This window comes from Lissotriton helveticus, chromosome 10 (genome assembly GCF_964261635.1).
Source record: "Lissotriton helveticus chromosome 10, aLisHel1.1, whole genome shotgun sequence".
Taxonomy (NCBI): Eukaryota; Metazoa; Chordata; class Amphibia; order Caudata; family Salamandridae; genus Lissotriton; species Lissotriton helveticus.
The window spans coordinates 686625183-686697271 of NC_136071.1; positions in this window are offsets into that span (position 1 = coordinate 686625183).

The following is a 72089-nucleotide window of genomic DNA, read 5'->3' on the forward strand; positions in this document are numbered from 1 at the left end:
TACTCGGCCTGGAAAAGCACCATCAATAAGCAAGTCAAACTTATTTCACAGTCTATGGATCTGCAGGCTCTAAAGGCACCAACCATTCTGCTCCCTTTGAACTCGTCGTATCTTCTTGGGCGCCCACAAGCATACTGCCAGGAAAACTTAGGCAAAGTGGCTAGGGAGAACATAATGTTTATGCGACTTCTAGGCCTGCGCTCGACGGCCTTTAATAAATGGGCCCCAACAAGCGAGGGGGGAGCATGTAGGCTGTGTAAATACCACTCCGAATCATGGTTGCATCTCCTGTGCTGCTGCCCGGCTCTAGCAGCCCCCAGGAGGTCCCTTTTGAAACCCTTGTTCCTAAAATGGGGCGCCAGGTCGTGCTGGGAGGCCTCTGCCTTGTGCTTTACATCTACTGACATTCAAGCACTTGCTAGGTTTGGAAAATTTGTGAGACTTTTGGACAAGCTTTTATTACCCCCCTTGGTTGCCTTGCTTCCTCCCCATCCCCCTCAAAGACTCATTACAGACTTTTTTCGTCCCTTGGCCCAGTACCCTCTGTATTAACTATTTTATCCACCAAGTATAGCAAAACGTTCACATAGGAAACCATAATACTGCTTCTTAATAAGCATATTGGCCACTCAGCCTTGTAAATTGCTTTTTAGCCTTGTTCTTATCTGATAAATGTGCTAAAAACTAAATTTTATATTCATGCGAAAGTAGACTTTGTACAGCAATAGTTTTAAGTAACTGTGCTAAACTAATAAAAAACTTGAAACTTGAAACTTGACAGCTCGTCATACTGCGTAGATGCAGTTGACACATGCACAGTACAGTTTCCCCCGTTAGCAGCCATTTTAGAATTTCATTCGAGTTACTTATTAGTAATACACATAGGCAAGCTTCTCTTTCTTGTATGTTCAAGCTTCTCTTTCTTGTATGTTCAATGGTGTGTGTATTAATTTACACAATACCTGGTTAATACAATATTAGAAGTTAGATGAGAGGATTGTCTCCGAGCAAGTCTCTTTTCTACGAGTCCTTGCTCCATCAATCCCCTCTCTGATGGCATTTTTGAGCCATCACAAAATCACCCGTCCCAACCAGATGCCAACGTTAACATATCTCATTTTCTTTCTTTTTCGTTTTTGTGCTCATCTTTGTTCTTCAAATCTTTCATTGTATCATATAATTTTCCCTTCATTTCCTCTAACTGTATCTCTTCATACTTTCTTTTTGTTCCTTTTTCATTTATTTCATATCTTCTTCTCAATGTATTTGTGCAACACTTACACTATGTTACTATTGTTAAGACTTTTACAGGTATACCAACTAATGGAAGAACTACTTGGCCTAAGAAACTTTCCCCAAAATTAGAAAACCAAGTCCCCATTGAAGAAATACTTTTTGTTAGTCTTTCCCATACATTATCAACCTCCAGTGGTTTCAATTTTTCATGAAGTTTTGTAATGTTTCTAATATACTCTAATTTCCTTACTGTTATCTGGTATGTAAGTGCAACAATGTTCCACTTTCAACATTTTACAGACTCCATCTTCCTTTGCCAATAATATATCAAGCGCAAGTCGATTTTGCAGAAACCATAGACCTAATTGCAACCATTTCTGTATTAATCATCTAGAAACCTCCAGCACTATCAGTCGAAAGACGATCAACTACTGTTGACAACTGACAGATTCTATTATGTGAATTTAGAACGACTACCACTGAAGGTATCAATGCACTAAATATGTCACCTATTATTTCTGAAAAACTAGCTCTTTTTCTTCATGTTAGTTCATTGGTGTTTTCATTGCTTCCAGTGATTCTTTTTACGTGATACATTTTTAGAAGTACTATTCCGAAGTAGCAACTCCCATACCACCGTGGAGGCAGCTTTTAGTAAGCTTCATTCCCACACACATAGTAAACTCCAGGAAATGCTGGATCAGTTCCCCCTTTTAATCCCATACCTCCCAAAATTAGGATGTTATGTTCAGATTCACTGGAACCAATTAATACGTGTTATAGTCTGTCTTTAATCTATGGAGGCAGGTTTTCCCTGTCTTTATAAAGTCTAGGGACATCGCTGCAAGAGCTTTGCCAGCTGTATAAGTTCCCGCTTTCTCAACCCAGGGTGGTATATGGGTTTTCTGTTCAAGAGCTTTTCTTTGGAAATCCTGTCTCTCTTCAACTAAATTCAAAAACACTTTCTCTTCTTCACGTAATGAGCATGTAAGGTTATTCTTGTGTGCTTTCACTATATATAATGACTTCATTGTTAAGACAAATTCACCCATAAACTGGATTCATATTCTTTCATATAGGAATTTCTGTAAACACGACATCTAGATTTGAATATTAATATTGAAGTTTTCCTGTTCTATAAAATAAGCTTGACAATATGCTACATGAAATACCATATGTTAAAGGCAAATGATGATATGTGACTCCTTCTGCTACTGAAGCTGGTAATTTCATACAAACTAACAATCACTAATTTCCAGTGTATCTACATACTGAAACAATAATTTTGAAATTACATTCAAAGACGTGTCATTATCTGTTACTGTGTGATGTAGTTCTCTCTCACCTGTTGCTTCTAATTCTACCCTTATCTCCTCTCATATTGGCTGTCTTTTCATTAGTGTCTGTGTCTTTTTTTTGTCTGTTATTATAAGATAAGGTACTGCTATTGTTAGAAATAGCCATACTATGATCACTAATGAAATACTACATATGCAAAACCTACAGCATTTCTTTATACAGTTTTTGTTTTGCTCTTTCAGCAACCCTGTCTGCAGGCATCTTGATTTAAGAAGATTTTTCTTTTCTTTTGTTATGAATCAGAATCTTTAGTACTTCAAGGAGGCCTCACTTCCCCTTCATCGATCTGTTCTGCAATTATTTCATCATCTGTATCTTCGTTTAAATCAAGATTTTCAAAATCTTCTAATATTATATAGGTCCATTCAGGTGCCTTGAATTTTTTGTTCAAGACTGTCAATCTTGGACTTCTCCGAATGTTTTTAGCAACTGACTGTTCCGACTGAGATTGACTAGTAACTTCATTTACTTGTTCTGGGATTTCATTTAGCTTTCTCAACCGATATTTTAACCTTTTGACCCCTCCTGTGTCAGGATCGGTCCTAGCCGCGCCTGCCTTACGAATACTGAACTACAACTCCCATGGTGCTTGAGGGGAGGAAGTACTTCAGGCGAGGTAGCGCTCAGACGTATGCACGTGATTCTAATTGTTGTTTCCTGTTCGGCTCTTGAGCGAAGATTGCTGCCTCCACCGAGTGAAGTCCTTTCTGTGCCCGTTGTGCGTTGTCTTCTGGGGCTGATTTCCGAGGCATCAGGAACGGTGCAGAAACGTAGCGGCAAGATACCTGAAGCGAAGCGCGGTGGTGTGAAGTACCAAGTGCTGCCGTATTCATACCGTTACCCCGGGTTGTTTTGCCAGAGAAGCGGAGCGTGGTGGTGTGAAATACCACGCGCTGCCGTATTCCCACAGTACCGTATTCTGTTCCCTCACTTTATCGTCAGAGAAGCGGAGCGTGGTGGTAGGTTACTACACGATGCCGTGTTCTCTCTTGTCTTTGGATTTATAAGGAGATCACTGCCAATTCTCTATTGCCATTGACGCGGAGCGCAGTGGTGATGCAACCACGCGTTACCGTGTTATCTTCATTATTTGCATAAAGACTACTACACAGAAGCGGAGCCTGGTGGTGAGGGTAACCACACGCTACCGCGTTTATTCTTGATTTCTTTGAACTCAGTTAATGTGGAGGACAGTGGTTCACTTGCCACCCCTTATCATAGCCGTGACTTGCTCATGTCCAAAAAATTGTAGTATTGTTCTATTACTTTCTATCCTCTGGGAAGGAGGGGACTCGAACTTTCCAAACTTCCAACTTTCAAGTAATTAGGGAGGCTTCCCTCATTGGAGGTTGATGAATGAATACTTTTCTTGAAGGCATCTGCTTTATTTATGGTATGAGAGTATGTGTTGAACAAACAGGAATGGGGCGGTGTTCACGGTGTGTGTGGTTATAAGTATTCATGAGAATTTCCTATACTTACAGATTTGGCACTGGATGAGAATGGTCTTGGAGATGCTACTACCTCGAGAGTGCAATCTGTTCTCCGACAGGTATTGAGGAGTTTATTGAGACCACATGAGTGTAGTCTTATATACACATGCTTTTTTTATATCATTGTTTTTATTTCATTTCAGGTTCTTTTCCCTGCTGTCCCCTTCCCTTTCCTTTCCCTCGCTTGATGGTTCGAACACCCTGTGTTTCCACTTCAGGGTTTTGGGGACATCAGGAGGTGGACCCCATTTAGCGACAACAAGATTCTGCGGAGCATACCTGACATCCTGGCCAATTATCACCTTTTCTGACCTTTTTAATTTGCACTGCACTTTCACCTTCTTTGTCTTTTATTTTCGTTATGTTGTGGCACAATCTGATTTTCCCTTTTCTCAGTATCATTCACTATCTATCCTGGTTCAGGCCTTGTTATTAGGGCTTCTTCTACCTGAAAATGTTCTTCTTCCTCTAAATGTTCCTGTTTGGGTAGCTTTTCAGGCTGTACTTGTTCTTCTTCTCCTAACTGGTCCTGTTCAGGTCTTATGGCAATTGGTTCTTCTGCCGCCTGAATGTGTTCTTCTTCACCTGTCTGTCCCTGCTCAGGGTTTTCGGTTGCTTGGTTTACCTGAGTATGTTCTTCTGTCCGTTTGGTCCTGCTCAGGGTCTCCAGTAGCCTTGCTCTCTTTTTCTCGAGCGTGTTCTTCTACACCTATCTGATCGTCACTAGTTTCTTGTCTTTCTACTTCTTGTTTTAATGATCACCTCATGAATATCAACCACTGGTATCCAGTCCTCCTGACTTGTGCTCGGATGTTCTTGGTCAGTCCCTTCAGAATCTATTCCTCTAGATTCTTTGACTGTACAACCTTCAGCAGCCTCAACTGTTTTAGTCAGTTGTGGTCTGGAACCTTTTTCATGTGGCTTGCATGGATCCAATTGGGCAAACCTGCACACTTCACTGCTGTAGTAGTGACCAGTATGACTTGCAGTGGATCATCCCACCTGGGTGCTAGGCACATTTCTGGTGTGCTTCTTCACTACCACCCAGTCTCCAGGATTCAAATCATGCGCCTGATCTGGCTGCCTGGCAACTGCGTCTTCTCCAACCTGCTGAGAGACAGAACGCACTAGGTCAGCCAATCCTTTGGAATAATCCAATACCAGATCATCAGATATATTCAGTAATTTATGTCCTGGTATAAATGCTTGTCTCATTGTCCTTCCCATGACAATTTCATGGGGACTCAATCCTGTGTTTCTGTCAGGAATACTTCTGAGTCCCATCAAGACAAAAAGCAATGCATTTGGGCAATTCATGGAGGTGGAGGCACACGCCAATCTTGACTTGATTGTGCCATTCAACTGTTCTACCACCACCCCAAAAGCCTCAGGGCGGTATGCACAGTGCAGTTTTTGTACAATTTTAAATGCTTCAATGATTTCATTATTAAAATGAAGTCCTCTATCTGATTCCAAAGTTACTGGAAAACAAAAACGCGGAATTAACTCCCTCAACAACAACTTGGCAACTGTTATGTGTCATTTCTCCTAGCGGGGTATGCCTCCACCCATCATTAAAACAAACACACTATGACAAGGACGTACTTCATTCTCCGGCATGGTGGTAACTCTATGAAATCGAGCTGTAGTCTGAAGAATGGTCCTTCTGCCTTTCCAATCTTGCCCCAAATGACCACTTCCTTCCAGCCCAGGTTTATTTTTTGACATATTAAACATCTCTGGCAAAGACTTTCTGCGACTACCCTAAACCTTGGGTTTTACCAATTTTGTCTAAAGGGTCTGATCATAGCGTCCCTGCCTACATGAGTGTCTCCATGATACATTCTTGCAAATTATGAAAGCAAGCAATCTGGCATGACTGGTCTTCCATCAGGATACACCCACATGTCGTCTTCTGCCCTTCTTCCACAACCTGATTTTATGCATTTTTTCTTTTCACTTCCTTCTACCTCAAGTTGCAATTGTCTCACCTCATCCCATGTTTCGAAAGCTGAGAATAGCATAAGTTGGCAGCTGATTCCACATGTTTCCATTTTCTTATTCAATGACATTTTATTTCTAGCACATTATTGAGCCACCTGGTCAGCGTATCGATTACCAGCCACCACATAGTCATTTCCTGACTGGTGAGCTGTACACTTGACCACTGCTATTTCTTTTGGCAATTGGATTGCTTCCAACAGGTCTTTCACTAATTTCCCATTTTGAATAGGGGACCCTGAAGAAGTCAGAAATCCCCTCTGCATCCAAAGCTGGCCAAAATCATGAACAACCCCGTAAATATATTGACTAGAAGTAAATATGGTTACTTTCCAATTTTTTCCAATTTTGCATGCTTTTGTTAAAGCTATCAATTCGGCTATTCGTGCCGACTTTACTTCCTGTAAACAGGATGCTTCAGTGATCCCAGATATTTTGCAAACAGCATAAGCTGCACTTAGCCCTCCACTCCACTTTCAAGTGTTAAGCAAGAACCATCAACAAATAGTTCATGGTCTGGCTCTTTTAAAGGCTCTTCCTTTATGTTGGGCGGGGCTTAGTACATATTTCAGTTAAGTCTAAACAAACATGTTCAGCTTCATCTTTCACTTCCTCACAACATGAATCTGGCAATAAAGTAGCTGGGTTCACCATGGTGCACCTGATCACTGTCACATTTTCTGCTCCCAAAATTATTCTTTCATACTTAGTCATCCGACTAGGAGTAAGATGCTGTGTCCGAGTTCTTGTTAATAGAATCTCGACTGAGTGTGGAACATAAACTTTCACTGGATGTCCCATCATATTTTATTCACTCTGTTCTAGGCAGCAGCAACTGCTTTTAAGAAGCCAGGTAGAGGGAGGAGCTACGCTTCTGTGGGAAGTGGCAGCGTAGGCCAGTAGCTCCGAGCAACCCGTTCCTCGCTCCATCGATCCTGTTCATATCATGATGCGCTGACGACGGCTCCCTTTGGCGAAGGGGTAGCGGCGCGAGCTGGAGAACTTCCGTGCCCGGAGGACGCTGTGGGCCGGAGTCGCTGGCTCGAGAAGTTGGGGGCCCTCGCCTGCTGGTGAGACGGGAGCTCCTGTAACTGGGCGGCCGGCTCGGAGCTCAACAACAGCGGGTGCGTAGACCGGAAGTTGCCAGCCGCATCCCGCAACGGACTGGGTGACCCCGAGTGCCGCTGCACCGGGTGAACGATCTTGCCCCACCACCAGCCGGTGGTGTGTGTACAGAAGACCCGGTGGTCCCCCTCTTTCATTAACATCGCTGACGTCTGGGCCAGTGCAGGAAACCCACGAAGGTGCGGCCGTCGAGACACAGGCATCGGAGCCCTTGGAGTCGGGGCTCGCTTGACGCCCGCATTGCTCTGTTGTAAGGCGAAAGGGGCTGCGGGGAGCGGCCGTCGAGCGCCTGACCTGCTGAGGGGGGCACTGCTGACAGATGTCTTTGGCTCTTGGCGGCTGTGGTCTGTCCCTGCTTGCTCGAAGTTTACGGCCCCAAATTGGCACCTATTCCTCCCGTGTGACCTGACTAGGGGAGGCATCTTCCCCCCCTCCCCTGTGTTGGTTGGAACGCCCTTTGAGTGAGCGATATATTGCTCCTACCTGAGCTCGGAGTGCAACCCACGGACATTCATCGGGCTTGAGGGCTCCACATTTGAGATTCTGCCTTTTTCAGCACCGGGGGTCAGTTAATGGACCATCAGCTGGGAGGTGTTTGCTGGGGTGCCATTTCTACACGTGCCCAGTTCTGTCTCACTGCTGTCTGATGCCTGGGGGTATCCTATGGATTGGCTGCTGGTAGCTGCTGGTCGGCCGTCGCATCCTGATTTTAACGGTGTGGCCCCCTGCGGTGGTGGTTCGAAGCAAGTGTACCAGGCTGGGGGCTGTGAATTCTTGCGGGGACTACCTCCTGATGGCGCAGTTCGCTCGTGAGCCCTGAGTAGTCGTCTGTTTGCACGCCCTTCTACCCTCGGAGGCGGTGGACCTGGTTGGCGCCTGGTGAGTTGCCCGGTGAATTGGTGGCGCTCGACATCTGCTTTGGTGAGGACTGCGGGGGACGGAGGCGGTGCACGTGCCGGAAGAGTGGTGGCTTCTGTTCTGGTGGGGCGACGGATCCGCGGCCTCCCTATCTTATTGTAGTGTGCCATCGCGGTGAATTCAGCGGCTTCGACTATTGGCCCAGAATGGCGACACGACCTGAGGGTGAGAAGCAGGCCCCTAGGTCGACTAAGGGTTCCAGGGCCGTGCAGTCTAATAAACTGGATCGCTACACGTTGCCCAGAGGCTCACCCGCCGGGTCGGGACGGACGCCAGGGGGAGGCAAGGAATCCAGGGACTCGGTATCTGAGCCTACATTGCAGGATGTCATGGCTGCGATTGATGGCCTCAGGTCCTCCCTGGGGCAGCAGATGGAGTCGTTGGACCACAAATTGGATACTGTGACTATAGAGGTCAACCTGCTTCGCGCCGATCTCACTAAAACCAGTGAGAAGGTCAAATCATTGGACATCAAAACGGCAAGTTTGACGGACGATGTCTCGCAGCTACAGCGTGAGGTCAGGGATCATGGATCAAGACCAAAGCCGGGAGCTCCGCCGTGTCCGATGATCGCAAGGGTGCTTAATTTTAGGGACAGAGATGCTATCCTGCAGGCCTCCAGATCTGGTGGACCCCTACGGTATGAGAACTCCGCCCTTAACTTTTTTCCGGACTACACCCAGGCGGTCCAGAGGCAGCGACAGAGCTTTCTCTGAGTTAAGCGGCGGCTCAGGGACAAGGGTTTGAAGTACGCTATGCTGTTTCCTGCCAAGTTGCGGGTGGAGGCCGAGGAGAAAGTCTGGTTCTTTGAAGACCCGGCGGTTGCTTCTGACTGGCTGGAGGGTCTCTTCTCGCGGGGGGAGCCCCGGGGAGGAGGCGAGGATGACGGCCACGGTGAACAGGAACGAGAGTAATGAGTACTGCAGTGCTCGACCAGTGCGGGCGGGTGGGCGCTATGCTATTTGCTAGACTTTTCGATGAGACTACCCCTTTCAATTGTATGATGCAGAAGACGCGAGGAACGGCTGCGAGGGGCGGGGATGGGGATGCGGGGCTCTGACATCCTCCCTTAATCTATATTTAAATAGCTGGTTAGTTATTGCATGGGGCGACAGGCACACTGCGAGTTGGGGGTTGGCGGACACCGAGAGCAGGGGTGCAGGGTGGGGGGCGGTGGGTTGAGTTTGATTCTGTGTTGTGGTTATTTTTTTCTTTTCCTAATTTTTCTTAATTTGCTGGTTGTGTCGGGTGGTAGCGATGACGTGAGATATTTGTTTTTTGGGTCGAATGGTGCAGGGTAGTCGAGGATCGGGGATTAGAGTGCTGAGCTGGAATGTGAATGGCTTGGGTGATAAGATTAAGAGAGGGATGGTCAGTCAACCTATCAGGATGCATTCCCCGGACGTGGTATTATTGCAGGAGAAGCATCTGGTTGGTAACAAGTGTATGGCTCTCCATAAGGGGGGGATAAATTGGTGGCGCAAGCCGGGTTTACTTCGGGATCCAGAGAGGTGGGGATCTTGGTCAAGAACTCATTTCCTCTGTCGGTGCAGGCTACATGGTTGGATCGGAGGGGCAGATATGCGGGGGTCTCGGGGCTTCTGGACGGTAGGATTGTCACCTTTATGTCGATATATGTGCCTCCGGGCCTCCAGGTGGATACCTTTTGGGATCGGGGCACGGTATTTCTCACTCTACCCCTGGGTGGTCTAGTGTTGGGGGGCGATTTTAATGCTGTGCTTGACGGATAGAGGGATCGTAGCCCGCCGCGTGTGCTCCGGCAGTCGCAGAAGTGGTTCTCGGACTTTCTTGAAACCTTGGGTCTGATCGATAGCTGGCGAGTGCGTAACCCAACGCAGACACATTTTACGCATTTTCCAGCTGCGCATGGTAGCCTGTCGCGTTTGGACTATATCTTGTTGCCGGCGGCTATAGCTCCCGTGATCCAAGAGGTGAAGTACCTCGGCAGAGAGATCTCTGACCATTCCCCATTGTGGATCCAGCTATCACTCGATAGACCTGGGGTGGGCAGAGTGGCTCCTATTAGTGCTTGGCAGTTAAAAGATCTGGCTATTAGGAAAGAGGTGCTACTAATGTCTGACTGCTATTTTCTGGAAAACGAGGGGTCGGTTGACTCCGCACAGTCCCTCTGGGAAGCGTATAAAACTGTCGCACGGGGCGAGGTCCTGCCTTGGTTGCTGGGAAAAAGAAAAAGAGTCATGCAGAGGTGGCTAGGAAGGAGGCGGAGGTCGTACTCTTGGAGGCCAGAGTGGCTGTGTCCCACACGGCAGCGGAGTTCCATAGATTGCGACTTCTGCAGGAGGAGTATAGGGGCCTGGTGCGTGATAGAGCGATAGTGCACATTAGTGCAGTGCAGAGTCGCATTTATGAGCATGGCGATAAAGCAGGTAAATTGATTGCATGGTTGGAGCATGGTGAGAGGGCCTCGAGGCTGGTGCCAGAGCTTGAGGGATTGGAGTCGCGTAGCATTACATACCCACAGGCAGTGGCTGATGAGTTTTCAGCGTATTATCAAAAGGTGTATACTGCCGACAGTAGATATTCCGAGGTGGAGAATAGCGAGATAATTAGGGACATTGTTATGCCGAGTTTGTCGGAAGAGGATAAGATCTATATGGACTCTCCTATCTCTAATGACGAAGTGGCACAGGCCATTAGGCAAATAAAATCGGGTAAAGCAACGGGCCCTAACGGGATACCGATTGAGTTGTATAAATTAAACGCCAATCGATTTGCTCCTCACGTCCGTGCCATGCTTTTGGAGAGTAGAGAAAAGGGCCTGCTTCCGTACGACCAGAGGGTGGCTAATATTGTGGTCATACGCAAAGTGGGCAAGCCCAAGATGCAATGTTCTTCCTACAGGCCCATCTCGTTGCTTAATGCGGAACCCAAAATACTAGCGAAACTGCTCGCCACTTGGCTGGTCAAGGTGATTACGTAGTTGATCCATCCGGGCTTTATGCCGCGCCGCAATACGGCGCTGAATCTGCGGCGACTACATGGTATCCTTGGGGGTTCTTCTCAGATACACGAGCCGACAGTGCTGGTGTCTCTGGACGCCACAATGGCATTTGATCGGGTAGAATGGCATTAACTGTTTGCGGTGTTGGCGAAGCGGGGCTTTGGACAGGAGTTTATTGGTTGGGTGCGACTGTTGTATGCGGAACCTCTGGCTAGGGTCGTAGTCAACAATTGCAAATCCAGCAATTTTTCTTTGGGGCAGGGCACAAGACAGGGGTACCCGTTGTCTCCGCTACTCTTTGCGCTTGCGATGGAGCCTCTGGCTGCCTGTGTCCGATGGGACAGGACGATCCAGGGCCTGCGTTGGTCACCTGGCTGGGAGGATAAGATTTCACTCTATGCAGATGACGTTTTGCTTTATCTCACTAGTCCTAAGGACTCCTTCTGTAATTTCTTGGACGTGCTAGAGATCTTTGGTAGGTATTCGGGATTGGCCATAAACTGGACAAAGTCAGTGCTCTTCGTCCTTGTGGGCGACCCGCCGGTGGTCCCGCGTTCCTGTCCAATTCAGATTGAAACGATTGGGTTTAAGTACTTAGGTATCTTTGTCACGCTTGATCCACATCTGCGGTTTACCAACAATTTCGCTCTCCCAATGGACAGATGCAGGAAGGATGTGGAGCGCTGGAAGGCCCTTCCCCTATCCTTGCTCGGAAGAGCCGCTCTTTTTAAAATTATGTCCTTGCCCCGGTTTTTGTATTCCCTGCAGAATTTGTTGGACCCTGTTCCGGCTTCCTATTTTAGGGATATAGAAGCTCTTCAGAGGCACCTCCTGTGGGACGGCAAGCCCCGAATTGCGTTCGTCAAGTTGACTCTCCCATGGCATGATGGAGGGATCGGTTTGCCGGACCTTAGGAGGTATTATTGGGCCTCCCAATTGGCCGCTGTGAATCACATTGTTTATGGAACCCCCGGAGACCCTGGATATGCTATGGACCGAGGTCAGGCACCGGGTGGTATGATTGATAGGGCACTATACGCCAAGCCGGGAACGTTTGCGTTAACGGGACCGACCGCACATGCGGTGCAGATGTGGCATGTGGCCAATAGGTGTTTGGGGTGGGAAGATAGGCTTACTTTGGCTACTCCACTATTGAACTCTGAGAAATTGGGTAGTCTGTGGAAAACCAAGGGATTTGATAAGTGGGACACAATTGGTATCACTCATGTGAAAGATGTTTGGGGGAAGGGTGCGGTGCATACGTTTGATTCGCTACAAAACATATATAGTTTGCACAAGAACGAATATTTTAGATATCTGCAGATTCGACACGCCCTCGCCACGCATGTCCCTAAGGACCAGCCACTCCCTGAGTCGTCGCCCCTTGAGGATCGAGTGCTGGACGGGCATATTCCAGAAAAGACTATCTCCATGATATATAGGAAGCTGATCAATAACATGGAGGACCCATTGGACAAAATCAGAGATCAGTGGAATGTGGATGGGTTGGAATTGGACGATGAAGATTGGGTGGCTGCAGTTTCCTCTCCCAAGGTTGTGGCGATTCAGATGAGGCTCTGACTAGTGCAGCTGAAGATGTTGCATAGGTCATATATCACGGGGCCTCGTCTGCTCCGAATGGGTCAAGGTGGGAGTGGTGAGTGTAGGAGAGAGTGTGGAGAATCTGGAACCTTTATCCATATTCTGTGGTAGTGTGTGGTGATACAGTCGTTCTGGGCAAAGATTCACGAAGTACTAAGAGATATTCTAGGGACGGAGCTGCTACCGGAAGCCCGAAGGTGTTTGTTGAATGTGTGGGAGCCCATGGACCTGAATGTATATCAAAAGCAGTGGGTCACCCTGGCCTACATGGTGGCCAAGCGAAACATTGCCCAGCTTTGGGGTGCGAGTCAGCCGCCCTGAGTAACTAAATGGGAGGAGGACCTTGACTGGTGCATGTTTAGGGAAAGGTCAGTGTTTGTGGCTAGGGGATGCCCGAGGAAGTGGGGGAAAGTGTGGGGTGCATGGAATACCCATCGAGGTGAGATTTGTGAAGCACCGCTGCCAACTCCGAGACTGGAAGCACAGGAATCCCCTTGATTCTAGTATTGTGTATTGTTGCTTGTGATCCTGTACCCTGCCACAATGACCCCTGTGTTAGAGATTGTGTCAGACCAGCCGATCTGTTATTTGTTATTTTTATTGTTTGTTTAGTGAATAAAAAGATTTCACAAAAAAAAGAAGCCAGGTAATGCTGAAGCCGCAGGATCTAAAGTAGCAGAAAAATATGCAACTGGACGTCTGCTTAGTCCATGTCTTTGAGTCAGGACCGAAAGTGCACAACCTTCTCTTTCACAACAGAACAGTGCAAATTCTTTCGAATAATCAGGCATACCTAAAGCTGGGGCCTCACATAGACAATTTCGCAATTTTACAAATGCTTTCATCATCCCAGACTATTGGACCATTTACTCTTTTCCGTGTCATATGAATCAATGGTTTAGCTAGTAAGGAAAAACCTACAACCCATTGTCGACAATACCCCCCCACTCCGAAAAACTTTCTGATCTCTCTTTATGTCTGTGGTAATTGCATTTGCTTGATTATTTTAATTCTCTCAGTGGTCACTTTTCTCCTCTTTCTATTTGGTGACCCGAATATTTGACTCCTGCTCTGCAAAATTGTATTTTTTCTGGGGACACCTTGTGTCCTCCCTCAGCCAAATGATTTAGTAATGCAATGGAATCGGTAACACAGTCTTCTCCTGATTTCAATGCTATAAGTAAGTCATCAATATACTGCACTTAAACTGAATCTCTGGGCATAAATAATTTTTCTAAACACTTTTTCAGTATTTGATAAAAAAATCGAAGGACTTTCTGTATACCCTTGTGGAACGCGTCGCCATGAAAAGATGCGATCTTCAAATTTAAGCGAAAAAAGATACTGGCTATCTGGATGTAAAAGAATTGAGAAAAAGGCTTGTTACAAATCAAATACAGTAAACCAGCCTGCGTTCCAAGGGATCTGATAAAGAATCACTGCTGGATTTGGTACCACAGGACAACAGCGCATTACAATCTTACTAATTTTCCTCAAATTCTGGACTATTCTGTACTTTCCACTGGGCTTTTTAAGACCTATTATAGGCGAATTACAAGGACTACTCATTATTTCCTTAATCATACAGTCAATTTCTGAAGCCACTCCTGCTTTTACTTCTGGACTCATTTTGTATTTTCTGGTGTTGGGGTAAATTGCACCTACTTTCACTGGGTCTATGTTTGCCATTAGCCCTATCTCTTTTCCCGTGAAATCCCATACTTCTGGATTCACAGTTGTTTTCAGTTCTTCTGGTAAATCATATTTTGTCATCAAAGAATACATTTCATCTATTTCTGTGCCTTGTTTAGCTAATATTATCTTGTATATCATATCTTCATCAGGGGTTTGGAGAGCAACACCATCCTGTGTGCAATAAATAGTACAGTTAATTTTGCACAACAGATCTCTTTCTAGTAAGTTCACTAGACTAGAATCACAGACCACAAATCTGTGCATGTCTTTAAAATTTCCAATGTGAACCTCCATAGGTTCGGTAACTGGGGTTCTAATCTGTTGATTCGACACTCCAACTACTTGATCTACCGGCAAGGATGCACCAAGTACGCATTCCTCTCCCCAAAGGCACCGTCATTGCTCGCTTTTATTGTCACTGTTATTCAACAAAAGATATTGTGAAATCACAGAATGTTTCTTACCACTTCCTCCTGGAAATCCGGCATCCGCACTGTACTTTGGCTGATTCACAAAACTTGGCATAGGGGCAGGTGGCACCTGATACTGCTGATTAACTACCTGCTGCGGCTGATTCATAAGCACCCCATTCTGCCTCTGTGGATTTAAATTTTGGGTTTTGGGTTGGGCCATTATTATTCTGAATATTCTTACGTTCATTTTTCCAATGTCCAATGTCCAAGCTTTCTGCACCCACGACTCGGAAACTTTTTCTGTGCATCCTCTCTATTCATTCATCCTCTTGTTTTACCACCATTCACCCCATGATCACTCTGACTCTGTTCTTTCATCTGCCCATCTGTCTGACTATTTAATTTAATCTCCTGTTGTTCTGCCAATTTCTCTTGTGCCCACATAATTTTCTCTTTTAACTTGTTATGCCTTGCCTCAATATCATCCCCACAATACTTTGCATATTTTAAAATATCATCGATGGATTTTCCCTGCCAACACAACATGTGTTGTTGAATCATCTGACTAATCTCTGGCTTCAAACCATACACAAATCGATACACAAAATGACCCATATCTTTATCTCCAATGTTCTCGAACCCACTATACTGTTTGAACATGAATAGACTCATTCAGTTCTTGGGCCGTTCTGTCTATTTTTACCCAATCTGTTTCTTTAGGAGGAATTTTCCCTTTCAGGAAAGTGATTACTTTGTGATATTTCTTCATCACCTCGTCTGAAGGTGCTCTTGTTTTTACATCTCTTGGGTACTCTTCACTCTTCAATTGTGATCTTACATTATGTCCATAAATCAGCAGGTACCACTATATCAAACAGACCATCCAAGTCATTTAACAAAACGTTCGAAACCTTCACAAACCTCTCAACCCGTTTGTACCATTCAACTGGTTTCTCTCTCAGTTTAGGGAAATCATTTGTAAATTATAAAATAATGTGTCGACTCCATGGAACATGAACATATCCACCACCAGGTACCTCTCTCATAGGACACAATCTTTCTACTTTTCCTGACTCTCTTAACATATATGCAGTAGATGCTTCTTTTGCCTGTGCTTCCTCCTTCTTCCTTGGCCACCTCGTTCTCCACCTATCAATCTCACCCCACTTTTGCAAAATATTCAACAATTCTTTTACCTGCAATTTCTTTCCAGACACATTCATGTTTTCTAAATCTTTGTCAGTAAACTCCACTCTATATGGTTTCTGTAGTACTTTTGAGCTCCCTATCTCAGTTCCCATTTCAGAGGCAATTTCTGTCAATTTCTCGTGAAATAATCTCGCATTCCTGGTTATACTTCTACAAATGAATAATAACTCTTCCTCATTATAAGTATTCAATATTTCTATTCCCACATTTCCAGCTATCATCTCTTCCAACTCTACTTTCAATTTGTAAATATCCAATATTTTAGTGGGTGTACTCTGTATTTCTATTCCCTGTGCCCATCTCTCTCTAAATCTTCTGGAGTTACTGCTGTTGCACTTTTGGTTCCAGAGGACACCACTGATCTTCCTTCTTTTGAACTACTAGGTGTAGCTCTTTTTGGTGTTTCACTTACTGAGTCTCTTATCGGTAGATCCATTAATGAAATCACTAAATCACACTCACTGGCTTGATCATCTAGTATCAGAGTTTCTTTTTTGGGGTTGCTTAGGAGAGACGTTAGAGCTGATTGTTTAAGACAATTTGCTTTGTCTCCATACAGTGGAACAACAGGACCTATGGTTACTGGTATTGTCAATGCTTCAGGGTTCAAATGTAATTGCCCTATCTTCTGAATAAATGCTTCTCTATTTTTATTTAATGCTTCTTTTTCCCTATCTTGAAGTACCCTATTAACTGTTGGATCATGTACAATTTGGGGAATCAAGGGTGTTCCAAGTACAGGTGCACTTGGGGTGACTCAACTTGGTAATTCTTTGTACGGTGGAGGGTTCTTAGTCAAAATATCCTCTAGCAACTCATCTTTTGATTCACCATATCCTATCTGGTTCAAGTGTTTCAATTTTTTTTTAACTTACTCCCTGACTGTTTCTCAGCCACTAACACTCGGTATAAACCTTCTGATACCATTGCTTTTCTCCATTGCTTCATCTACCCATCACGTGTTTTTCGCAAGTACCTAGGAAAATGACACATATATCTTCCACTCTGATTTTTCTCTTGTTCATACGACTCAGTCGCCCATTCTTCTACTGCCTCATCCTCTGTTAGCCTGTGTCTTGGTTCTAAATCATTCATCCTCAACCTCAAATCTGCAAAATTCTTCCATTAAAGGTACCATGCTCATGAAAAGCTAAAACACCATTATACTTTGTGTATTCAATCCAATTCTCCATCTATACACATGTATGATATCCTCTCTCCATCATCATACATGAAGCAGGCGTTTTAGGGGGCTGAATAGGAATCCCTCCTCTAGTCAATACAGGTTTATCTTTCTTAAAGAAATTCTAAATTTTCTTTATAAATTAATTTTTTCTCTTTTCTCCATACATACTAGATACTCAATACATGTTCAATAATCTGTAAAACCTAGAGCTTTTCTGTCAGAATGTTTTTTCACCAAGAGACAAAAGCAGCTTTCACTCAATTATCCAATCAGATTGCGGCTAACGCTCGTGATCTGACCAATGCCAGCACGGCTTTCTGATGTCGTCAGTTCTGCTTCTTACTATTGACCCCTTCTGTACAATTCACGTCAGTCACACGCCCGCTGTTTCAACCTATCCCAGCGCAGCACTCTATGACGTCAGTGCAACTCTGACAACTGACCCTCCCTTCACAAGGTAATACAAGAACTTATTTATTTTTCTCTTCCTTTAACTAAATTCTGTTAGTAACAACATTAAAACATTCGCTACTCTGCCTGTTCCGCTAAACAAAGGATAGATTCCGATTTATTCCAGAGACTCAGAATTGCTCCTCTTACACTACGAGTAAAACCTTCGTTTACCCTTCATTCAAGCTCGGGAGAACCTGTTACTCCTTCAGTGTTACCCTTTCTAGGTGAAATAAGACCAAAGTTTCACCAGCGAACCACTTTGCTTTCACTCACACGCAACTTTTATACAAAATAGTCCCTAATTTAGAACTGCCAGCCCTGCGTAGCTTCTCAATGCTATTACAACAGACGAGTAACCTCACTGCAGTATGGCTTCTGTCACCCGCTATTCATTCACCCGGAAATTGTTCCAGACGACATAAAACAAGACACTACCTCTTTTTGTTAAACATAAATCAATAATCAAAAATCAATACTTATCACCAAACTAGTCAATATTAATCATAGCTCTGCTTCCAGAAAACTGATCCAGCTGCTTACCAGCAACAGGTACTCCATTACCATATACTCACCTGGGCCCATAAACACACACTTACACAACCTGGCAAGAAACCGCTGAGGTCGATTATTTATGATCCTTTACCATTTCAAGATTAGTCACTTCTTATTCTCAACTAATCATTCACTGATCAAAAAGTTCTTTCTTCTGGTCAATGGACCATTAGTTGAACTAGTTGATGGTGAAATGACATAAAATAATCTTCTTACATTTGATGAAAATGACCACAGACCCGGGAAATATTTTACATTTTTATCTAGATTAATTTCATGTGAATCACTTACAAAGTACAGTATAGTCTCCGTCACTCATAGGAAGGAAGATTCACTTAATCAATAATCAAACACATACTTTTATATTTTGCCATGACTTGTGCTAAGAAAGCAGAGGATAGAGAGAGAAAAGAACATTGGCACATACACAGAAAATATTTACCTAGGATTGTGTGAAAACCAGCCCTCTGGCCAAGGAGCTGGGTAGGGTCCCCGGGAAAGATCAGGCGTCAAAGGCTTCAGGACAGGATAGATGACCTCTCTACCACCGACGCTTGCGTAGCACTCCTCTCTGACACTTTCTTCCTCCTCTAGATTCTTCCGTGATCTTCTTCTAAGTAATTAATTTAAAATAAAGTGGCTCTGCATTCGATTCTTCATCAGCATTTCTCATCACTCCAACAGCATCCCGGTCTCATGCTCCTCAGCATTGACGTCTCTCTAAGAACTACCTAAATTATACCCTACAATATTCATGTACCTCCCTATAATGTTTTCAATATCATGAAACTATTAACTGATTGGACAGGCAAGGGGGGGTGATCATCACACCATGCTTATTTTCCAATTTAGTCTTTCAGTTCATTCTTAAAAATCCCACCCCTTAATTTTTATTCATAAATCTTTATTTCCCACCCATATTCACATCATATTTGAAACAAGTGTAACATTTCTCATGTATTTCTATTCATCCAGAAGTCTTGAGTACTGGTTCCCAGAGTGTGTATCTCTTTCGTCCTTGGACTGTGTTCAAGAGTCACATCACTTCTTCTGGCCCAGTCACACCACGCATGTATGAAGATCAGGTGGTTAACAGACTTTAGACTCATACGAAAGGCCCAAAATATGCACTAATAAAAGAGTCAAAAGGACATATGTTAATTAAAAAAATAAATGGTTTCACTGTATACCACCTATCTCTACTCTAATCCCATTCTTTTATTAATGCATTACTAAAATAGCTTGTTTTAGGTTTAGCAAAGCAGATGCTAAGCATGTGTGCTATCAAGCAGCCATTTTAATAGTGTCTGCGCAGGCGCAAGAAATTCCCTCCAAGCGACAGCTCGTCATACTGCGTAGATACAGTTGACGCATGCGCAATACAGTTTCCCCCGTTAGCAGCCATTTTAGAATTTCACTCGAGTTACTTATTAGTAATACACATAGGCAAGCTTCTCTTTCTTGTATGTTCAATGTTGTGTATATTAATTTACACAATCCATGGTTAATACAATATTAGAAGTTAGATGAGAGGATTGTCTCTGAGCAAGGCTCTTTTCTACGAGTCCTTGCTGCATCACAAGCACTAGGGCCACAGGTCCAGAATGATTGCAAAATGGCTAAAGATTTCTTATGTAAAGTAGAAGACCGGATTCGGTGTAAAAATGTACGGGTCCTGGGTGTTCCCGACTAGGCGATAGGAGATTAATGTTGAAAAATTATGCATTTACTTCAACAAGCATTCCTTGTCTTAATGAGTGGGCATTGAGTGTCAAATACAGAGGGCTTATTGCTTTCCATTTTCTAAACCTAAAAGGGAAGTTCACATCACAACCCAGGGTTATTCTAATTACATTGGTAATTTCAGTTTTGGGCAACGTCTGTACCAAAGTGCACGCCCCAGTAATCCAGAAAAGGTCAGAGATTAGACTTCTGCCAGGCTGTGGTTTTACACCAGCAGTTGCAACAGATGATTTGTTTTTTGTTGGGAATCGGTGCACAGATATTTTTGAAAGAATCATCAAAGCTGAATGTTAGATTTCGAGATCCTTCATAAGTTTGCATCTTTGTTTCTCTTACCAAAGAACTATTATCTTAGTGGTCCAGGTCCACTGTATCTGATGATATTTGAAAAGAATGTATTATAACTCACCTGGACAAAATATTTTGTTTATGCTTTTGAGGAAATTCAGAAGGTAGGGAAGTTGGAGGTTTGGGGTGGAGCTTATGGTTTAGGATTTGGTGGCATTTTTTCTTGTAGGATTGGTTGTAGAACCACTATCCTGACAGCAGAGAAAAGTCCCTGTTGCACATTTGGGATGGGAATATAGAGGGATAGGGAAGGGATGAGAAACCACATGGGGAAAAAGAGAAAGTGGCTAGAGGATTGACAGTAGCAAACATGGTCTTGAATGATGTCGGAATTACTCTTCATTAACTAAATGAACCACTCTAATCACAGGGTAAGCATGTGCACATGGAATGTTTACGGCCTTTGGGCCCCATTAACAGTTAAACCTTATAGAGATGAATTACAGTATATGTGCTCTGAGATTGTTTGGCTTAAAGAAACTCATTTGACGAAGCTAAAATGCGGGTGAACCAATCGCTGTAATATCAACTGATTACTATTTCTATATATAGTAGCCCTACTAGAGGAGTAGCCATTTTCACCCAGAATAAGGTTTCTTTACATTATGTTTAGTACATGGCTGTAATGAAGATAATCCTCCTGTATTTCAAAACGTTTTGTGGAATTAGCTTGCTGGGAGAGTACATTCATTGCTTGAGGAGATTTTCATTTTACTTTAGACACACGGGTAGATTCAACCAGCAAAACACATAGCAGGGATATGCACCATTCTAGAATGACAGTTTTAGACTTTACAAAAATATTTGGGCTTATTGATAGTTGGTGATACTTTTGCCCGAAATCCCCTGAATGTATATATTACTCTGCAACATAAGTCATATTCTCTGCTGGATTCTTAATATGTGTATCTTACAACTGAATCTTATCTCCATCAGTTGAGCTATACTGGTGTTAATTTTCCAATCCTAATCTGGTAAGGTTGTCTCTTTTCTTAACAAATATCTGCCTGTAGGAAATTGTGTTATTAGTTGAGGGAAGTAAGTCCCCACCTCAAGCAATATTCACAGTCCTTGTCAGGGCGAACCCTCAAAGTCACTAAATTAATCTGAGCTCAATCCACTGGAGGCTATGGCACAGAACAGATTTGTGGTGGGTTGTACTGTGCACTCAAATGTATACTACTTATCCTGAGAGTCAAAGCTTATTTTGTTTAAAATAGGGCGTGCGGGTAGGAAGGAGGACGCTACTCTCCTATGAAATCAAATAAACATGCAATGGATGATAAGTTATCACCGAACCCGTCCTGCACTGCAAATGCTAACCTCTGGGGTTCTGCCACTAATTTATGTTTAAGTGTAGTTTTCTTCTGCACAAATAATGATCATTTATCAAACTTTTGTTGCTAATCTCAAAATTGTTGTTATTTATTTACATAAACAAAACAATGCATTTTCAGCGTACTATCTACATTCATATGCCGATTCATATGTGTCAATTAACAATAATCACAAATAATAATCTTGTATAATTTGTCTTCACATCATAACTAAAAACAGTTGTGAATCCCAATGCATTTCTAGATCAGCTGATCTCTTCTTCAGGGGAACTGCAATGTAAAAAAGTTCATATCAATATAACATTCATTTTATCAAGTCAAAAAAAGAGAATCAATTACATGAGGTCTAATGGCATTCAATCGATTTAACATGAGTTATGAGTTTCTAGTGTGGCACGTTAATGGTTAAAACATAGTTATTCACTTCCTAAATAACTAACCAAACTGCACGAGTGTTGGTATTTCAGTGAAAATGGCTTACCAACAACTTGATGAAAATTCTGACTGAAAGATCCAATGAAGTCACTCTAATCTGAATCATGAAAGACTAAAAAGTCAAAAGCAAGAAAAAATATTTTTAACATACTGATGGGAAACGAGAACTGCTACATGTGACAACAGTTACACGATGTCCTAGCTGAAGTATCAAGGAATTTTAGCATACCTTGAAAAAGCGAAGAAAGAATATGGCTGTTTACACTGTGAGCGGCGGAGTCCTAAAACAGACATGTAAAAATGATCTCAACACTTTACTCCATCACTGCGCTGAAAAAGCATGACAACAAGATGCTGCTCATAATCTGTGGATTTAGTAACTATACTGAAAGTACCTGAAATTTTGAAGATCAATGACGGATGTCGGACTCACACGGTTAACGTGGTATGTTTTCTGAGGAGAAATCACGCAATTTTGTCAGTACCTTGTTAGCGTGGCTAAAAGTGCCTGTAAACGAACCAACCGTATATGTGGCAAGTACCTGAGGTTTAGAAGCTCAGCAGGCAAAAGACAAACTCTTGCGGCAAAAAGATATATTATCTGTTGGAAAAAAGCCAACAATTTATAAGTCGTTTGCTAATATTTAAACACATGACTCGTTTATACGGCTAATTAATAGCGATAGGATTTACCTGAACAAATGTTCGATTAGGTCTTTCAATAGTTCTTTCACTGCCCGTGATACATAAATATCCGTGCTCGATCAGATAGTCACATGATACAAGAAGTTTTCGTGTCTAAAGAAAAATAAAGCTGTCTGTCAGTATTTGACTGATGTGACAAAAGTAACTCGTCAAAGCTATTAATTTGTAGCGATGTGATTTACCTTGGTAAATATTTAGAAGAATCTCTCAATTGTCCTTTCGCGATCCGGCGGCGTTTCTACAATGGTCTCATGGTCACAATAAATGGGAAAAACTCAAAAGAGGACTGCGATCTGACTAGAAAGGGAGTCGGCCATCTTTGGTGAAGTCAAGTTTAAGAAGGAAATACTACGGAGCGGCCATTTTAAGCTAGTCTCTAATGGACTCGATTACCCTCTGCGGTAAGGAAGAAAGTGCTGGAGATATATTAAAGACACGAGGTTAAGATTGGAAATAGGATGTCACCGAAGCATAGTAAAGACCAGAAATCTCATGCTTTTGACAGAGAAAACCTTGTGTGTGGGGACTAGTGATGAATCACAGTTCAAGAACATATGACAATAATAGCTTGTGTATATTTGCCTCAATGTGCAATGTCATTATCGGATACGGTGTGTACAACTTTGTAGTGAAAAGGTGGCACTTAATAACTTTCAACAATGTACACAAATTGCTATGCTTAACGGGCTAATACATAAACATTCATTAGATTTGCGTGGGCATTTACAGATATAGCGCTCATCTGTTGAGCTAACATTACATTTATACTAAACATCCTTAAAAATGCTAATTCTTGGGAAACCAGCATGTTTACATTAACAAGTGTATACACGTAATAATGTATGACAAATTGCTCAAACAAAGTACAACTGATTGATATAGCTCTCTAATGCTCACTGTGTCAACAACAACTGTATAGAGTGTTATTCTGTGTTTTCTCCTGAGTTATCCAATTGAATGTAATTCTAAACACAACTATAACTAGTATCCTAATCTAATGGTATCTGAAAACAATATCAAACTTTCTATCTGGAGAGCTCAATGTGCATTTGGAAATGGCCGTTTGGTTAAATACTATAAGCCTGTGGTTCCCAAAGTGTGCGCCGCGGCGCCCTGGTGCGCCCTTATCAGTAGCCAGGGGCGCCGCGCACGATGTTGGAAAGATAGGGTCTGGCCGCGTTAGGCCCCTTGTGCAGCAATGTCAGAAGCACCAGAGTAATAGTGCGCTATAAAAACAAAGAAAAGGCATGAACACACACACACCATGACATGAATAAACACACAAGATTCATTTAATTTCTTTTCCTACACGGGGAGACCGGAATCAATCAGGGTTCAAAAACATTATAAATAGCCTCACTGCTATTATTTAAGTCGACACATCTCCTCTTAGCAGAGGAAGGATTATATAATTCTGTTTTATTCGAAGGGCCTTCAATGTTGTATGTAGACCAGTAAACGACAAATTCTACTGCGTGTATTTGGGATACGTCACAAAATAAAAAGAGATATATGCAAGAAAGATACTAGAGAAAACGATATATAGCAGAGATAAAGGTAAATAAACGGAGGAAAGACAGAATGAGAGTGAAGGGGGAGCTTGAAATGAGGGGGAAACAGAAAAAGTGCAAGAAAGAGAGGGGGAATGATACAGAGGACACAGGAGAGTGAAAGGGGGAGATTGAGCTGAGGGTAAAAAATGGAGGAAAGACAGAAGGACAGCGCACAAACTCCATAATAAAAGGTGAAATGCCAATGGCATGAGGTGGGAGAGTGGGCCACCATGTCAAGTCAACCCAACAAATACGGAAACCACCACAATATTTGAGTACATCCTATATCTCGCCCTCCCTAATGTGCAGCTATAAAAAAATATTTTTTGTGTTTACTTTTGAAATGAATAAAGTGCTGTAGATGTGCAACCCAGGTCTTGCCAATATGCTACTCGTCACCTTTAATTTAAAGAAAAGGTGAAAAATCATCTGTCCAGTGTTCCAAAATTTGCAATACGAGGCTCTTCGCTTACTACTTGATGTGCTTACAACACCTCTGAGAATGACTAATGGTCTGTTTGTAGTTTGTGAATAGCTAGCTAGCAGCTGATATCCTTTGTATCCCTAATACCTTGATTGCATCCCAATTAATTTAAGGAAGCCAACAGGAAGCATTCCCGAGGTCTTGCTTACATCCCCCCGACCCGCCCACTGGTAAAAAAAAAATGGTGGGGAGCCACGGTCAACTGCCAAGTAGGTCAAGGGAGCCACAGGTTAAAAAAGTTTGGGAACCACTGCTATAAGCGATAACTGGTGTTGTTCATGGAAATAACAAATGTTCATCATTAAAGAGTTCACAAAAAACAGACCATGTCAATCTTATCGTTAAGTCTTTGGGAATCATGGTCTCCATATATTTGATCCACCATATTTCTCTTTGTGATAAGAATTTCATGTTGTCACGGTCTGGTTTTTGGTCAATCACTTCCAATACTTGGAATCTGAGTTGTGGTATAGTATGATTCATTTCGTTCCAATGTGTAGCCAGACTCGATGTGGTAGACTGATTACGTATTCGGCTCTTATTTTCAGATATACGTGTTTTAATTTTTCTGTCAGTTTTCCCTATATATAATTTGCCACACTGGCATTTTATACTATATACTACATGAGTAGTATTACAATCAGCTCTAGTGCGAATCTGAATCGTTTTGCCTGTCCGTGGGTGTTGAGTAGTTCTGCCAACTATAACATTGTTGCAGTGAACACAATTAGTGCATTTTTCCATTCCTTGTTGTGCTGTACTTAATTGTGTAGGCAATATGGTAGGTTTAGTAGGAAATTGTGTTATGAGTTGAGGGAAGTAAGTCCCCACCTCAAGCAATATTCACAGTCCTTGTCAGGGCGAACCCTCAAAGTCACTAAATTAATCTGAGCTCAATCCACTGGAGGCTATGGCACAGAACAGACAGTCTTAACTAAGAGGGAATGAGTAAAGTATTTATGCAGTAATAAAGTCAAAATGCAAAACTATAAAAATCCCAAACTGAATTAGATATTTAGAGTAATATGAAACAACTAAAGTTACACAAAATGCTGAAAAACAAGAAGGGGAACCGGACAGCCACCATTTCAAAGTTTTAGGTAGAAATAGCGCCAAGAAGCACAAAGTGCTAATGATAGCCAATGGTCACAGTAGGACAGGACGTAGGTGCCATTTGACACTGACCATGGTGGAGCACAGGTCAGATACAATAACCAGGTTTTTCCTGGTCTAAGATTTTACCTTTTGACTTTAGTTCTTTAAGTTCCTATCCACCACAGTAATACATTTCTAAAGCCACCCCAAGACCTCAGGGAAGGCACTTCAAGATTCACAGGGTGGCAGGCAGAGGCCAACAGGAGGGTCCAATCCAGATCCAGTCGCCACTGGTCAGATGAGCAGTTGCAGGAATATTCCTCTTGTAGCTTGTTGTGTCCCTGCAGCTTTAACAGGCAGTCAACCTTATGACCCTTGAAGTCCACTCCACCTTGAAGTCCTGGGTGCAAGAGCGAGAACAGGTCCAGTCTTCTAGGCTCTTCTCAGGTCTCAGACAGTAGGTTCAGTTCTCTTCTATCTTCTGATGTAAGTTTTCTGAAGTGAATAGGTGTGTATGCCACAATTATGCCTGGCATGATCTAGTGGGTGGGAATAACACATAGGGACTCTCTAACTAATGTGGTAAAGATTCCTGGTGCTAACCCTACCCACTTTGGGCATCTTCAAGATAGCCAAAATCTTTGGCCATACTAAACTGGGGCTCTGAGGACTGTGTGTGTGTGGGGAGAGTACTATGGTAATCCTTGTGCCTCCCACATGTAAAACTAAAATCCAGTTTTAGGCAGTCCCCTTACTCCCCAAAAAATTCTTAGACAGAAGTCTAGCAGAACAAAGCTGAGTTTTCGCTACCAGACAGTGGATACACGCAAAATGTTTTGGAATCCTCTTTTCTTCCTTTGAAGTGCGCCCTAAATGCCATATGAAAAACCACAGCAGACCGGTCTAGCAGTTTTTGACACTCCAGCAGAATCTGACACTGTGATGTCAACAAGATACCCACTATGAGGGAGACCGGACTGGCTGGAGTAGACAAAAGAAGGATGCAGCATGGGTGTTAACTAAATCTGCTTGTGACAGGGCAGACCTCTTTGAACTTAAACATGTCCTTGGGCCCAGCCCACAGGTCATGCTGTCAAGGGCACAACAACACCTTCCCCCGCCAGGAGAACAAAATGCAGATTTAACTTCCATGGACTTCAGGCAGAGCACAGATAACTTTTAAAAGTAATTTTTTCAAAATATTTATGGTTTAAATCTTTCTATTCTTTATCACCAAGAGATACAGTAATGTAGGTATTACAAGCATGAGATACTGATAGTCTTGGTGTACAAAAGTAGCAAATAATCAAATAGAACACTCCCAATCCCTCCCCCACCTCCTAAAAACGCTCAAGGTGCTTCCATAACATTGAGATGGCGTAGGTTTTATCTATGTGTTAATGAGGCAGTCTCGCTGCTGGTGGTGGATGCCAATTCTGACAGTCGTAGGACGCAGAGGTATTTGGGGCAAGTCAGCTCTCAGAATTCTTGCATGAGGAGGTATATGTACGGGTGGCAAAGTTTCCCAGAGAACGTCCTTTGATTGGTGAGGGAGGGGGTGATCCTCTCCATTCCTAGAATAAGCCAAATGCGGCGAAGCCAGCCAAGGTGTGTGGGTAAGTGTGCCGTCCCTCAGTGTAATTAGATATTTTTGCTTCCACCGTCTGGATTTCAAGGGGTAGGTGAGAGGGTTGGGTAACTCTAGAAGTGTGTAGGAAGGAAAAAGTTGTGTGTCCAAATGTTTATTGATGTAATTGAATACTTGTGACCAGTAAGCTTGAATGTGTGGGCAATCCCACGGTAGATGTATCAATGTCCCCCCAATGTCACACCCCCTCCAGCTTGTCACGCTTTTGTTCGGATCGATCTTGTACAAGCGCTTGGGAGTTAGGTACCAATACATGACCACTTTGGTGAGTGTTTCGTGAGGGCTGTGTTGCAGATGGTATGACGGGCTCGGTAACATGTATCTTACCATTCCTTACTGGTCATGGGTCTCCCCAGCAACTTTTCCCAACGAGATTCATTAGATTTGGAGACATTTCTAAAGGTTTGGGTGAGGAAGGTGTAGAGGACTGAGATCAGTCTTTAGTCAGGGTTCTTAGAAACCAGCCATTCTTTGAATGGGGTGAGGTGGGTCTGCATCATTATCCTGTTGTTAGGCTGTAGGAGTCAGTGGCACAGTTGCCAATAGTGTAATCGCTCTGCCTCAGGGATAGCGTGGTCCGCGCATAATTACGTAAAGGGGGTCATCCCTTCTTCGTCCAACATATGTCCTGCCGAACGGCAGGCTGACTGACGCCATTTAAGGAATGCCTGAGGGCTGTTGCCTGATGGGAAGTCCGGATTATCGAGTAGGGGTGTCAAAGGAGAGGGAAAAGAGGATAGGCCATACTTAGTGCTATACCGGTCCCAAGCCTTCATCGTCACTCTTGTGATCGGAGAAAGATACAGATTCTAGGGACTCTGTGCTTGGATGTGCTGGCCACTTATCGATCCTGGAAGAGCCAGTGTTGTTCTGACGCATCCCTGTTCCATTCAGCCATGTTCCATAATTGGGTTGTCTGGTAATAGAGTTGAAAGTTTGGTATCCCAAGGCTCCCGGTATTCGGGGGTAGGTAGCTAACTTCTCTCCTCATTCAAGGTTGTTTCCCAGCCCAGACAAAGTGGTGCAACTCAGATTGTAGTTTGGGAATCATCCTTTTTTGGAGGAGCTAGGGGAACGTCTGAAAGAGACACAAGAGTTTGGGTAAAATGGTCATTTTAATGGCTGCGACTCTTCACAGCCATGAAATCTTGTGTGGTCTCCATCGGGCTAACTTGGATTTAAGGTGGCTATATAGTGATTGGTATTTAAGGAGTGAAGTGGTCCGGAGGGTGGAGGCCAGCTTGAATCCCAAGTAAGGGACAGTAGATGTTGCCCACTGGATGGGGTATTGTGCAGCAAAGCAAATTTCAAGTTCAGTGGGCATTGATAGATTCAGAGCCTGGGACTAGGCTGCATTAACTCAGAATCCTCAGGCAAGACCAAATGATTCTCATTCGCCCATGAAAGCCAGAAGGGACACCACCGGGCGATCAGAGTTGACAGCACATCGTCAGCATATAGGCTGATCTTATCTGGCTGCCCCTCAAAGGTGGTTCCAACAATGTCGGGGTTATTGCCAACTCTTTGGGCCATGGGCTCCACATATAAGGCAAACAGCAGGGGGGACAAGGGGCACCCCTGCTGAGTCCTGCTGCTAATCTGCTAATTGCAAAGGCCGCGGAGATACAGCCATTCGCCCTGACTGATGCCATGGGGAGGTGGTAGCAATTTAGAATCCAATCTTGGAATCTCCTTGTGATGCTAAAGTGGGCTAGGACTTGTTCTAGGAAAGGCCAGTGAACCCTGTCAAAGGCCTTCTTGGTGTCAATAGCTAATGCATAAATTCTCCCAGGGCGCAAGAGGCCTTCTCTATGAGATGTAGCACTCACTTAGTATTGTCGCTGGTTTGGCATTGGGGAATGAAACCTGCCTGATCCGGATCTATAATGAATGGCATGCAGGGGCCTGGACTGGACGCTAGGATACCAGTAAACAGTTTGAGACCAACATTCAGTACGGAGATCGGTCGATATCAACCACATCGCTGGTGATCTTTACCCTGCTTAGGGATGACTGACACCAACGCTGAGAGCATGGAGGGGGGAATAGCTCTGGGGGCTGAAAAGAAATTAAATAGCCTTGTTAGGAGCGGGGCGAGGGTTTGGCAGAATGTTTTATAGAATATAGATGGAAAGCCGTCAGGACCCGGCGACTTAAAAATCTTTTGTTGGGAGATCGCCAAGATCACTTCCTCCACTCGGATCTCATGATCCAGCGAAGGTATTTGGTCAGGAGAGAGGGGAGACGTAGGTGATTCTGCGAGATAGGATGCGCCGTCTGCATGGTTCAGAATATGAGCAGAGGATAGGTCAGCATAAAAATCTTCAAATGCCTGTGCAATGGCAGCATCGTCTGTGATCTGTGCCCAGGATGCATCAAGAAGTGAGTGTACACCCATCTTTTGCTGGTGAATGCGCAACCTATTGGTCAACAGGCGGCCGCCCTTGTCACCCCTGACTTAGAAGGTATGGCACAAACGAAGAGCTTGGTATTCAGGTCTATTGAGGTCTATGCTAGCCACTTGTGCTCGAGCGGCAGTCAGTTGCTGACAAATTCTCGGAGCCCCGGTGCGCTGATGTATACCCTCTAATTCTTTTACTCGTTCAGATAGTTGATCTTGTTTCTTCTTATGAGCCTTGTTATCTGCAGCTGAAATAGCAATTAGCTCCCCCCTTACCACTGCCTTAGGAGCCTGCCAGAGTGTTGTGACCGCGATATCAGGGGAGTCGTTTAGGGCTAAACAGTTATAATAGTTAGAGATTACATTTTGCACCTGCCGTACGACTTCAGGGCACTGCAATGGAGTATAGCGCATTTGCCGGACCTCATATTTAGCTGAAAAAAATCAAATTTTCTCACGTTTATGTGTGGGAAAGTTGTGGGATCACTGGCTGAAACAAATTTCCCACCACACAGCGTTCTTCCAGGTCTTCCAATAAAAATGGTACCTCACTTGTGCTCCGCGGCAGGGAAGGGCTCTAAACATATTGTGAAGATATAAAAATTACAAATCACAAAACAACCTGGTTTTGCAAGGGGGGCACCTGGGTTTTTGCCCATGCCTGTCACGGGTACTTGGCCCACCCACATAAGTGAGGTACCATTTTTATCGGGAGACTTGGGAGAACGCTGGGTGGATCAAAGTTTGTAGGTCGCCGCAGATTCCGGAACTTTCCATCACTTTTAAATTTGAAGAAAAGTAGATTTTAGGTACATTTGAGGTTTGCAGGGGATTCTGGGTAAATAAAAACCTGTGAGAGCCACGCAAGTCATGCACCCCTGTGCTCCCTTCGTTGTCTACTAGTCAAAAATGTGAAGGCTTGCCTAGGTGATGAGTGAAAGTTCTTTCAAAAGGCCATCTTACCGCCACAAATATAAATTAGGCACTAATTTGATAAAGTTAATCCATCACTTATGCTGGTTGGTTTTAGCAGCATTAGAAACGCTGGCTACAAAGCACAAACACTTATCTAAGTATATAAATATTGACGCCAAGTCTTCTGAAGGTGAGCCATAAAGCCACTTCACGGCACCAACCGCTTTATGGTCCATTCACACGCCATTCACGTACCACACACAAGTCTTCCATACCGCCACCCATGGGCCCAATCATACAGCTCACTTGCACTCACATCAACATATCACCGCCATGCAAGAGGCCATCACATTCATATGCCACAAGACGTAATGAGTTTGACTACATTTTACCACCTGTCAAGCATCCGCCTCCTTCTTCCTGAACATTACCAAATGCATGCTGAGGGAACCTTTACTAATGGCTCCCATGACAGCCACAGGAGGCTCAGGAATACATGTCTTTCATGCACCTTTAGCACACTCACTGTGGTTAATCCAACCCCTTCCAGTATGTGGATGCAAGTTGGGGGGTGCCCGAGTATGCCGCAAAGCCATTCCTCAAACTGAGCGAGCACATCTACCTTTGAAAATAAGGCAAACATGCTGGAAATTTTCCAAAGCTTTCTAAGAGAACATCATAAACTATGAAGAACGTTAGGATGTGAAACACGGGTAGCATATGTCCAATCCACCGTTATGTGCACTGACTATAATGCACTTATCATACAGCAAACTGAACACCTACTAAGTTCTGACGGAGGATGACCATGGCAAGCAGGTCAAGCATTGACCCATAAGTACTATAGTAAATTTAATGTGAGTGAGGCACCAATGGATTTGAATCCATGGGTGAAGATGAAGTCATGACGTGTATCTGTACTACCTTTAATATCTGCCTTCTACCTATGCAATATTCCTGGGAAAGCACACCTACCATAAGCTGTTCTTACCTGTTCGTGTGTCTGTCCTCTTCAGAGTCCTGACTAATCCTGTCTATTTGTCAAGTGAACCTATACTAATGCCTTCCATCTCTAGCTACTTGAAGGTCGAGAAAACATTTCTGTCATGTGCCATCAATGCACTCACTGTACTAAATCCAACTCCTTCCAGTTAGTCGATGCAAGTTGAGAAGTGTCTGAGTATGCCACAAAGCCATATCTCAAACTGAGCGAGCATATCTACCTTTGAAAATAAGGCAAACATGCTGGGGTATATTGCCTTAGTTCCCCAAAATAATAAGCCAAACAAATGACCTGTGGGTCTCATTCACCGACACTTTTACTTTGACAGCGTGAATACTCAGTTACTAACTTGCATCATACACAATGTTATTGAGAAAGGGTACAGGACACAATATCTTTGATGATGATTGTTTTCACATCTTAAACTAAAGATGTGAAAAAAATCTTCATACAAGATATTGTGTCCTGTATCCCTTTTCAATAACATGGTTATGATGCAAGTTAATAATTGAGTTTGCACACTTTCAAAACAAGTAGAAATGTTGGTGGATAAGTCCCATTGGATATTTGTTTGACTTAATACTCTTGCTATGGTTCTTGATGGCAATCAGGGTGGTCCTTGTGTAGTAAATATAAGTTCCCTAACAAGCACTTCAAAAGCCAGTTAAGCCTTTAACATTTGCCAAATCTGGTACTCCGTGAAAATGTGGTGTATGATCTGTCCACCAATATGTGCAGTGTGGGGACTATAATGCACTTGTCAATTGGCGAACAGAACAAATCCCATGTTCTGAAAGCAGATAAAGGTGTCGAGAAGCCCGTAATTTCCTGGAGTAGAGGAACAAATATTCTGCGGCTGCTTGCCTAGTGAAGTTGTGGCCACAGACAATAGGTATCTATTCACAGCAATTGAAAGGTTTACGTAATGGCAGATCCACCTCAGTCAATTTCCCAGTACTTTGCTTTAGTATGATACAACAGAAAGCAAGTAGGAAAACAGAAGGCAGGCTTACTTGGGCACTGGGGACAGTAAATACGAGTCTCCTGCCTCTTTCCCTGCATCGAGCACACTTTACGACAACAACATGGTCACTCCTTTTTGGGTGTTGCAAGAATTCTTTCAGCAAAGTCTCGTTCCTGCAGCCTTGCCACCTCCTCCAGAACACATGAAGTGGAGGCCTCTGTAGCAGTGAGACTTTCAATCACAGACAACTGAAAGTCCAGAAAACACATGCGTCTTCCTGTGGTGGTCTGACGATAAAAAACATAGCATAATTTGTTGCCATCTGGATCTGGTGAGTAAACAGTTTCTTATACCAAGTGTGAGTTTTACAACTCCCATTGTATGGCTGAAGAACCTGGTCATTCTTGTCCTCTCCTCCCATTTACTTGTTGTAATCAAGTTTACAGGTGGGCTACTGGACTTCAGCCATCTGACCCTAAACCGTGACTGGGGAAGTGCTCTCATCATGAATTGTAATGAGCACGTAGACACCCCACCTATCTGAGAACTTGACTGCGAGCAGTTCTTTGGAACGCAATGCAGTGCTCTGGGATTTCTGGAGCTTCTTGCAAACAAGCTCCTGCGCTAATCCTTTGCAGCGACAATGAATTGTACTGCAGGCCACAGTGCCAGCTTTGCAGAGCACACTGAACAGCTCTACTCCTGTATAGAAATTGTCCACAGAAAGGTTATAACCTTTGTGAAGGAGCGGCTGGGCAAGCTCCTATGTAATCTTTGCTGGTACACCTAGCGTGGGCGGCAACCTACAGGGTTTAGAGTTGTGTTTTTCCCTGTATACACTCTCAAGCTGTGCACATAGCCAGTCGACCTCTCACACAGCATATACAGCTTGATACCATAGCGAGCGCGTTTGCTCGGAATGTACTTCCTGAACAGCAGCCGCCCTTTATACAAGATCAAGGACTCAATGATGGCTATATTCTTTCCAGGAGTATAAACCTCTGGAAACCTGGCAAATGTTTCATGACAGGCTGAATTCTGAACAACCTGTCATGGTCTGGATGGTCCCGGGGCAATGCAGCAGGATTGTCATTGAAATGCAGCATACGCTGCAATAGCATAAAACGATCTCTGCTCATGTATGGTGCGAAGATGGGGGTTAACCAAAACGTGCGAGTAGACCAGTAGACAGCAAAGTTAGTTTATGCACCACCCCCATTTTGAGCGTGAGGCCCAAAAATATCTTCAACTCCCCTAATGAAGTGGAAGTCCACTTGTGTGTCCTAGAATGAGTGCCTCCATGCTCCCTCAGAAATTGTTCCGCACGCAAATTTGTTTGCTGCACAATTTCATCAAGGAAGTCAACATCCAAAAAGAGATGGACGTAGTCAATTAGCAAAAAATTAGCCGTATCGACTTCACATCCAGCGTCGCCAGTGAAAGGCAGAATTTGGGGCTGAACTAAATTGTGAGGCTGCCAAGAGAGCGACTCGCCTTTGCTTGTCGCCGCATGTGCCTGCTCTCTGCTCTAACCTATCACTAGTGTCCCTCTGCACAGACTGTGCTTGCAAAGGGACAGCACGACTGACATCATCTCCTTCAGAATTGATGGAAGATGAGTCATCGTATGGAACTGCGCAGACTGAAAAATCACTCCCAGATTCTGCTCCACTGTCCTCTCCCTCAGATGATGTCTCAGTATCTGGTATCTCAGTCTCTGACACTGCCTCAGAACTGGACTCCAGAACCAGATTTAGGACCTGGGCGGCATTCATCCAACGATATGCCATCTCAGATAGTGCCTACAACCTTCCTTTTAAAACACTATCCTACTTAGAATGCAGATACGTTGTTGATTTCAAAGTGTAGGGGGGTGTGTGTGTGAGTGATGTGTGCAACAGTCAGTAATGACGAAGTCACCTTACCTTTCCAAAAGCAGCAGGCTCTCCAAAAACAATAAGAAAGACAGAAGACAATGCAGTATTACTTCACCTTGCCACATACCCATCATCGTATCCTTTCGCACCGGTGGCAGGCAGTGCGACAATCATTTGGCCCCCACCTCCCATGACCTCCAATAAACATCTGTTATTCAGCGACAAGATGTCTACCGGTGAACGTGTGCTTTACAAATGCACACTATGACCTCCTTGGATTCCCTCACTACCATCCAGCAAAAGTGTCCCTCATCTCTCCATAGCCCCACTCTCACATGCATTTCATTTGTTTCAAAGCGTTTCTAATGCCTGGCTTTACTAATCCACTTAGCTATCCACATAATACAGATCTGTTCTTTCCAGCATGCCCTATGCGTTGCTTTATTGCGTGAAAACTGCCATTAGACTAAAGTCTGATATCTCTCTCTCTAGCAGGAACCCAATCACAAGCATTATCTTGACATTTTTATCGCTGCTTGAAAGCTGTGTGTGTATATGTATATATATATATATATATATATATATATATATATATATATATATATACATATATATATATATATTTATACATATATATATATATATATATACATATATACATTACCTACTGGCGGTCGCCAGTAGGTATATATAGTTAGGATTTTTTCTCTATGGGATTTTTGAAAATTCTATGTCTAATAACTTTGGCGTTTGTGGACGGAATTGGCTGAAATTTTCAGGAAAATGGAACATTTTGTTTCTGAGCAGCCCCTGAAAATTTTGGGGGGGGGTCGTCAAGGGGGGGCCGAGAAAAAAGGGGGTCCCAAAACGTGTTTTTGCCTTGCAATTTTCCATAGGGCGGTTGGCCTCACTTTTAGCTCGAACGGCTGAATGGATTTCCACGAAACTTGGCAAAATTGTAGATATTGTTTGCCCGATGTGCCTTTGCTAGGTCTCAAGATATGTGGTCCTGTGAATTTTGAGTAAATTAGGTTTAAAAAAAGATCTATATCTAGAGCCGCGCCCGGTACGCGTACCAGGGAGCGCTCCGGGCGCGCCACGCGATTTGCGCACGGCAAGCTGATTGGTTCTCGGGTGTCTGTAAACATTCGAAACAGTCCGCAGCGGCCGCCATCTTGTGTCTCGGTAGGATTGAGACACAAGAGGTGGCAAGAATCAAAGGGGGGAAATGAGCAAAAGGGGGCAGGGTACACCCCCCTGACCCCCTACTTTTGATGTGGGGGCCATAAAAGGCTCCCGCGGGTGAAAAAAAAATAAAAATAAATTTCGATTTTCGCGGGGGGGAGCGCCCGGTACACGCACCGGGGAGCTTACGGGGGAGCGTACCAGGAGATAAAAAATGACAGACTTTTTTAAAAAAAAAAAGCTTCTTTTTATAAATTGGAGGTAGTTCTGAAAAGAACTTTTTTTTTGATTTTGTTGTTTTATATATTTTTTTTGTTTTTGTTGTTTTATTTTTTTTTTACACTTTTTAAAACAATTTTATATTTTTTTGGGATTTTTGTCAAGGGAAAAACAAAAACAAGGATTCCAAAACTGCTCAACAGGAGCAAAAAAAATTGAAAATTTAGGGACTGGAAGAGCAGCGGTGTTGCTGTTTCTTTAGGGCAATGAGTTCAACACTCTGCTCCCCATAGCAGAGCAGTTCGTCACACTCCGTGCAGAAAAATTTGATGCCTGCAAACACCGGCTGAATGTTAGGGACCATTCTTCCACGGGGTGGTCCGAAGGTGTTGCTCCACCAGTGGAGGTGCTGCCGCCATCTGTGGGTACATTCCGTGCCAGCTCTCTGACACTCTCCCTGGCAAAGTTGTTAGGGTGTCTTCTTTTCACATGCCTGATCAAATTAGCATTTCCAAAACTATATTTCTTCAGAGGATTGCCTCTGGATAAACTACTCCCACATATTTTGCAGGTTACTTTGGGAGCGTTGACTTTTTTTTGTCCTTCAGGGATGTCGTAAAATTTCCAGATGAAATGGGTTTTTTTCTTTTGCTGAGGAGGGTCCTCATCTAAAAATCCGTCTGAATCACTGCTGGATGACTCTCTTGCAGCCATTGCTGGAGATCAGAAAAGTAGGAGATAAACAGAGTACACAGAACAGCTCTTGCTCTCTCCAAGTACAAAGCAATAGTGAGAGAAATGGGTGGGTTTCACACAATTTGGAAAAAAAAAAGTTCAGAACCAATGAAAAGTGTTATTTTAAAGTCACATGGTTTGACGCGCTTACGCTACGCGCCCCGGGGCGCGTCCCGGGCGTGTATCGTAAGCGCATCGGGGCGCTTACGTTGCGCGATCGTATGCGCTTCCGGGTGCGCTTACGCGGTGCGTCATAAGACGCATCTCGCGGCTACGCGATACGTGTCTTATGACGCAAGGCGTGGCGGCTACGCGATACATCACGATGTTGTTTTCGTTCGCGGCAATAGCGCTTCCGGGACGCGCATCAGTACGCGCCCCGCAAGATTGCGCTTACCCGTGCGTTCACCTGTCCGCGCCCCGGGAGCGCACCAAAAATAATATAAAAAAAAAATAAAAAAATTATAAAATATAAAATTCGATTTAAAATGTATTATTTTTTATAAAGATTTGCTATTAAAAAACCTATGAAATTCACTGAAAAAACCATAGGTTATAGACCATATATAGTTAGGAATTAGCATTTACAAAACCTTGAAAATTCACTGAAAAAACCATAGGTTATAGACCATATATAGTTAGGAATTAGCATTTACAAAACCTTATTTTACTCACACAAAACCATTGATATTCCATATATAGTTAGTTGTACTAACTATATATCGCGCACCCGCAATCCACTGCTGATGATGTCACATATTACATCATTCATGACATGGTCAGTGACATCACTGATGACATCACTGATGACATCTCAAATGACATCACTGATGACATCACTGATGACAACATCCAGTGACTGTATGTTTCTGTAAAGTTAAAATATGTCTTATATATTAAAGAATGAGTGGATGTATAAGTGTCTGGATGATGTATTTAGTAGGTGCATGACTGACTGTATAAGTGAGTGATTAAATGTGTCTCACTGAGTGCATGGGTTAGTGACTAAACTGTTTTAAATTGTGCACCATTGTGTCTGTTGTTTTGTAATCTGATGCATGTGTTGATCATTAGCTATATGACTAACTATATGGGTTATTGATTAGTTGGCCAAGTATTTGTATGGGAGACTGAGTGTGTGTGTGGGTGTCTGGGAGGCGTATGACTCTGTGCATAGATGTGTGAGCAGTTGATTCACTAGATGTATGGGTTCAAAAGTGCATGTGGAAACAGCTGTATGGGCGGTTTACTGTGTGCATGAGTGTATTGGTGAGTGAATGGATATCTCAGTGCTACATGTCAAAGTAAGTACATATGTAAAACACAGTACATGTGGTAGTTGACATATATAAATAACTGTGCATAAGAGCCAGTGAATGTGTGAGTGGCTGTATGGATTATTGTGAACTTGTATCAGGGATTGTATAACAGAGTAAATATGTGTTATTATATGTTTCAATAAGTAAGGTGTGTTTAACTATATAGTTGAGGAAATGGAGGTGTGATTGATTCTTTGCAAGACTGATTAGCTGTGTGAGTAACTCCATGGATGAGTGACAGTCTGTGAGTGTCTGTTTACACTGAGTGTATCTAAGGTTATATTAGAGTCTGAAGAGGTTCATCGTATCATCACATGAATGATGTCATGAGTAATGTCAAATGAGATGTCATCAGTGATGTCATCAGTGATGTCATTTGAGATGTCATCAGTGATGTCATCAGTGATGTCACTGACCATGTCATGAATGATGTAATATGTGACATCATCAGCAGTGGATTGCGGGTGCGCGATATATAGTTAGTACAACTAACTATATATGGAATTTCAATGGTTTTGTGTGAGTAAAATAAGGTTTTTTAAATGCTAATTCCTAACTATATATGGTCTATAACCTATGGTTTTTTCAGTGAATATATATATACATATATACATACATACATACAGCACAAATCACTCTTCTTTATATATGTGCTGTTTCGCTGGGGGCCAATAGCAGCCCCGAGGGAAACCACACATGTTTAAAGAAAACGGGTGTGTGTGTGTATGTATGTATATATATATATATTCACTGAAAAAACCATAGGTTATAGACCATATATAGTTAGGAATTAGCATTTACAAAACCTTGAAAATTCACTGAAAAAACCATAGGTTATAGACCATATATAGTTAGGAATTAGCATTTAAAAAACCTTATTTTACTCACACAAAACCATTGAAATTCCATATATAGTTAGTTGCACTAACTATATATCGCGCACCCGCAATCCACTGCTGATGATGTCACATATTACATCATTCATGACATGGTCAGTGACATCACTGATGACATCACTGATGACATCTCAAATGACATCACTGATGACATCACTGATAACAACATCCAGTGATTTTATGTTTCTGTAAAGTTTAAATATGTCTTACATATTGAAGAATGAGTGGATGTATAAGTGTCTGGACGAAGGATTTAGTAGGTGCATGACTGACTGTATGAGTGAGTGATTAAATGTGTCTCACTGAGTGCATGGGTTAGTGACTAAACTGTCTTAATTTGTGCATCATTATGTCTGTTGTTCTGTAAACTGCTGCACGTGTTGATCAGTAGCTATATGAGTAACTATATGGGTTATTGATTGATTGTCCAAGTATTTGTATGGGAGACTGAGTGTGTGTGTGTGGCTGGCTGGGAGGTGTGTGACTCTGTGCAGATCAATGTGTACTTATATCAATGATTGTATAACAAGGTAAGTATGTGTTAGTATATGTTTGAAAATGTAAGGTGCTCTATGTTTAACTGTATAGACAAGAAAATGGAAGTGTGATTGATTCTTTACAGGACTGACTAGGTGTGTGAGTAACTCCATGGATGAGTGGCAGAGTGTGAGTGTCTGTATAGGTGTATGAGTGCATATGATAGTGTTGTAAAGATGAGTGATTGCATGTATGAATGATTGTATGGGTGAATGAGTGAATGTGTGTGTAGACGTAGGAATCAGTGAGTACATATGTAGTAACTAGTATTGGTGTGTCAATGGTTTCAAAAATTATACTCTGTATTTAACACTGGGTGAAACAGAGGTTATATTAAAATGTGAGGAGATGCATTGTATTGTCACATGAATGATATCATCAGTGATGTGGTCATTGATGTCAAATGAGATGTCATCAGTGATGTCATCAGTGATGTCATTTGAGATGTCATCAGTGATGTCATCAGTGATGTCACTGACCATGTCATGAATGATGTAATATGTGACATCATCAGCAGTGGATTGCGGGTGCGCGATATATAGTTAGTGCAACTAACTATATATGGAATTTCAATGGTTTTGTGTGAGTAAAATAAGGTTTTTTAAATGCCTGTTCCTAACTATATATGGTCTATAACCTATGGTTTTTTCAGTGAATTTTCAAGGTTTTGTAAATGCTAATTCCTAACTATATATGGTCTATAACCTATGGTTTTTTCAGTGAATTTCAATGGTTTTTTAATAGCAAATATCATAAGCTGTCGAATGTCAAGTACGTGGTAAGTGAAAACATTTTCGTGTTTATGCACACTGATCTGCTTTGAATGGTGCCCCCCCCTCATTTCTATTAGGAGTACTCTCTCTTTGCACATAGTGAAGGGTAGTTAACGCAGGCCTTTGCCCCCGTTGTAATACGTCGTGCCTGCTTCTCTCTCCATTTGATTGATTGTTATCCAAGTATTTACTGTTTTAGAATTGGTTCTCTTTGGTTCATTCTCTATTTACAAACAAACACAGAGTCGCAATACTCTGTTTAGTCTTTGCAGATAACGAAAAATCGTGTAAAAAAAAAGAAAAGGAATCGAGCAAAATCAGTAGGCCACTAATGGGATCTCTTTTTGACCTCGCTAAAATAGAAACATTAGGAACAACCCCTCATGACAAATACAAAACTAGTGAAATGAACTGAACTCCACACAATGATGGCTGCAAAACAGCTCGGCTCCGCCACCCACCCCGCCCAAAATAACGATAAAGAGCGGCTGCCATGATTGGTTGCGGAATGGCCACAACGGAGCTACGAAATGGTACTGCTCTCATGCTAACCCCAGCTTCAGTCTGAAACATCCAGAAACACTGTAGACTACCAATTCGATCAGTTCCGGTAGCGCCCCAATGTAACCCGGTAGAGAAGAACTAGCCCTCCCCTCTTTGACTGATGGTTCTTGTTGCCTGTCCCTTCTGTTGTCATTTAACAGAACTATTTAGCCTGCTGAAAGGGGTTGTGTTCCGACCGCTGGTTGGTGGAGACATTTTGACTATATTCTGGACCTGCGTTGCCGCGTAATGCGTCATATGACGCGCCGCGTTAGCGCATCCGGAAGTCATCCGGGGCGCGCAGCGCGTAACGTAAGCATAACAAGTCATGTGACTTGTTAATAAAACTTTTCATTGGTTCATTTTACTTTTCTTATTCTAATGATGAAAGGCTTGGTCATATGACCTAAAAATTACGCTTTTTATTACTTCCGAACATTATTTTTTCTTAAATATATGTTATAATGTTCCAGGCTAATGTACTTTCCCGGAAAATTTACAACTGTCCTGCAAGTAAAATATATTCTTTTTTCGAGAAAAAGAGCGTTTCTTCGTCCCATGACGGAGCCGTTGAGCAAAAGAGGGTCGACCTGCTGTCTTAGTCGCCGATACGCCTGAATATGAGATTCTTATCGATCACTTTATGTTGCAGGAATAGAAAACACAACAGCCCTTGACCATTTATCTTTACTGCGTTCCTTCGTATTATACCTTTTACCCTTCATGTAATTGGTCTGCTTTATTTCACTTGCCTTTTAATGATTCTAAAACAGTGACTATTATTAAAAACTTTACCAATGTATATACTACTACCATGTTTTCTTTTAAAAACCTTTATTGTGAAAATTTCATTATACAAATACGAGCCTATAACCACGTGGGCCGGCCACGGAGCAAACTGTAATCGTATATGATGAGTAGACATTTACACTGTAGAGGAACGTAACGGGCGGGCCATTAGGTTGCAAGAACTAAGGTGTCTAACAGTTACGGAATCGGTGGACGTACATTTTATAATTAAAATACGACAGGGCCAGTTACAATAAAATTATCTAGATATACATTTGCGGGCAAGTACCATGGGTGACGTTAATTCGAACTTTCAATAGTACAGTAATCAATAACACATCAGAACTTAATATCAATAGGGATGTCGAAATATTCAATCAATTCTCGTCCCCACCCGCCATGTGCTTCAAAACTGCATACGTATCTCGTGATTTCAAGGTTCTGCAACCAGTACACAACAAGGAGTTACGAGTCCCATTTATTCCGGCGCCATTTTGGGCGAGGACGGGCAGGTCCAGGATATAGTCAAAATGTCTCTACCAACCATCGACTATGATGATGTTCATATGCTGTATTTATTAGAGTAACACTCATCTGTCCACATGAAATTAATTTGCCACAATCTAAACATGTCATTATAATCTTTCCAAAGTTCTTCTAAATATTTGGGACCGTTTCCCTTGCCTCTGATGCTGTCAGTGCCACTTCTTTGATGAATGTACTAGCAGGTCAGGGGTTCTCCTCCAAATCTCTCTTTTATGCAGCACTATAATTAATTGGTGCCACCTCTCCATATGACGATGCATGGTATAGTTACCATAACTATATTTTTTTTCGGTTCCTCTGGAGAGTTCATCGTGGCAGATGAAGCGTGTAACGTACCGGGCATTTACCTTTTTTTGCATGTACAGGAAAGGAAAAAAAAATCGAGCGTCCGAGTTCTAAGGTGTCCCAGGGCCATTTTAGTGGACCAGGCCCAAATCCAAAGAACAGGCCGCCATTTTGAGAGTCCTGTTGCAGCCGCCTGTCGCTGTAGCATCAAGAGCAGCCGAAACTCAGCTGAATGGCAACTGAAACGGTAAAGGGGCGCCCCACTACAGCAGACGAGCCTCCACCTAGGAAGGCCCGTTCACGCCGCCCCCCCCCCCCCTTCGGGCACCCCACGCCGTTATTCGGAGCAGTATTGTAGGATGGCCACACCAGTGCGGCAACTTGCTAGACATCACCTCGGTGGTAACCGAATCTCAACGCCTTGTGGTGTCTTCTATTCAGAAAACATTGTTATGCTGCCTTCCACCTATTCGCCGCAAGTGCGCACGCAACTCAGCTGCATAGCTTGCTAGACACCACCTCGGTGCCATCCGGATCTCAGCGCCTTGTGGTCTCTTCTATTCCAAAAAAATTGTTGTGCTGCCTTTGGCCCCATTCGCACATCGGTCCGCTACTGACGCCATCTCACAGGCTAATGGGGCGCCCCACGCCGAGTTTCAGCATTGTAGGATGACCACACCAGTACAGCAACTTGCTAGACATCACCTCGGTGCCATCCGGATCTCGGCGCCCCACTGCAGATGAAGTGCCTCTCAACTATGAAACCACCACGGTGACATCCGGATCTTGGCGCGTTGTGCTGCCTTCGGCCTATTCGCACATCGGTCCGCTACTGACGCCATCTCACAGGCTAATGGGGCGCCCCACGCCGAGTTTCAGCATTGTAGGATGACCACACCAGTGCACCTTACTAGACACCACCTCGGTGCCATCCGGATCTTGGCATCTCAGCGCCTTGTGGTGTCTTCTATTCAGAAAATATTCTTGCGCTACCTTTGCCCCATTCACACATCGGTCCGCTACTGACGCCATCTCACAGGCTAATAGGGCGCCCCACGCCGAGTTTCAGCATTGTAGGATGACCACACCAGTACAGCAACTTGCTAGACATCACCTCGGTGCCATCCGGATCTCGGCGCCCCACTGCAGATGAAGTGCCTCTCAACTATGAAACCACCACGGTGACATCCGGATCTTGGCGCCTTGTGCTGGTTCCGGCCTATTCACACATCGGTCCGCTACTGACGCCATCTCACAGGCTAATGGGGCGCCCCACGCCGAGTTTCAGCATTGTAGGATGACCACACCAGTACAGCAACTTGCTAGACATCACCTCGGTGCCATCCGGATCTTGGCATCTCAACGCCTAGTGGTATCTTCCATACAGAAAATATTGTTGCGCTGCCTTTGGCCCCATTCGCACATCGGTCCGCAACTGACACCATCTCACAGGCCAACAGGGCGCCCCACGCCGACTTTTACCATTGTAGGATGGCCACACCAGTACAGCAACTTGCTAGACATCACCTCGGTGCCATCCGGATCTTGGCATCTCAGCGCCTTGTGGTGTCAGTCAGAAAATATTGTTGCGCTGCCTTTGGCCCCATTCGCACATCAGTCCGCTACTGACACCATCTCACAGGCCAACAGGGCGCCCCACGCCGACTTTTACCATTGTAGGATGGCCACACCAGTGCCACAACTTGCTAGACACCACCTCGGTGCCATCCGGATCTTGGCATCTCAGCGCCTTGTGGTGTCTTCTATTCCGAAAATATTGTTGCGCTGCCTTTGGCCCCATTCGCACATCGGTCCGCTACTGCCGCCATCTCACAGGCCAACGGGGCGCCCCACGCCGACTTTCAACATTGTAGGATGGCCACACCAGTGCGGCAACTTACTAGACACCACCTCGGTGCCATCCGGATCTTGGCGCGTTGTGCTGCCTTCGGCCTATTCGCACATCGGTCCGCTACTGACGCAAACTCACAGGCCAACGGGGCGCCCCACGCCGACTTTCAGCATTGTAGGATGGCCACACCAGTGCTGCAACTTGCTGGACACCACCTCGGTGCCATCCGGATCTTGGCGCGTTGTATTGCCTTCGGCCTATTCGCACATCGGTCCGCTACTGACGCCGCCTCACGTGCCAACGTATTTTCTCCGCATTTTATACCCTATGCCGCATAACAGGTCATGTGACTTGTTTATAAAACTTTTCATTGGTTCATTTTACTTTTGGTTTCCTAATGATGGAAGGCTTGATCATATGACCTAAAAACAACACTTTTCATTGGATGAAAACTTTTTTTTTTCCCAAACGATGAAAGCCCCACCTTGTTTCTGGATGTTTCAGACTGAAGCTGGCGTCAGCATGAGAGCACCACCATCTCGTAGCTCCGTCGTGGTCATTCCGCGAGCAATCATGGCAGCCGCTCCCCACCAGAAGCCTACAGGAGTCGGGGGCCCCCAAAACTTTTGATGAATCCTCAAGGCGGAGGGGACGCTTTCGAGAATGGGGTGCAAGACCTAGCAGACAAGCGTCCGATTTCCAAGGTGTCCCAGGGCCATTTCAGTGGACCAGGCCCAAAAAGGAAACAGCCTGCCGCCATTTTGAGAGTCCTGTGACAGCCGCCTATCGCTGCACCGCAAGAGTGGGCGCAACTCAGCTGAATTGCGGCTTTTGACACAGTGGACCAAAAACGGACGGAATGGCAACTGAAACGGTAAAGGGGCGCCCCACTACAACAGATGACACTCCACCTGGAGAGGCCCGTTCACGCCGCCTCCCCCGGGGCGCCCCACGCCGTTATTCGGAGCAGCATTGTAGGATACCAAAACCAGTGCGGCAACTTACTGGACATCACCTTGGTGCCATCGTTCTGCTGCTTTGGAACTATTCGCACAACAGTTTGCTACTGATGACCCACCCCCCGCGACGCCCCACGCCGGAAATCTGGACGTTGTGCTGCGTTGGGACTATTCGCACAGCCGACCGCTACTTCGTTGTTTTTCCCTAAAAATGTTTATATGTTATTACTGTTTTTGTTTTCTTGTATATATTTATAAGTTATTAAAGTTTTATAATCTTACTACATTGTCGGAGTGCTATATATTTTTAATGTGACACATAATTGTAAAATCTTTGATGTACAAAGAGTCATCCCTGGAATCTTCCGCTTCAGGCTCGGTCCCCTCCCCAATCACAATACAGGATGGTTTTCAGATAATAGGAACGCGTCTGCTGTGACGGATCTCATTGAGTGTGGGCCTTGATCTACTATAACTCCTTTGAAGAGGGGTGATTCTTTACAGCTGGGGCCATAAACTACATCTGCAGGGCTAGCTGATACCCTAGGACCGGCCTGGACAATCGGACACAGAGGAAAAGGAGTGTCAGAGGGTGCGGTAGTGAATAGGGCGAAAGGGAGGTGTCGGGCGGGCACAGGGTGTGATTCTCAGGGAAGAGCAGCGCAGATGGGGGGAGGTTTATTACCCATGCATAAGACAGAGAGCGGGGGTGACCACTGCCTGGGGGAGATGCTTGCGAGGGTGGGGAGCCATGCTAAGGATCGACAGCGTGCACAGAGTGGGTCTGGTCAAGGCATCTAAAATGGCTGCCGTGCACGACAAAAGTGTGGCATTTGAAAAAAGACAAGATGGCGCAGACAATGTTTTTCAACACTTCCTGATTTCCTTCGAATCGAACGTTAACAGACGTTGGGGCATATTACCAAAGTTAAGCGATATTTATCCCTAACGATGCTTAGCAACGATTTTTTTACCGCTAAGCATCGTCAGAAATTATCGCAGATAAACCTTGCTATTATCAAGGTTTATCGCAAATACGATAAAAAACGACCGCAATGCATTAATATCGCTGAAAACTCAGCGATATTCATGCATTACCGAGCTAATGCTCTTAGCCATGTTATCCACCTCCCATTGGATAACATGGCTAAGAACTGCTCAGGGCAGGTGCTAGCTTTTGGAGATATTCGCGCTTATCGCGAATATTTCCAAAAGTTGATAATAGGAGATAGCGATGTTAGCGACTGTTTCCAGTCGCTAACATCTTGGCATGCCCACTTTGCATGTCATTAGTGATAAATATCACTCACATGCAAAGTGGGGCCCAAGATGGTCGCTATCTCCTACTAGCCATCGCTAACTGGTGTTAGCAACAGCTAGGTAATACAGATATAATTTTATCTCCGCGAAGCGGAGCGCTGTTACAGATATATATCTTGTTTTTGAACGATAATTTCTCAAAATCCACTGAAGCACATATATTGAGACCTAGCAAAGGCACATCGAGCTACCAGTCCCTACAATTTTGCCAAGTTTCGTGCAAATCCATTCAGCCGTTCGATTATTATAATTTTTTTTTTTTTTGCCCCGCGGGGCCCTTTTAAAACCTCCACATCAAACCTAAGAGGTCAAGGAGGATCTACTATGCCCCCTTATGGTCATTTGCCCCTTCGCTTTGGCCTCCTCTTGTCTCTCGATCCTACCGAGAGACAAGATGGCGGCCGCTACGGACTGTTTGCAATGTTTACAGACGCCGGAGAACCAATCAGCTTCGCAAACCTCCGTTACGCGAAGCGGAGCGCTGTTACAGATATATATCTTTTTTTGAACGTTAATTTCTCAAAATCCACTGGAGCACATATATTGAGACCTAGCAAAGGCACATCGGGCTACCAGTCCCTAATATTTTACCAAGTTTCGTGCAAATCCATTCAGCCGTTCGATTATTATTATTATTTTTTTTTTTTGCCCCGCGGGACCCTTTTAAAACCTCCACATCAAACCTAGGGGGTCAGCGAGGATCTACTATGCCCCCTTATGGTCATTTGCCCCTTCGCTTTGGCCTCCTCTTGTCTCTCGATCCTACCGAGAGACAAGATGGCGGCCGCTACGGACTGTTTGGAATGTTCACAGACGCCGGAGAACCAATCAGCTTCGCTTCACAAAGCTCCGTACCGCGAAAAGTCCGCGAACCGGAGCGCTGCCCGGTCCGCTGTTACAGATATATATCTTTTTTTGAACGTTAATTTCTCAAAATCCACTGGAGCACATATATTGAGACCTAGCAAAGGCACATCGGGCTACCAGTCCCTACAATTTTGCCAAGTTTCGTGCAAATCCATTCAGCCGTTCGGGCTAAAAGTGAGGCCAACCGCCCTATGGAAAACTCAATGTTAAAAACACGTTTTGGGACCCCCCTTTTTTCTCGGCCCCCCCTTGACGAACCCCCCCCCAAATTTTCAAGGGCTGCTCAGAAACAAAATGTGCCATTTTCCTGAAAATTTCAGCCAATTCCGTCCACAAACGCCAAAGTTATTAGACATAGAATTTTCAAAAATCCCATAGAGAAAAAATCCTAACTATATATACCTACTGGCGACCGCCAGTAGGTAATATATATATATATATATATATATATATATATATATATAATTAATCCCTCCAATGGATATATATATATATATATATATATATATATACACAGACTGCAAGCTCCAGAGTGCATTTGAAATTTACTCACCGTGAGAGGCCCACCGGAGGGTAATTAAGTGAGGAGATGTAGACGAAATTAAAAGTGTCTAAATTCTCTGTGATTTTCAACTACTGCCTTTGAGGAAGGAGCGTGTCTGCTCCGAAACGCATTAGGTCAGCTATTTTTTGGAATCCAAATGCCAGTTTTTAATAAAGAATTTGCGTCTGGTATTGTTCCTCCTGAAGCCACCAAGTTGAGAGGTGCCACCAAAAGACAGGGCATCCAGTGCCTATCTAGAGCCCAAGTGTTACTGGGGAGTGATCTGATAAGCCCCTGGGCAGGATCGCCGCAGACCTCACCCTATAAGTGCAGCTGGTAGGCACAAAGATATAATCTAAACGAGAGCTGGAGTCATGTACCCCAGAGTAATATGTGAACCCCTGGTCCGTCGGTTGGAGTCTCCTTCAGGTGTCCGTCCAACCCAGCCCCTCCACCAGAGAGCTCAGTCTTGAAGCCCGAATTATGTGTGGACCACTCCTCTCGCGCCACCTATCACTGGAGGGTTCCAACACATCATTCCAATCCCTACCCACCACCACCACCCCCTCAGGTATCTCAGTTCAGAGCATCATCAGGCGCACCACGAGGTTCCAGGTCAGCGGTGGGGGGGCACAAACACTACCCAGGGCAATGCGTTACCCATATATTGTGCCGGTTATAAATATGTACCTTCCCTGTGGATCTGTCCATGATCTAGTATAATGAAATGGAACCCTGTGGTGTATCAGGATGCTGTGTCAAAGGATGGCCACTCCCCCCCCCCCAGGAACCTCTGGTAAACCCTGAGTGGAAGACCTGGGTGTATCCAAATCTGGAGAGGCATGGCGTTTTCGTGCCCAAGAGGTGGGTCTCCTGGAACATCAAGACGTAGACCTGGTAGCGTTTGGTCTGACAGAGGATAGCACCCCTCTTTATTTTGTCCACGACACCCCTTACATTCCAGCTAACTTTCCGGAGCCATTCTCCAAGGCGGTTGTAAATTCCGTGGGCATATTGTTAGGCGGTATATTTGTAATGCAGGAAGTCGGTAAGTGGCCTCAGCTAACAGGGTACCTTTTACATGGTGAGTAAATGCAGCACAAAAATAAATTATAACATTCCCAACTTCACCCCCTCTCCTCCTCCCTCATACCTCAAAACAGTTGAAGTATCTTTTGCGGCGTGGGTGTTACGCAAACCCCAATGGTGGGGGCCAGCCCTCCACCTGCGCCAATGAATCCCCAATAACCAGCCCATAAACTTAAGATGTTCCCTAGAGTCTGTTAATGCTCTCTAGAGAAAGGTAGCCCTCGCAAACCTTTACCCCCATGGCTTCTGCTATTCACTCAAATGCCCCTCACAGATATCATAATCAGGATGCTGTCTTTTCATGCTGGTATTGAGGTGCTCTTCCAGCTGAACTGCTGCAGGATTTGGAGCATCGATGCAATCTGGATCTTCTATTCCCTTTCCCCTAAGACTCAGCCTGTCTGCGGGTGGGATCGGTGGAGGATGAGTCGGAGTCGAGACGGGGCGGTTTGTGAGGCTGACGTTTCGTTGTCTCGTCTATCCAGGCAAAGACTTCTTCAGGAGATTCAAAGTAGAGTGTACGTACGTGTTTGATATACTACTCTCAGCCTTGCCAGGAACAACAGGGCATATGAGATTTTAAGGTTGCATACGCGTGGCTTCATCACTGTGAAGGATTGTCGTCTCTGTTGGACCAATTTAGTATAGTCCGGAAACATCAGGATACGCTGGGAGGCATGCGAAAGTGATTCCTTCTGTTCTGTCTGGCCTGCTTCAATATAAAATCTCTGTCATGATAATTCAGAATCTGGGCGATGACTGGTCACAGCCTGGCATCAGGAGATGTATTCTGGAGGAGCGTGCTCCATTATGAAGCAAGTAGATATAGAATCAGGGGAGCCAGTCCATAAGCCAAGTTGTAAGAAATTTCTCCATGTCGTTGCCTTTGCTTCCCTCCGGAAAGCCTAAAAAGCGAAGATTATTCCTTCGGGCTCGTCCCTCCGCGTCCTCCACACGGAACGCCAGACCTCTTGTGAGGGTCTCCAGTGAATTTACTTTCTTCTGCAGGATAGTGACTGTGTCTTCAAACCCCCGACAGTCTTGTCTCGGCCTCGGTGATCCTGTCCACTGCGTTGCACAGATCCTGTCGAATGAGCATGACACCAGAGCCCACGCCCCTATTTTGGCCTCCAACATTTACCTGGACAGCGTAATGGCCACACCAGTGCTGCATTGTCTGGCATGGTGTCAGCCGAACCACTAGGATCCTGTGCCTGGGCACCTGTGCCCGTGTAGCAGTCCATGGTGCTCTGTTTGGTGGGAACTCCTGTCACCTTATCTTTCATCATCGGATGTCCCCGGTCCAGCCTGGGAGTCCTGGTCTAGGTGGCCTCCGGCTTATGTCAAGTGCACATGCACCCTGCTACATGGCACATTGGAGAGTCGGGAGTAGGAGGGAGGCACTTGTCACCTCTCCCCCAGATCCAAGCTCAGGTATCTTCTCGGGTAGCAGAGGCCTGAACAGAGGGCCCCCACCTGCAATCCGGGACAGTAGCTAGCCCAGCCACTTCCAGAGGCAAGCGGCCCCCACCCCCTAATGCGGCGCCCCACTCACCCACCAGATGCGGGTCATCTGCTCCTCCCGGGCCCTGGGTATCTAATTACAGCTGCTCCCCCGCTACTTATTTTGTCAAGGCAGTCCTCATCCCCAGGACCGACCCCACCCCCAGAGGATCTTGTAAGGCCGGCGTACTGGTTCTATTATGTGTGCCCGTGGCCTCTTCTCACATGGATGTCACCATCCTCTGAACCCAACGGGCCGTAACGGCAGACAATCTCAGCCAAGCTCTCCAGAAAACAGGGAATTGCAGAGTGTTCCAGCCCCCTGGCGCAGGTCTCAAGGGAACAGGTGACAGTCCATTTTTTTTTTAATTTTTTTTTTTATTATTTATTGAGCAGAACAGACAGGCAATCCATACAATATAAAATAGTCAATGATCAGGAATAAAAACTTTCAGAAAAACAATTGAAGGCTGGCTAGATCATAGCGTTAATAACAATATAAAAAAACAACAATAAAACAATATTCCTACTACCATAATTACTAAAGTGCTAACAGTGCTAAATACTAAAATATTGCAGGATTAACCAATAACATTCATTATTGTTGGTATTTACATTACCCCCTATATAGGTCGTATTCATTAATTCAGTAAACATTCTATCTAGACAAAAAAAGCCTGCAGCATTAAAGTGCAATCGTGTCTTCCCTTAAGTATTCAAGAATAAAGTGCAATGTTCTAAAGTGCTAAATATCAGTCAAAGATTCCCAAATATCAGAAAACTTACAAACTGTTGTAAACTTTTTTGTTGCCCCGACGCTCTTGGCATAGGCCTCTTCAAACCTCCTTGTCTTTAGCATTTTATTCACCCATTTGGAGTAAGATGGTACATCTTCAGACCTTCAATTTTGGAGGATAGGGAATGAGCAACTAAGGAACAAATCTCGTGTATGTCTCTTCAGCTTTAGTCAAATCAGACCTTTTTTTTAGATGCAAAAAAGAGCTAACTCAGCCTCGGGGTGAATCATCTTATTAATAGCCTGGCTTATTGACGAGATCTTACACCAAAATACTTCAAGTTTAGGACATGTAAAAAATATATGGAGCCAATCTCCCCCGCCACGAGCCTGACATCGAAAGCATTTATTTTCCACTCCCGAAAAACGTTTATTAAGAGCTTTCGGGGTCTAATAGGCCAACCACCGAGACATAAAGGCCATCCTTTTAAAATTAGCTGCTCTAAGGGCATTACTTCCTAACTGGGCTATAGCCTGCCACTCCTGACCTGAGAAGGAACAAATGGTTTCCCGGGTTATTTTGACCAGAACTTCTTTAACCAAGGGGGACTCTTCACCCTTTCTCAGGAAAGTATACCAATTTCCCACCCCCTTCAATTTAGCTTTATATTAAGCGTTAGCCTGTTCTGATGGCATCCCGCATGACAGCAGATTGTATTTATTTATAAAGCTTACAATCTGGAGATACTCCAAGAACCCGGGTTTCAGTCGATTATCATATCTATCTAGAACCTCTTGCCAGGTGATACGTTTCTGAGTGGTTAGGAAGAGACCCAATTATTCTAGTCCACAGTCCTTCCATCTTTTGAGCCAGCTAGAGTCGATTTGAAGCCCAAAGATATTACACTCCTCTAACTTTAAGTAATGGCATCCAGAAGACCCAGCTTGTTTAAACAAGCAATTGCAATGCAATAGGTCTCGCATTTACGCAAGTTTGAGCTATTGACATTGCAAATAACAATGCCTTTTATTTTTGTTTTTGTTTTTAAAACATAAGTAAAAGAGCATTGTAATTTACAATGCCAATAGCTTAAACCTGTGTTACTGCAAGGCCTATTGCATTTCAAATGCTTGTTTTAAATGTTATACTGTTCGATTTTTTGACTCTGTATGTTTACCTATACCCTCCTGGCTGCATAATCTGTAAAGCGCTCTGATACCCTCGGTGGTCATGTTCGCGCTATATAAAACTTTATAAATAAATAAATAAATAAATACAACTAGACAATTCTAAGTATAAATCAAATGACAGACTAGCATAGAGTCTGCACAGTTAAAAAGGCAGGGAAAGTATTGATAGTCAACGTCATAAGAATTATGTGTGTAGCTTGAGGTCCGCAACAGTATTCTACTGGATCTAACACATGGACGTTCAAAGATGGTGTATTCCTACACACGAGTGCTGCCTTCCAGAAAACCATTTATGACCAGAACAGCAGAGCTAAATATGTTTATCCATGTAGTTGCTGCTTGAATTTAAAAAAAGTTTGCTGGTATAGATTGATGGAAAAATATATTCTACATTAAGTATCACGTCCTTTCATTTTGCTTGTTATTTTAAGATTATGAATTGGTGAAAAAGTGCACCAATAACCTTCACTGCTAAGATGAGGATGGATGGTTTGATTTTAAATACCAGGGTTAAAAACATATTTTAAACTGTAAGGAACAGGTATTTTACTGTTGAAGTAGCAAGACTCCTTGCTATCACCAGTAGGTTGCATCCTATTGAGAAAACATGGGTTCATGATTTGGTACCATTGCACAGTGGCAGGCTCCTGTCTTGGGCCTAACATACAAGGATCGTAAGGTATTCCATAGTATCAAGTATTTTATATAGCGTTACACAGTGCTTAATTTGTAAAATACAAAGTACCAGGGTCCTTGCCAGAAGGCCAAAGCAGCTTGCATTGCCCATTGCCCCCGTCAGCACTGTTAATAATTGTACCAGCACAACTACTAACCATCTCACTCCTAAAGTCTGATAGTACAGACTATTCCAGCCCACTAAAAGCTACAGGAATGGCTCAAGTAGCAGGTATTTGAATCTTAATGTATATTAAATTATTAAATAACTGTTGTTGGGCTCATTTCAAAACAGCGCCCCCATGTGGCCGACTGCCATAAGAGCTGGTGTTGACTATTCAGTGCCGGTAAGGTAGAGAGTACCGGAAACCACCGGCACAAATTAAGCACTGGTGTAAAGAAGGACGAATAGAACGTAAAACTGTGACAAAGGGAGAAAGAGGGGATGAAATGAGCCTGTATTAGTGAAATAAAGAGACAAAGTATTGGGTGGAGAAAGAGTCATTTTTTTAAAACATGTTTTTATTGCAGAATTAGAAACAAAGCATCCAATCAAGTCAACCATTACACCCTTGTCACCTTAATGCCTTGTAGTATCAACAAAATTGCACACAGCCATTTCGCCCACATCCCGGAGGCTGGGTGGCGTATCAGTGTTCCGGCATAGTGTCACAGTGACCTTCTCACTTAGGTACCTGGTCAACAACCAAATTTAGTATCTGCATTTTCCAACCAACAAAACCCCCCCCCTCGAAGCCCCGCCTAGTGTAGCTAGCTAGCCTATGCAGCTGCGTCAGTATCAACAGTGCCCGCCTCTGCAGATCCTCGTCAGTACCCCCCCTTGGTAGCTGTCTATGAAACCTATCGGTGACCACTGCGCCTGTTCCCAAGATTCTACACCCCCAGGTTCTGCTCTGTCTGGTACTTGCTACGGGTCCCCACTACAGGCTCCCCTCCTAGTGTGACAGCGGGACTCCAAAACCTGCCCTCCTCCCTCCCCTCCCTCCAACTGCTGTTGACGTGGGCAGTATTCATGGGATTTGGCTCTAGGGTTCTCTACTTATCTAGGTCAGCTGATCGTACTTCCAGGTTTCACACCACCTCACTCTCTGATTGCTCTCGCCCTTCATCCAACGTCAGGTAGTCACGCAACGCCTGCACAATCGTCTCCCAAGCTCTCGCTGCTTCCAAGCCCTTCTCATTACCCGTCTTGGCGGCCTGCCGCATTCTAACCACACTCTCGCATCTGGACCATTTCAGCAACTCATTCAACCATCTCCTGATCGAGGGGCCCTCCCTGGATTTCCAGTGCCAGGTAATTTCTCTTTGGGCCAATACGAGTCCCAGGTCTATGAATTTGCTCGTAATTTTTGACCGTTTTGTATGGGGGAACCAAAGCAGTAGGCACGTCGCCATGTCGAATTCCACCTCCCTGTCAGTTACTGTGTTCAAAAGCTCTCCCACCTCGGGCCAATATGTTCCTAATTTTGGGCAATCCCACAATAGGTGTTCCAGCTCCACCTCCGGCACTAAGCACCTCGGGCACGCCGCGTCCTGCACCCGAAAGTATCGTCTAATCTTCCCCGGTGTTAGGTAAGCCCTATGCAGCACAAAGAAATGCACCTGCTGGAAGTGGGCATTCCTGCTACCCTTCCATGTCCTTTCCAATATCTGGCTCCAGACCGTGTCCAGTATCGGTTTGCCCACACTCTCTTCCCACTTGTCTTTGAGGGTAGTCAGCGGTTCTAATCCGTCCCGTAGCATTCTAGAGTGAAGGCACGTCACCGCCTTAATCGTCCCTGCCGCCATCACCACGTATTGGCAAGCCAAGGTTGTGTCCGGTTCTGTGAGACCCCCTTTCCAATACTTTTGCATCGCTGCCACCACCGCCGCATGTAATAGGTAGTGTCCATCTTGGAGGCCATACTGGTCCTGCAGTACCCGGAACGGGACCAACATCCCGTCGATAAATAAGTCCCCCACCATTAGCAAACCCAGCTCCTCCCATTCTAACAACGGGGACCAATCGCCCCCATGTGGAAGCGCAGTCAACATCCCCAACGGGACCTCCGGCGCGTATGGACGAGTTGCTTTCGCCCTCCACAGACTCCAGACCGTGTCCGGTATCGGTTTGCCCACACTCTCTTCCCACTTGTCTTTGAGGGTAGTCAGCGGTTCTAATCCGTCCCGTAGCATTCTAGAGTGAAGGCACGTCACCGCCTTAATCGTCCCTGCCGCCATCACCACGTATTGGCAAGCCAAGGTTGTGTCCGGTTCTGTGAGACCCCCTTTCCAATACTTTTGCATCGCTGCCACCACCGCCGCATGTAATAGGTAGTGTCCATCTTGGAGGCCATACTGGTCCTGCAGTACCCGGAACGGGACCAACATCCCGTCGATAAATAAGTCCCCCACCATTAGCAAACCCAGCTCCTCCCATTCTAACAACGGGGACCAATCGCCCCCATGTGGAAGCGCAGTCAACATCCCCAACGGGACCTCCGGCGCGTATGGACGAGTTGCTTTCGCCCTCCACAGACTCCTATTCCAGCTCAGCCGGAGAGTCTTCTCTTCCACGGACAAGCCTTTCAAGTCTAATTTCTGCTGCAGTATTATGTACGAGAGGACATGCCGTTGTATACCGGTCCCTCGTTCTCGTTCCGGGCCTCTAAATTCTTTAGCTACATTCAGCGTCAATACCTGTAACTGAGCCGCCAGGTAATACAATTCAAAATCGGGGACCGCTAACCCTCCATCAAGTTTGGGCCTCATCAGAGTGTTCAATGCTACCCTACGCCTTCCGCGCCCCCAGATAAAGTCGATGGTCATCGTCCTAAGATCTTTGAACAGCCGCTGCGGGATCCAAATCGGTAGAGTACGGAAGTAATATAGCAATCTCGGGAGAGCCACCATCTTTAGCAGTGCCACCCGGCCCTGTACCGACAGTGGGAGGGAGGCCCAAAAGGCCATGCATCCTCTCAGAGCCCTTACACAACGTCCGACATTCCCCTCCAGCAGATCAGCGGTTTTGTGGTAAATGCGGACACCCAAGTATGTGAGAAAGAAAGAGTCATGACGTGGAATCAGGACTAGGCAGTCTTATTACCTGGGCATCCGGAAACAATCACACCCTTCGTCACCTATTCCACCTTCGTATTTGCCTTCTCCATACTTGGAAATTTCAGATTTCCAATATTTCCATCTACATGAATGCATTTGTGCTTGAACAGTTTTGAATTTAAACAATCAGTGAAGGAAGGTCTGTTTGGTGTCATCTTAAATAAACATGGGCAAAGCTAATAGGCATTGCCTTAGGGATCTATTGGCTTTGTCAAAGGTTTTTAGCGATGCTGTACAGCATCCCTGAAGCAGAGCAGAATGGCTAAAGAAGAATTAACAAGCATTGGTACATAAAACATAAAACTACAAACACCATGTGCAGACCTGGCTATTGGCAATGTGTTTTCTAACAAGGCCCACAGCAGCAACACAACTCGTTTCTCCTGTACTATACAGAAGCGCTAATGGAGACGCACAGCACCAAAATCGCAAAATGCACACAAAATAAATAAATCAATAAATAGATAAAACAAATAAATAAATAAAATGTTTCAGGCTTCTCCGCACACACCAGGGTGCCATGCCCCTGAAACACTAACCTTGAGGGTTGGGCTTAAAAATATAAATTTTAGAAATGAATTAAAAAATATAATGGCATCAAAAACTAAACGTTAGGCAACACCGATGTGCTAACTCTCTCAATTAATAACCGAAATTAACATATTTCAAATGAGGAAGAGTGTGTCAAGGTGATATGTTCAGTAATGGCTCTTGTCACACACTACAATAAACAGTATTGTTTCAGTTAGACTAAATATGAGGCTGGTAAAGAAACAACAAAAAAACCTAGAAAAATTCAGGCATGATTAAACAAGCTATGTCACTCGAATAACTCGCATTGAAAACTTAAGGATGGGTCATACCAATTGTCTGCTATATGGCCTTTCAAACTCTACATATTTTAAGGTCTAGTCTCAGTATAGACACCAATCCGTTCTTAAATGCGACAGAAAATAAACTGCTGTTTTGCACAGTTGTACTGCTAATGTGCAAAAAGTGCATAGTGAATTTCGCAAGGACGACAAACCAGAACACAGTCAAACTAAAGCTTGCTTGCAAATTAATTTTTAAACATGCAAGACAGACTTATTTAATACTATTTTTCTACGTAAAATCTTACAGAATACAATTTGTGCTCTTACCAAATGTACTGTGGTCTTCCCCTGAAAAAAATCACAAATCCCGAATGCAGAGACCACGGGCCCGCGCTAAGTGTCTGCATATGGTCACCAGAAAATGGACGCGGAGCACGCGGCCGAGCATTGCCCGCTTGGAAATTGAATTTGGCAATCTTTCATGATTAAAGTGTCAGCTATTGGGCACGCTCCAGGCCCCTCCCAGAAATCTGCGGCCCCCTGTGACCTGGCACACACCGGCCCCACAACAGAGGCCACTCCAAGGCCACACACCGCTGAGCATGGCCATATGCTTGTAGGGTCTGGGGTCCTAGACTGTCATATTTCAATAACCGGGACATTCGGACAATGATGCTTATGGATCTCCAGGGAGCATATTAGCTGGCGCGGCCCATTCATGGTCTCAGCACAAAGGGTGAAAAGTTCTGGAACTGGTAGCTTTTACCAGAGACCAAACCCGGCGCTCACAATGCATTTCTTAGTTTAAAAGTCACACTTTTGGGGCAGGGGGTGAAAGTGCCACGGAGAGGGCTGAAATAATGGTGCTCGCAAGCCCAATGTGCGCCCCCGTGTCGTGCTAAAAAAGAAACACTGATTAATGTCCCTCGGAGTCGGTCAAGTATATATGTTTGAGTGACGAATTTGGGAAAATTTAATAGAAGTCTATTTAAAAAGAACTAAGCAAACATGAACGCACCAAAAGAGCGTCTCAATGCTTGCTTCATAATGTAAGAATTGGTGCGAGCATCGGATCTTCTATAAACACGACTTCGATTTGTGAAAGCGCTCTGTCACCAGAAGATTTCTGGGCGCTAGAAGTAAAGGGAAGGTTAGGAAGGAAGAGTCGCAGTTTCACAGAGGAGCACGGAAGGCCCCTTGCGTGCCTAGGAGGGCAAGATTGCCGATTTGGAAAATTCAAATTTAAAACAACCTAATGAGCATCGCTCTTCCCAACTGTTAGTCATTAATGCCAGAGGCGCTGTGCCCCCACCCCCAGAAGTCAGCAACTAAAGCCCATTCATTGTATGGCAACAAAGAGATAGCACATCTTTAACCTTTGACCCCAGGAGCATTCAAGACAGTACTGCTGCTAGTTAATCAAAAATGCAAAATAAGCCGATGGGGGTAAGGAAAGAGAAAGTGCGCAACACGTGTAATAACAGGAACACACACGCATTTCTTACGCACTGAGCATGCGTGCGGCCAACTTTGCCTGGGGCATGGAGCGCGCGGCAGTGTCCGGGGCTCCCGTGAGCTGAGGGAGTCCCGCGTGTTGTAGCCCGTGTGATGGAGGCATGGAGCCCTCCAGCAGAGAGAAGTCCAACGTGAGCCCAACCCGCCTTTGTGAATGCTGCTGCGGGGCTCCTGTGAGTATGACGGAGCCCTGCATGTGACCAGAAAAAAGGCCCCCCTGCCACGAGGAGACCAGCCAGGGAGCAGAGCAGAGCCCCCACAAGAGCCAGTAAGTGAGGCGTATGTAGCACGCATGAGCATTAAAAAAATGCAATGCTATTGCAGGAGGCTGACTTGCCTCGGAAGCGGGACAGGCGATGTGCACAGCATGTGGCTGTACGTGCACGTACACCTGCTCAAATCGCCAAAAGTTCTGCGCGTGCCCATATCCTGTCCCACTTCCGAGGCAAGTCCACAACAATAAGTTTCGCTGGCGACAGCGCTTCGCGCTGCGTACTCCAGGCTCGACCTTAAATGGACAGTAATCTATTGGAGAAATCTCGGACAGTCTTTTATTGGGTCTTTTTTGGTAATTTGGCTGTTTTTAAAAATGTAGGAACTTGTGAGACAGACTCCTGAATCATTCTATCATAAAACCTAACAGATCATTAGGTTCCAATAAACATGCTGTAAGATCCAAGATCTCTGCCGTATAATAAGTTTGAATATTTGGTAGCTCTAAACCCCCCTGAGCGGTTCCCAACTGTAATATGGACAGCTTAACCCAGGAAGCTTTCCTTTTCCAGACAAAATCCCTAATCATCGACTCAATCTCGTTAAAATGGGAATTGATCTTAAGTGGTACATTTATAAAGAGATAAACCAATGGGGAAGAATAGACATTTTAATGAGTGCTACGCGACCAATCAGAGTTCACGGTAAAAGAGTCCACCTATCGAGCAAAATTTTAATGTTGTTTCGCGTCGCTTAATAATTCAAACTAAATAATTGTTCAAATTGATTGGAAACATAAATACCCAAATATCTAACAGGTTCTGCCTTCAGGGCTTGGGATTTAAAATTTGGGGGGTAAAAAATGACAGTCCACATTCAAAGTTAAAATCTCGGTTTTGTTTTGATTTATTTTATATCTCCCAATTAGTTCAAATTTACTGAATTCGTTTAGAGCCTGATCCAGATTTTGTTTATCAGGGTGCAGATATAGAATTATGTCATCTGCGAATAATTTTAATTTCACCATTCCTTCTATTGGAGGTTTAATTTCAGGGTGTCCATGAATTCTTATGGCTCAAAGCTCGATAAAAAAGTGAACAAAATGGGGGGTATCGGGAAGCCTTGTCTAGTTCCCCTATTTATATTTATTGCCCCAATAGTATTGGCATTTATCAACATATTAATTATCTGAACAGGAATACCAAATGTTTGCATTCTAAAAAAAAGTGCATCACAATTTACTAGGTCAAACGCCTTTTCGGCATCGACCATCGTCACAAGGGTTGGTATTTTGTTGTTCGTAGAAAAATCTAGGGCCTGAATTAAAAACCCAGTATTAGAGGACATTGACCTCCCTGCCACAAACCCGGACTGATCTGGATGAATTAATGCCTGGGCAATCGGGGTAAAACGTTGAGCCCTGACCTTAATTAGAATTTTGAAATCCGCATTAAGGAGGCTAATCGGCTTATTAGAATTAACATCCTTATGGTTTTTTCCTTTTTTGACACAGCTAATAATAATAGACTCCTTAAAGCTAGGAGGAATACTGCCTCCCAGTCTAACTGGATTAAATAATTTCGCCAAAAAGGGATTCAGTTCCTTAGAAAACATTTTATAAAATTCAATTGGGAGCCCATCGGCTCCACAGGCCTTGGCCCCTGCAATTGATTTCAACACATTTAAGATTTTTGCATCCAAAATATCGCGTTTGAGTTGTTCCGCTAACGGCCCGGGCAGAAAAGGGAGATTCACTTCCTCAAAATATTTGTGGATTTGAGCCAATCCTACCTCATATTTTATAGGGTAAAGCTGCAAATAATGTTCCAAAAACTTGGGCTATACCGTCTTTATCCCTTATTATATCTTGGGTCTTTGGATCAATAATCAAGGCTGTCTCCTGTATGGTTTTTGTTACCCCTGCAAGCATTTTTCTCACCATTTGACTCTCCTCGTAGACTTGTTGTTGATACGTTCTGGAGCTATTTATTTCTTCAATTAACATAAAGTCTTTCACTGCGAGCTACGCCCTTTCAAGCTAAGTCCCGGCATCCCCAGTCCCCTGGGGCTGGGTGTTTCTCAAACTCAAACTCATTGCATTGTCTACCGCCTGCTGGAGTTGATTAATCTTATCCCGCCTTTTTCTAGAGTGAGCGGCTGAAAACGTAGTCATCTGCCCCGGAATGGCTGCCTTAAACCCACCCCAGACTGAAAAAATTCCTGCCGTATTTTCATTTATCCTACAAAATTCCAATATCCACTCTTTGGTTTCGGCTACCCACTGTGGGTCCTGCAAGAGGAGACGATCCATCTGCCACCTGGATTGAATCCTCCCGCCCCCTTCAATCTCCAACTCTATTATCACAAGAGAATGATCTGAGAATGAGTTTGCCCCTATTGCAGTGCCTGTATACCTCAAAGATCGTGATATTTGAAAAAAGTCAATGTGGGAGGCTGTATGAAATTGATTAGAATGGTATGTAAATGTATTATCATTTGGAATGGATTGAGGCCAGGGGTCTACCAGCAGATGTTCCTGCCTTAGGGCCTCCAGCACTTTCTTTGTTTGGGGTTTCTGCTCTTGTTTATTTTTATTTGAAGTATCTTTTTTAAGATCCTGGATAAAGTTGAAATCCCCACCCGATATTATCTTTCCCGGAGCCCCCATAAGAGGCTCACTAATCTTTGGTAGGGCTTTGGTATCAGCCACTGTCAGGCCGTAGTAATTTACAAAATTTTAAATCATCCCATTCAATTTGGCCTCAATCCAAATCCACCTTCCCAAGGGATCTCTCTGAATTGGGCCAAATTCCCAAGGAAGACTACAACACAAATAGATAGCTACTCCTCGTTTGGCCAGTCCAGCTAAAGCAAAAAATGCATGAGAAACAAATCTAGGAAGAAATAACTTGGGGGAGTTAGTTTTTAAACAAGTTTCCTGTAGGAATAATACCTGGGGTGAGAAGGACACTAGCCACCTAATTAATGCTCCATACTTTGATTTGTTTAATATCCCATTAACATTGATTGAAATAGTACAGCACTTACTTGTTATTTTTACCATATTTCAAATAGAAAAAAACACGAAAAAAGAACACACAAAGGAAAATACTCGATCAATCCCATTACCCTAATGGTCTTTTCCCAAGTGCCCCTGCTACGACTCATTTTACTGCTATACCCTTTAAGAAACCACCCCCTGCCCCACAACACACCCCTCAGGAGAGGTGAACCACCACACTAACCACCTCTCCCCCCCCTTCTCTTGTGGGTGCCATGGACCTGCAGCCTGGGTGATCCCCCCCCCCCGACAATAGTGTAAATCAATCTGGATAATGTAAAAAAAAAAACACATCAGTGAGTCCATTATTTCACTTTGAGACTGAAATCTCCTTGAGAAGACCCTGAGCGTCCCCAAGATTGGAAAACATGTGGAATTTCCCCCTCACAAGAACACGCAGTTTGGACTGTTGGGCTATAGACGCCTGCGTGCCTTGGGCTTTCAAAAGAAAAGGCAATTAAACAAAGTCTTTATGCCTACGGGCCGCCGCTGCTGACATATCAGGGAAAATTCTGCAGTTGGAAGTTTCGTTGATCAGAAATTGCCTTTGTTGCATGGCAATAGCCAGGATCTTCTCCTTTAAGCGATAGTCTGCGAAGTTGACTAGGATAGTACGTGGACCGCTACAGTTTGGTAATGGATGGGATGGAACTCTGTGGGCCCTGGTAATTGTAAGATCCCTGCTGAACTTGGGCAGTACTTTTTGCTTAATAAAGGTTTCCACCCATTGCGGCACCTGAGCGCCCTCACTTCTCTCAAGGGACCCCCACTATGTGCAAATTCGAGCGCCACAAATAATGTTCTAGCTCTTTGAGCTTATTCTCTAGCATACTCCTATCTTTAGTAAATTCCTGTACTTTCTTAAGCAATCCGCTCATCTGATCCTCCAGCTGAAAAATCCTTGACCCTGCTTCTTGGATTTTAACTGGGAGATAGGCCAAAGTGTCTTCTATCTTCCCTAGGCGGAGATGAAGAGAAGCAATTTTGTTTTCCTGGGACCTCTTCATCTCTCCTATCTCCTCAAGAATAAGATTCATCAAGATCATAATATCCATCTGCTTGGTGGAGGCTGTATCAGACAGATCATCTGTTGGAGTTTCTGCTAAATTTTGAGCTGATTCTAAAGCTGGGAGTTGTTGAGTATTTGACTCTTTCTGACCCTCCTGACGGAGACCCGACGGTCTCATGTTTGTGGCGTCCGGCTTCTGCCTGGTGTCCTAGTAGGAGTGCCAGTACGTTAGCTACCAAATTCTGAGTCAGGACGGGCTGAGTGTGCAGTAGCAGCATATCCTCGGGAGAGGGAGAGGGAGAAGGAGATGGGGCCAAGCTCAAGGGGTTGAGAATCGATTCTTGTGCCGTGAGGGTTGGTGCTGAAGTGTATACTGATGCTGGGGAGGCGGTAGAAGAGGATGACGCCAAAAGGTGAAGTGGGGTCTGCCGTGGGCTGGTAGGAATTTCTACCCTCACGTCCGCCGTTAGTGGTCGAGATATATTTTTATTTTTTTATTTTTTACTAAACAAAGTCAACAAAGAAACATCAAGTGACATAGTAGAAAATGTTACAGATCAATGGATGATATGGATACCTCCAAAATATACTGCAGTTATCTAAATTGACGGATCAAGGGGACATGTGCACCTAGGCTTCATTGGGACTCGTCGGGGGGTGCAAATGTCCCCCCTACATTTATTCCAGGCCTGCCAGATCTTGCTCCACTTCCCAGGACAACCCCTGGCGGAATATACTTATCTTTCCCTGAACATACACCAGTCCTCCCTCCACTTCTCCACCCGAGGCGGCCGACTGGCTCCCCACAACTGGGCCACATTGCGCTGCGCTATCATGAGCGCCAACGTTACCCACTGCTTTTGATATGCGTTGAGGTCAGTTGGCTGATACAGCTACAGGATACATCTACAGGCTTCCAGAAGCAATTCCATACCCAGGACTGCCTGCAACGTGCTGTGGACCCCCTCCCAAAACCCCTGCACCTTCGCACAATGCCATACAGTATGTGTAAACGTCCCCAGTTCCCCGCATCCCCTCCTACATTCTCCCCTCTCAGAGCAGCCCATATGGACCAATCGGGCCCCGTGACATAAGATCCATGCAAGATTTTCACCTGCACCAGTCTAAGCCTCATCAGTATTGCCACAACCCGCGGGGATGACACCACCTCCTGCCAGTCTTCATCATCCAGGTCCAATCCGTCCTCTTGCCACTGTCTTTTAAGGGGGCCCAGTGGTTCTTCCATATGATTTATGAGCTTTTTATATAATAAGGAAATAGTTTTCTCTGGAAGGTGGCCATCTAACACCCTATCTTCTAGTGGAGAAGCGTCAGGGAGTGTTGTGTCCCGGGGAATATGTGTAAGTAGTGCATGTCGTACCTGTAGGCACCGAAAATATTCACCGTCTCTCAGGTGATATTGTAGCTTAAGGGAGTCAAATGACAATATCGTGCTGTCTCCCCAGATATCTTTAATGCATGTAATGCCGATGCTGTCCCATTTGTCGAAGCCTTTCGACTTCCACAGAATTCCCAACTTTTCCGAGCTCCATAACGGGGTGGCGAGCGTAAGCCTTCCTTCCCACTTAAGATGTCTATTGGCCGCATGCCACACCTGGACAGCATGCGCTGTGGGACCCGTGAGATGGAATCTGCGGGGTCCCGCATATAGTGCTCTGGTGTAGTCTCCCCCATGGCATCTGCCAATGATCCATGGCATAGCCAGGGTCATTAGGGGCCCCATATATCCTGTGATTAACTGCCGCCAGTTGAGAGGCCCGATAATATTTCTTGAGATCTGGCAGCCCTATGCCCCCGTCATACCAGGGGAGGGTGAGTTTGGAATAAGCTATACAGGGTTTACCGTCCCAGAGCAACTGCCTCTGGAGGGACTGGATCCATAGTGTTCTGTAGAGCATAGAGGAACCGGGGCAGGGCCAACATTTTGAAGAGTACCGCTCTGCCCAAAAGGGAGAGCGGGAGCTTCTTCCAGCGCGTCGCATCTCCCCTAAAGTGGGTCAGAGGGGAATCCAGGGTGATATAGATACCGAGGTATCGGAAGCCCGATCGGGTAACTTGTATTGGGCAAGCCCTGGGGATGATTGGCATGCCTCCCCTAAGGATGAAAAGAACCGATTTGGACCAATTGATAGCATAGCCTGAGTGCCTCCCAAAGATCGCCATTATATCCAAAAAACAGCTCAAGGACCACCTCGGGTTAGTGAGATAAAGCAGGATGTCGTCCGCATATAGCGAGATTTTATCCTCCCATTCGAGAGTCCATCGCATCCCGTGTATGGAATAGTCCTGCCAGACCCATGCCGCCAACGGCTCCAGAGCCAGGGCGAACAATAGCTGGGACAGGGTGCATCCCTGCCTAGTCCCTTTGCTCAGGGGCAAATCGGGGAACTTACGGGTATTGACCGAGCTAAAGGGGCAGAATAGAGAAGGCGCACCCTGCCTATAAATTCTGGTCCAAAGCCGAGCTTCTCCAGCACCGCAAAAAGATAGGGCCATTCGACTCTGTTGAACGCCATGGTAGCGTCCAGTGATACCACTGCTGCTGGTTCCTGAATCGTTGGGGCCCGGCCTAAGACCCCGTGGAGTCGGCGCAGGTTGAGGGCCGTATTACGACACAGCATAAAGCCCGACTGGTCCGGATGCACTAAAGAGATGTTGACCTTAGTCAACCTCGTCGCCAGCAATTTTGCCAGGACCTTAGGTACCACATTCAAGAGTGAGATGAGCCTGTACGATGAACAACACACTTTGGGTTTGCCCACCTTGTGGATAACTACAATGTGGCAATACGCTGATCATATGGAAGCTCCCCCCTATCCCTGCTCTCCTCAAACATAGATCGGAGGAATGGAGCGAGTGTATTAGAAGTCAGTTTGTAAAGTTCTACGGGGATGCCATTCGGCCCGAGGCCTTGCCAGAGTTAACTCCCCTGACGGCCTGCGCTACCTCGTCGTTGGTAAGCAGGGAGTCCAAGTATGTACGGTCGTCTTCGGAGAGCCAGGGCATCTGGATGTCTTTAATCATCCCCTTATTATCTTCTTCCGAATACACTCCATCTGAACGATACACCGTACTATAGTAGTTGGCAAACCTATTGGCAATAGCCTGCGGGTCAGTAATCATTACGGAGTCCTCCCCCTGTAATTCAGGCACTAATCTCGACGCCCGCTCTCTCTTTTCCAACCAAGCATTCAGTTTTCCCGCCTTGTCTCCATGCTCATACACCCTACTCTGGGTCTCGCCGCACTGCGCCCTGGCCCCCTCCCTAGCCATTCTGCCAAACTCATCCTGCCTTAATTTGAGGCGGTGGAGACCCTCAGGGGTTACCGTCCGGGATACTTCCCTTTCTAGTGTTATCACTGCCTCCTCCGCTTTCTCCAACTCGGCCTGCCTCTCCCTCTTTTTCTTAACAATCAGGGATAGGGCCTCACCTTGTACCACCGCCTTAAATACTTCCCATAAGGTCTGCGCCAAGTCCACCGTACCCTGGTTGTCTTGAAAGTACCTGTCCATGGCTTTGACTATGTCCCTCTTGATGCCAAGGGTTGATGGGAGCGATCCTGCCCGCGGCGAATCAGTCAAATTCTAGCTGCAACCAGACCGGGGAGTGATCGGAAATACCCCTTCCCAGATGCTGCGCCTCCCGAACAGCCCATGCCTGGGCGGCCGGAACTAAGATGTAGTCTATCCTAGACATACTGTGATGTGCGGATGACACATACGTATACTGTACGCCACTCTGATTCAGCGTCCTCCAACTGTCTACCAACCCCGTTGTGTCCAAATAGTCAGGGAGCCACCTCTGCGCCGGACGCAGTAATCTTGCAGGTTGCCGATCCGTTTCTCCGTCAATTACCGCATTAAAATCTCCTCCCATAACCAGGGTGCCCAGGGGCAGAGTCAGGAAAATTGCGCCCAGATCTCAGACTGTGTCAGTTTGTAGACCTGGTGGGATGTAGACGGAAACGAATGTAGCAGCTTTCCCCTCCCATTGGCCGGAGATGCCTACATATCTCCCCCTCTGGTCGGACCACCTAACTTGAATGTTTAGGGGAAAGGAGTTTTTAAGTGAAATACTGACCCCTCTCCACCCAGACGTGAATCCTTCATGTGCACACTCGTGAACTTGTCCTCCCCTCCACCAATCGGGGTGAGCCAGAGAAGCGAGGCGCCCCGAAGGGGAGCAACGGCTAGTGGTCACAAAACGGAAGTGCCAAGGGTGCAGGCCAAAGTCAAGCTGGTCAGGTCACGTCCCTCACGGGCCGGGCGACCAGGGACCCACAGAATGCACACTCCAGCACCACCAAGAAGCCCGGGCGTCGGTGGTCACAACACACCAGCAGATCGGCTGCAGCGGTTGAACACTACAGGACGCTGGCGGCAAATCAACAGACGGATGATCGGGGGGCTGCACAGTAGCAGAACCACCTCATCAGATCCCCAGAAGTCTGCACAGCCAGCACACAGCTCCGCCTCCTCCACTGGCGGGACAATTACCCCAGAATCCCACAGCAGGATGTTCCGCCGGCCTTCGGCGTGGCAGCGCTCATGTTGGACAGCTAGTGTTGCGGTGCCGGCCCCGGTCCCATATGCCACCACTGGTATCTCACGCTCTGTGGCACCACCATATGCCACCTACACCTGGCTGGTATGATTATCTGCAAGTGGGAGGAGGTGAGAGGGGCGGTCAAAACCAGTCTGTTCCCTCCCGATTCCCCCCACCGCCTACTCCGCAGTCTCACCGAATCAGAGCGGCTCCAGCGCGGTCCGATGGAGGGTCGCAACCGATGCGGCCGAGGCTCCAGGCAAATCTCCTTTGCCCGCGTGCAGTGACTCCTCCGCTTCCGATATGGTGCCGCAATGCCGTCTTTCTCCAGCGGGCCGGACCAGTGACTTCCGGTTCCCGGCCCCACTGTTGACTCACTCCGCCTTGTAGTAAAACAGGGTGGTCCCTACAATATTACCAGCTAGTTATGGTTTTCAGACACAAGAGCAAATTATTAGCATCCACTGACCTCACTCCGCCTTGGCCACTGGGCTCACGCCAGCCCCTGGTTCAAGTCGCCCTCTAGGCCGCAACTGTCTGACGGCGTATCTCTGGCCCCCGATGTCGTAGCAGGGCCAGAGTCACCGTCGGAGGCTCAGCGACTCGACTCCCGTCAGGCGGCAGGCTCCAACACCAGGATGATTAACAGGATTTAGGAGCTGGAGGGCTGGTAACGCGGAGCCGAGGTCCTAGGCGGCCATCCTGCTCAACGCATAGCTCCTCCTCCTGTGGTCGAGATATTGAAGTATTGAGCTGAAGAGGGACTGACTGAGGTGTCTTTTTTGTAAAAAGGGGAAACTCTTTAACACTCTTTCCTTTTTGCAGCATAGCTGCAAAATCGGCTCTGTAACAAAATCGGCCGAAAAGCGGCTCTGGCAAAGAGCTCCGTCACACCCCCAAGGGGGGGGGGGGCGGCAGAGCACTTTGCCAGGGCCGGTTTTTGTTCCCAGTCCGGCCCTGGTCATTGGAGAGGGCCTAGCTTCCTGAAATGTTTTGACGGGCTCCTCAACCAGCTCCTCTTCTGAGCTCTCGCAACAAGAGTTGGAGTCATGGTGGCTACCCAAAAGCCCAGCCCTACCTGCCCCTGAGGAGAGAGCCTTTGCCTACACCTGAGCCAAGTGGGTTTTAGCCTTTGGGCCAGTCGCAGAGTCGACTTTGGCGACAGGATTGTTATGCTTCTTATGTCTTCCCATTTTCATCCACTTCACACAGAGCAGCGCAGGACGGTAGCACCGACTTAGAGATTTTCACCCTCCTTTTATTAGTTAGGGATTGAGTCCACCCCCTGTTTTCCTCTCTAGATTAATTACCAACTCCGCAATTATCTGGAAAGTCTCCTTTTCAAAGCGATTCAAAGCAATTACCCAGCTTTAAAATGGCTGTTGCCAACACCTCACCTCCTCACCTCCTCTCCTCACGTTTCTTCAGTCCACTACCCTCTTCATCCACTTCTGCCCAGTCTATTCCACTCCACTCTGAATTTGGACCTGGTCTTGTCTTGCTCCTGATCGAGCACCTCGAGGTAAGCCTTTCCCCTGCTGCTAGCCACTGCTAGAGTACACCAGCATTAACCTCCCCTTCCACTTTGGCAGCAACCTAAAGACGCTTCCAATTAAACTCAGTTCAGAATTTCACTGACTCCTCCGAGTCTGTTCCAGCCGTCTCATTCAGCGCCAATCAGCATGCACCGTGGTTTTCTCCACCAAGTTTCAACTCGGCTTTGTACTCCGTTCCAACTCCTTTCACAACCTTGTGCTGCGATGAAACCAGCAGCACCGTGAATGCCAGAACTGTCGTGCCGCCATTGCCGAGGAGAGAGGTGTGGTCACCTGTGACTACGCGGAGGCGTGGTTCTCCGCCATAGTCAGAAAATGACAGGTGACTGTCCATGCCGAGATCCGGTGTAGTATGCTTTTCAAGATAAAGTAATCCAAAAGAGACTTTAATATTAAATTAAAGTTGTATTCATCTTAGGACCCACGACCAGTACTTCTTACATGAAGTCTTTTTCCTTGAATAATGACACAGTCAATCAATCAGTGACACTTATAAAGCGCGCTACATACCCGTAGGGTCTCAAGGCGCTGGGGGGGGTGCCGCTACTGCTCGAACAGCCAGGTCTTCAGCTTCTTCCTGAAGGAGAGGTGGTCTTGGGTCAGGCGCAGGTCGGACGGGAGGGAGTTCCAGGTCTTGGCGGCCAGGTAGGAGAAGGACCTTCCTCCTGTGGTCGCTCTTCGGATGCGGGGGACGGCGGCGAGGGCGTGGTTGGCTGATCGGAGGTGGCGTTTGGGAGCGTAGAAGTTGACTCGGCTGTTGAGGTAGCTCGGGCCTTGGTCGTGTAGGGCTTTGTGTGCGTGGGTGAGGAGGCGGAAGGTGATTCTCTTGTTGATGGGGAGCCAGTGAAGGTCTCTCAGATGTCCGGAGATGTGGCTGGATCGTGGGATGTCGAGGATGAGTCTGGCTGAGGCGTTTTGGATCCGCTGGAGTCTCTTCTGGAGCTTGGCGGTGGTCCCGGCGTAGAGGGCGTTGCCGTAGTCCAGTCGGCTGGTGACGAGGGCCTGGGTGACGGTCTTCCTGGTCTCTGTGGGGATCCACCAGAAGATCTTCCGTAGCATGCGTAGGATGTTGAAGCACGCCGAGGAGACGCTGTTGACTTGCCTGGTCATGGAGAGGGAGGAGTCCAGGATGAAGCCCAGGTTTCGTGCATGGTCTGTCGGTTTGGGTGCGGTGCCCAGGGCGGGAGGCCACCAGGAGTCGTCCCAGGCGGAGGGTGAGGAGCCCAGGATGAGGACCTCCGTCTTGTCCGAGTTCAGTTTCAGGCGGCTGGTCGTCATCCAATCGGCTACCTCTTTCATCCCTTCGTGCAGGTTGGCTCTGGCGGCGGCGGGGTCGTTGGTCAGGGAGAGGATCAGCTGGGTGTCGTCGGCGTAGGAGATTATGCTGAGGTGGTGTTTGCGTACGATGGCCGCGAGGGGGCTCATGTAGACGTTGAAGAGGGTGGGGCTCAGGGATGAACCTTGGGGGACGCCGCAGATGACTTCGGATGCCTCTGACTTGTACGGTGGTAGGCGGACTCTCTGTGTTCTTCCGTCGAGGAAGGAGATGATCCATTCCAGCGCCTTGTCCTGGATTCCGACGTTGCTGAGGCGCTGTACTAGGGTGCGGTGGCAGACAGTGTCGAATGCCGCGGAGAGGTCTAGGAGGATGAGGGCCGCTGTTTCTCCGTTGTCCATCAGGGCTCGGATGTCATCGGTGGCGGCGATGAGGGCGGTCTCGGTGCTGTGATTGGCTCGGAAGCCGGACTGTGAGGGGTCGAGGGACCCATTCGTCTCGAGGAAGGCGGCCATCTGCTTGTTGACGGTCTTCTCGATGACTTTGGCTGGAAACGGGAGAAGCGAGATGGGGCGGTAATTCTTGAGGTCGGTGGGGTCCGCTGTTGGTTTCTTGAGTAGAGCGCTGAGTTCGGCGTGTTTCCAGCTTTCAGGGAAGATGGCGGTGTCGAAGGAGGTGTTGATGATGTCTCGCAGGTGGGGTGCGATGACAGCGTCGGCCTTGTTGAAGACGTGGTGAGGGCAGGGGTCGGTCGGTGATCCGGCGTGGATGGAGTTCATCGTGCGGATGGTGTCTTCGGTGCTGATCGGGGTCCAGGCGTGGAGGGTGGTGGTGGGGGGGGGTGGCTGGTAGGTCGTGGTGTGCGTTGGTTGGTTGTTGAAGCTGCTGTGTATGTCCGTGATCTTGTTGTGGAAGTATGAGGCGAGGGAGTTGCAGAGGTCTTGCGATGGGGTGATGTCGTTGTTTCCTGCGCTGGGGTTGGAAAGCTCTTTCACGATGTTGAAGAGTTCCTTGCAGTTGTGTGCGTTGTTGTCCAACCGGTCCTTGAAAGCTGTTTTCTTGGCGGCGCGGATCAGTTGGTGGTGTTTCCGGGTGGCAAGTTTGTAGGAGGTCCTGTTGTCCGGTGTCGGTTCCCTTTTCCAGACTTTCTCGAGGGCTCGGCAGTTCTTCTTGGAGCTCTTGAGTTCGTCGGTGAACCATGGGGCCTTCTTGCTGCCGGGTCTGCTAGGCGGGGTCCTCAGCGGAGCGAGTTCGTCCGCGCAGTTGCTGATCCACTTTGTGAGGTTGTCGGCGGCCTGGCTGGGGTTCGCTGAGCCGGCAGGAGGGTGTTGGATCAGGGAGGTGGCGAGCTGGTCAGCTGTGATCTTGTTCCAGCTTCTGCGGGCGGTCTGTTGCTGGTGTTGGTGGGTCGTCGTTCTCTTGAAGGTGAAGTGGACGCAGCTGTGGTCCGTCCATTGAAGCTCTGTGGCGTGGCTGAAGTCGATGTCTGTGCTGGATGAGAAGACGGCGTCGAGTGTGTGTCCGGCGAGGTGGGTGGGGGTGGACACCAGTTGCTTGAGTCCCAGGTTGGCGAGGTTGTCGAGCAGGGTGGTGGTGTTGCGGTCGTTGTTGTTCTCCAGATGGAAGTTGAGGTCTCCCAGGAGGATGTAGTCAGCGGAGGG